The sequence below is a fragment of the Jatropha curcas genome, chromosome 3, assembly GCF_041381405.1.
Source record: "Jatropha curcas cultivar XTBG-Jc1 chromosome 3, XTBG_Jcur_1.0, whole genome shotgun sequence".
Classification (NCBI taxonomy): domain Eukaryota; kingdom Viridiplantae; phylum Streptophyta; class Magnoliopsida; order Malpighiales; family Euphorbiaceae; genus Jatropha; species Jatropha curcas.
The window spans coordinates 13340257-13412345 of NC_143153.1; the positions used below are offsets into that span (position 1 = coordinate 13340257).

The window sequence follows — 72089 nt, forward strand, 5'->3', positions numbered from 1 at the left end:
TGACTTGCTAGTGGACCGAATGGCTGGACACGAGATGGTCTCCTTGACTGGACACGAATGGCTGGACACGAATGGCTTGGGCGAGTGTGCCCGCCCTAGCTGGGCGGGCGCGCCCGCCCAGGCCAGGCGGGCACACCCGCCCAGCCCAGGCGGGCATGCCCGCCTTCAAGGGTAGGCACGCCCGCCCTCGAAGGCGGGCAGGGGCGCCCGGAGTCGCGTTTTTTTCCTATAAAAAATGGCTCTGGGGCTCCGTTTTGGGGCACTCAGTCTGTGTTGACGGACGCTCCTTCTCCCTACGCTCTTTGCGATTCTTTACTGCTTTCTTGCATTTTTTTAATTTTAGTTTTATTTTATTGTTGTGATACTTGGTCATTTAAAATTAAATTAAAATTAATTCCCTTAACGAGGAGCTTAATCTGGAGTTAAGAAGCGGTCGTCGACTAAATCAGGTATGTAAATCAAAACTCTGCCTATTTAATTTTAGCGCGTCATGCATGCTTCTCTTCTACTCCTAATAAATCTATAACTGCATAAAATGCATTCACGTCATCGTTTTCGACAATTAAATTGTCTCAATTAAAGCATGATCAAGCTAAATGCCCGGTTAATTAATAATCGTGGTATCAAAAGCTTAGATCCGACAATATTTGGCTTAAAATACCTAGCTAATTAATAGTTATGGTATGATTGCCTTTATTTCGAACATTTTTTTTTTCGGCTTAAGTCCAGTTAATCAATAATTGTGACTAAAAAGCCTTCATTAAACACGTTTTTCATGGCAATAAATTGCCTACATTGCGAATTAATCACTTTTGGTGAATAAATTGTTTCAATAAATCAATTTTGGCTAAAAGGCCTAGTTAATTAATAACTACGGTTTAATTGCCTTTATTTCAAATAAATTCGGCTAAAAACCCAATTAATCAGTAATTGTGGCTAAAAGTCCTTTCAAACAATTGCTTTTGGTAAATAAATTGCCTTAAAGCAATCATTTTGGCGATAATCGCCTAAATCACATTAATTTTGGCAACAATTGCTTAAATTAAACCTTTTTGGCTAAAGGCCATTAAAATCATCAATTTTTGGCAATAAATTGCCTAAATCAACACTTTTTGCTAAAAGTTTTCAAATCAACACATTTTGGCTAAAAGCCTTAAAATCAATCATTTTGGCGATAATCGTTTAAAATCAATCATTTTGGCAATCAAATTTCCTAAATCACTCTTTTTGGCCAAAAGCCTTAAATTAACTCTTTTTGGCAACAAACGCCGAATCAAATCAATCAATTCTTTAGCAAAATGCCTAAACAAAATGCACGAAGCATATGCACACTCATGCATAAAGCATACCCATTCAAAGCCCTCTAAAAGAGGCCTATCGAACTACGTTGACATTGATCTTCCATTCAAACGGAAGTACGTAGGCACGTTCGGGATTTAACCCCGAGCGGCAAGTCGAAATCACATAAACATTTTTCATTGGTCCAATTACCTTGCAAAGCATTCATTCATTGGTTAGTTTATGAGTATGACATAGTCTCGGGATCCATCTCGGGTTTGCAAACCATGCCTTAAACATTGGGATAATTAGCCTAGACTTAGGTTAATTAAAATTGGAGTCACTTAGGGTTTTTCCTAGTTTACCCTAAAATAATTAAACAAGGTGGCGACTCATACATTCACGTGCATTTCTTCCTTTAGTCATATGCATTCACTATGCTATGATATTTGGGGGAGGGGTTCACAGGTAATTGATAAACAATCCCTGTGGATACGATACTTTCTTACTCTATATTACTTGTTGCGATTTCGTACACTTGCGAAAACGGCTGTCAAGTTTTTGGCGCCGTTGCCGGGGATTGGTGTATCAATATCAATACAAATTACTCTGTTATTAATTTAGACACTCTTTCGTTTTTATTTTCTTTTAAGTGTTGTTCCAGGTGTTTTATGCAAAGAAGATCAAGGACGACTGAACCTCTAGTCTTTGACCCAGAAATTGAAAGAACCTTTCGTAGGCACAACGCTGCAAGAAAAGCAAGAGAAATAAAACTCGAACAACAAGCAGACATGGCCAACGAAAACGAAAACAGAAACGAAAACGTAGTTGGACCACCACTTCAACATCCGGTCCGTACCTTAAGGGATTATACAACACCTAATCTGAATGGGACAACCTCAAGTATTACAAGACCTAGGGTAGAAGCTAATAACTTTGAGATTAAACCTGCAATTATCCAAATGCTCTCTACCTCGATCCAATATGGAGGTTTGCCTAGTGAAGATCCTAATGCTCACATCACCAATTTTTTGGAAATTTGTGACACATTCAAACAAAATGGTGTTTCTGAAGACGCAATCAAGTTGAGGCTTTTTCCTTTTACTCTTAGGGATAAAGCTAGATCATGGTTACAATCGTGTCCCGCTGGAAGTTTTACCACATGGGATGAATTAGCTCAAAAATTCCTAGCTAAATTCTTCCCATCCTCAAAAACCACCAAGCTGCGTAATGAGATAATGACATTTGCTCATCATGATCAAGAGAGCTTGTACGAAGCTTGGGAAAGATTCAAGGACTTGCTAAGGAAGTGCCCGCATCACAGCTTGCCCAAGTGGCTACAGGTACAAACTTTTTATAATGCATTATCACCTAATATTAAAATCACTTTAGATGCAGCTGCAGGTGGATCCTTTGAAAAGAAAGGTATTGATGAAGCATATGAGTTGATAGAGGAGATGGCAAGCAACAGCCACTACCAAAACAATACCGAAAGGAGAAGAACCGCAGGAGTCTATGAAATAGACGCCATTACAGCACTCAATGCCGAGGTAGATAACATGGTAAGGAAATTGGACATGTTAACCACTAATCCTGTGAATTCGATTATGCAAGTGTGTGATAGGTGCAATGGACAACATGGAATTGGGGAATGCATCATGGACTCCTTAAATCCGCAGACTTTGGAGCAAGTGAACTATGTGATGAATCAAGGAAGAAAGAATTACCCTTATTCAAATTCATATGATAACAGGTTAAGGAATCATCCTAACCTATCTTATGGTAATCCTAACAATGCCTTGAATACACCCCCAGGGTTCCACCCTCCAGAAAAGAAATCTCACGATGACCTCCTCACTGCCCTCTCCAAATCACACATGGAATTCATGAATGAAACCAGGGAGAACCATAAAATCCAGCAAGCTGCAATCAGGAATTTGGAGATTCAGTTAGGGCAGTTCGCAAACATGATGGCATCTCGACCTCAAGGTATGTTACCTAGCAATACTGAAAAGAATCCAAAAGAACAAGTGCAGGCTATCACCTTGAGGAGTGGCAAACAATTAGATGAACCACTGAGGAAAGAAAAGGAGGAAAAAGAACAATCAAAAGTGCCTATCATTGATTTAGAGGAAAAAGAAAAGGTAAAACCCTATGTTCCCCCTGTTCCCTTTCCACAAAGATTAAAGAAAGCACAAGATGACAAGAGCTTCCTCAAGTTTCTGGATGTGTTTAAGAAGCTTCAAATTAATATTCCTTTTGCTGAAGCTCTTGCTCAAATGCCTAGCTATGCTAAATTCCTAAAAGATATCTTGAGCAAGAAATGAAAAATTGATGATCAAGAAACAGTGATGTTAACTGAGGAGTGCAGTGCAATTATCCAAAACAAATTGCCTCCAAAGTTAAAAGATCCAGGAAGTTTTTCTATCCCTTGTAACATTGGTAATCTTGACTTTGAAAAGGCTTTGGCAGATTTAGGTGCTAGCATTAATCTTATGTCCTATGAAGTTTTTAAGATGCTAGGTATGGGAGAGCTCAAACCAACAAGGATGTCTTTGCAATTAGCAGATCGTTCAATTAGATATCCTAGAGGGATTGTAGAAGACGTGCTTGTAAAGGTAGGTACATTCATCTTTCCTGTTGGTTTTGTTATTCTTGATATTGATGAAGATAGGGAAGGATCTCTAATCCTTGGAAGACCTTTTCTTGCAACTGCAAGAGCATTGATAGATGTCTATGAGGGTAAGTTGACTCTTAGAGTTGGACAGGAAGAGATTGTATTTGATGTACTTAAATCTTGTAAACTCCCTATGGATCATGGAGACTGTTTTAGAATTGACGTAGTCGATGAATGTGTGGAGACCACTTTGCATGTTGAAAATAATGCTAATGAGTCAAGCATCTTGAATGAAAAAGAAAAGGAACTTCCTAAGCATGAACTGAAATAACTTCCACCTCATTTAAAACATGCATTTCTAGGTGAGAACCATTCTTTTCCTGTTATTATTTCTTCTCACTTAACGCTTGATCAAGAGGAAAGGTTGTTGCAGGTTTTACAAAGGCACAAGAAAGCATTAGGATGGTCTATCTCAGATCTACAAGGAATAAGCCCAAGTGTGCATGCATAAAATCTTGATGGAAGAAAACTACAAACCTTCAATCGAGCACCAAAGGCGACTGAATCCTAACATGAAGGAGGTAGTTAAGGCTGAAATTATTAAACTCTTAGATGCCGGCATCATTTATCCAATTTCAGACAGTAATTGGGTAAGTCCTGTCCAAGTTGTTCCAAAGAAGGGAGGTATGACTGTTATTTCTAATGAAAACAATGAATTAATCCCCACAAGAACAGTCACAGGTTGGCGTGTGTGTATAGATTATAGAAAATTAAATAAAGCAACACGCAAAGATCACTTTCCCCTTCCCTTTATTGATCAAATGCTTGAAAGGCTTGCAGGATATCCTTTTTATTGTTTCTTAGATGGCTATTCAGGGTACTTCCAAATACCTATAGCCCCTGAAGACCAAGAGAAAACTACATTCACTTGTCCTTATGGCACTTTTGCCTATAGGAGAATGCCTTTTGGGCTATGCAATGCCCCTGCAACCTTTCAAAGGTGCATGATGTCCATCTTTTCTGATATGGTGGAAAAATTTATTGAAATATTCATGGATGATTTTTCTGTATTTGGTTCTTCCTTCGATGCATGCCTTCATAATTTATCTTTAGTAATGCAACGATGTGAAGATACTAACCTTGTGTTAAATTGGGAAAAATGTCACTTCATGGTTAGTGAAGGTATTGTCCTAGGGCATAAAATCTCTCAAAAGGGGATTGAAGTAGACAAGGCAAAAATTGAGGTAATTGAAAAACTACCTCTCCCTAACACAGTGAAGGGCATAAGAAGTTTTCTTGGGCATGCAGGGTTTTATAGGAGATTCATAAAGGATTTCTCAAAAATTACTAAACCTCTTTACAATTTATTAGTTAAAGATGTACCTTTTGATTTTGACAAAGAATGTTTAGATGCTTTCAACAGGTTGAAGAAGGAGTTAATCTCAGCCCCGATCATCACTACACCAGACTGGACTTTGCCCTTTGAACTCATGTGTGATGCTAGTGATCATGCTGTAGGAGCTGTTCTTGGACAAAGAAAAGACAAGAAGTTGCATGTTATCTATTATGCAAGTCGCACATTGAATGATGCACAATTAAATTATGCAACTACGAAAAAAGAACTGCTAGCTATTGTTTTTGCTTTTGACAAATTCAAGGCATATCTAATTGGAGCTAAAACAATAGTCTACACAGATCACTCCGCCATCAAATACTTGTTGGAAAAGAAAGATGCAAAGCCAAGACTCATTCTTTGGGTACTTCTATTGCAAGAGTTTGACCTAGAAATTCGCGACAAAAAGGGGACCGAGAACCTCGTTGCTGACCATCTTTCCAGGCTTGAATTAGGGGAAGAAGGCACAAGCGAGCTACAAATCAATGAAAGCTTTCCTCATGAGCAACTTCTTCTAATGGCAAATGCTCAAACCCCCTGGTACGCTGACATTGTTAATTATCTTGTTTGCAAAATCCCTCCTCCCAATTTTTCTTACCAACAAAGAAAAAAATTTTTTCATGATATCAAATTCTACTATTGGGAGGAGCCATTTTTGTTCAAGTATTGTAGTGATCAGCTCTTCAGGAGATGTATACCGGAAACTGAAATAGAAAGTGTCCTTAAATTCTGCCATTCAATGGAATGTGGAGGCCACTTTGGAGCAAACAAGACAGCTGCGCGTATACTAGAAAGTGGTTTGTATTGGCCTAATCTTTTTAAAGATGCTTATAACTATGTTCGTCTTTGTGATCATTGTCAAAGGTTAGGTAACATTTCGAAGAGACATGAAATGCCCCTGAACAGCATCCTTGAAGTCGAAATCTTCGATGTATGGGGTCTGGACTTTATGGGACCTTTTCCACCATCATATTCAAATCAATACATTCTAGTGGCGGTGGATTATGTGTCAAAGTGGGCAGAAGCTGTTGCTCTTCCAAATAACGATGCCAAAAGTGTGATGAGCTTCATCAAGAAAAACATTTTTACAAGGCATGGAACTCCCAGGGCGATAATCACGGATGGAGGTAAGCATTTTTGTAATAGATATTTAGACTCCCTTCTTGCAAAATATGGTGTCACTCATCGTGTAGGTACTCCATATCATCCTCAAACCAGTGGACAAGTAGAGGTCACTAACAGAGAAATCAAAAAGATCCTCGAAACCACTGTTGGACAATCGAGAAAGGATTGGTCCAAAAAGCTAGACGATGCTCTATGGGCCTACAGAACGGCATTCAAAACGCCTATAGGTATGTCTCCATATCGCATGGTGTATGGTAAGGCTTGTCATCTTCCTGCAGAGTTAGAACATAAGGCGTTTTGGGCCATTCAATTTTTTAACTTTAATGCAAAGGAGGTTGGTCAAAAGCGATTGCTACAGCTAAACATGATGGATGAAATGCGCCTTCACGCTTATGAAAATGCCAAAATATACAAAGATCGCACCAAACAATGGCATGATAAGCGCATTATCATGAGGGATCTAAAGGTAGGCCAGCAGGTGTTGCTCTATAACTCTAGACTTCGGTTATTTCCTGGTAAGTTGCGCTCTAGGTGGTCTGGACCATTCACAATCAAGGAAATCTTTCCTCATGGCGCGATTGAAATAGTGGATGGTAAGTCGAATCGAAGTTTCAAGGTAAATGCTCAACGTTTGAGAAGCTATTATAATGAAACCTTTGAACCCATCAAGACTACAATTGGTCTTGCTTAGCCTAAATTAAGATAAGTGCGTCGAACTTAACGACGTTAAACAAAAGTGCTCATGGGAGACAACCCATCTATTTTTTTCGTCCATTTATTTATTTTTATTCCCTATTTTATTTGTCAAAATCCCAAATTTTCTCCATAAGTGTTCTTTTGTTTAGTTAAGAGTTTTTGTAGGAAAAAGTGGAAATCCAGAACCAAGCACGCCCTAGCCGTGCTAATTGGCACGCCCAAGTCGCGAGCGCGACATTCACAAGCACGAGCGCGACAATTAGAAAAGAGAGTCAGAAGATTTGCAAGAAAGACCCGCGAGCGCACCATCCATATATGCTGGCGCGAGCTGAAGTCGCGAGAGCGACATTCACAAGCGCGAGCGCGACAATTAGAAAAGACAGTCAGAAGATTTACAAGAAAAACTCGCGAGCACATCTCCCATATACGCGGGCGCGAGCTGAAGTCGCGAGCGCGACATTCATATGCGCGGACGCGACAAGCAGATCTGAGGGTCAAAAGCAATTGGACCAGAAGACGCGAGCGCGATATTCATATGCGCAGGCGCGAGAAAGCACCTTTGAGAGGCAGAAAGTTTGCCAGCAAAATACGCGAGCGCGATTTTCATATGCGCGAGCGCGAAAAGAACTTGAGAGGCAGAGAAGAGCACGCCCGAGCCGTGCTATGTAGCACGCCCATGCCAGGTATGCCACTTTTGTTGTTTTGCAGGTCAGAGGGGAGCACGCCCAGGCCGTGCTCATCAGCACGGCCGTGCCACGATCAGACCAACTCATTTATTGGCGCCCCTATTTAAAGAGCACGCCTCCAAACTTTCTCTTTTCCATCTCGCACGCCCTAGCCGTCAACTCCTTTCTCTCAAACTTTCTCTTTTCTTCTCCCTTTTCTCTCAAATCAAACACTCTCCACCCAAAATTTTCACATAATCAACTCCAACAATGCCTCCTAGATACAAACGTAGCAGACCCGCATCATCCGTTGCTGCTCGGACGCGTTCGACTACGCAATCCTCCACGGCTCCTCAACCTCCTTCACCTCCTGAAATTCCATTCGAATTTGCCTCATCCGATCAACAAGAAAGGTACACAAAATTATCTCTTCGGCCTATTTTACCGAATAGATTTATCGATGAGGCTGCCTTAGCGCAAATGGGTCTTAGGGATATTGTGTTAGATCCTCTTAAGAGAATAGGATGGGGGGAATTTATTGATATGAAGGACTTAGTCTATGCCCCTCTAACTCTAGAATTTCTGAGTTCCTATCGCGCTTTTATTCCGTTATTGCCTAATTCACCACCAAGCAGGGTTAACTTTAGGCTTCTTAGTCAAGACTTTGAACTAACTGTGAATGAAATTAGCCACATTTTTGGGTTTCCTACAGACAATAGCCAGATACAAATATCTAGTGATTTTAGTGCGCGTAATACTTGGCAAAATTTGACAGGTGAAGTGAATTACAATCCTAGATATTCTAAAGCATCCAAATTAAAAAAACCTTCCTTGCGCTACATTCACAAATTCTTATCTAATTCCATTTTTGGAAGGAGTGAAAGCGATGGGGTACTAAGTTTGAACGAATTATATTTTCTGTGGGCTATTGAGAATGGGGTTTTATTGAATGTTGGTTATTGGCTCTGCCAAAAATTTGGAAAGGTGGCTGGAGCCGACAAGGGGGCCATAATGGTGGGATGTTTTGTAACTAGGATTGCTAGATACTTACAGGTTTGGAACCCGGCTAGGCCAATTTATGATAGTATAGGAGGAGGGCGTAGTACTAGACTGGACCTAGATGTTATGATACATATGAAACTGATTGAAAAAGTTGGGGATACATATCAAGTAGTGGGCGCCCCAGAGGCTAATCCTGATGATGCAGGAGCAGAGGCAGCCGGTGGAGCCAACATGGAAGAGGATAATCCTCCTCCTTTTCCTTCTTCTTTTGGTGCAGGTACTTCCGGTGTCGGTCCATCGTTCCAAGGCACAGCCAACATGTCGAACGATGAAGTCCTTGCAAGAATGATGTCTCGGATGGACCTCTTTGACACGCGCCTTAAATGTATGGAAACGATGATCGCAGACCGTTTCCAGTCCATCGAGATTATGAACGGCAGTCTTGATTCTCGGATGGACACCATGCAAGGCCAACTCCAGACCATCCTCCAGCTTCTGCAGCCACCTCCACCACCAGAGAATTGACGGATTTCTCACTTTTCTTTGTTTTATTTTTGTTTATTTGTTCTAATACATTGTCTTGGTTGCTTTCACTTTAGTTTATTTGTTATTTGAATTTTTATAACTTTTTAGTAGTTTGTTTTGTTCTTAATGTTTAGTTGCTCTTTTAGCTAAGACTCTTCCCACACCCGTTCTATTGTATTGTTCAATACAATGTTGGTAAGATTTCTTCGTCTCTCTTACTGCTTTCCTTCTAGTAATGCAATAAGTTTGGGGAATTTATGCACATTGGGGATAATGTGATTGATTGAATTGGGGGAAGGGAATTTTGGCAAAAATTTTTGTTTTTGTTTAACATTTTTGGAATGATTACAAGTAAGCTTGAAAGTTCTCATGTCTAGTAATGAGTGTTAAATATAGTCGATTCTAAATTCTAGCATATTTAAGTTTTGAATTTGAATTTTTGACTCAATCATGTTCATTGATCTAAACTATTTGTTTCTAGACTCTTAAAACACTGATTTTATGAAAGATATGATATAAAGGTGTGTTTTACTCTAAAGTATTTTAAACCTTGGCATTCCTAGAACAAAAAATTAGAACTTCCTTCGAGGCGAGAAATTTAAATGTTTACATCTTGAAAGAGATGATTTAGGCAATTTTTGTTGACACTTATATAGCCTAAACTACCTAAACAAAAATATATGACCTTTGAAACCCACTTTGAAGCTTTAAACCGTACAATTTTCTTCTTCACCATAAATAAACCAGGCCATTAAAGCCAAATTCAAATCTCTTACCCTAAGTACAAAGGATTGTATGATTAAAAGATTTGACTTTTAATTAGAATATAGCAACAAAGAGAGAGAATTCATCAATCAATACTAGCAAATAAAGAAAAGAGGAAAGAATCAAGAAAGAGGCACATGCAAAGCAATCAAAAGAATGCAAGAAGAATGGTAAAGCAAGTAAGAATAGTGCCAAAATATTAAGAAAAGACCTTGCACAAGATGCCTCTAGCTAGTAAGAAAGCTTCAAAACCAACACTCCCTAGAACTAGTAAAAGTTTAATTAAAATAGAATCTTGAATATTATACATTCTTTTGTACTCTTTGACTACCTTTTTATCCTTTCTTTTGATTAAGCAAAATTTGCACCAAGAAAGCCCCATTACAACCCAAAATAAAGACCTTTTGATCTTTTAATTGTATGCATTTAAATCGTGGAGAAAGAATGACTAATTCTGCATATGGGAATGCCACTGTTGCACTATCAATTGTCTTATTTTTGAAAGGTTGAAAATTCTTTAGATAATTCATGTCCTATTTATCATAAATTGAATAAATATTAGTGTTGACAATCTCTTTAAACTTGTATTTTACTCAATGAATGTGTTTTATTCAAAAATAAAAGTCAAACTTAAGTATGATTAGCATGGAGAACGATTGAGTTTATTCACTTGTTTACTAATCATGACATCATGAAAGATTATGGAAATCATCTCCAACCATGTTAAACTAGTGTCGTCAAATTATTTTTCCTTTAGTTTTGTTGCTTGAGGACAAGCAATGGTTTAAGTTTGGGGAATTTTGATAAGTGTAAATTTTATAGTGTTTTTAATATAGTTTTTATTAGAATTTTAGTAAGTTTTTACTTTTTTAATTTAATTTTAAATCACTTTTAGTGTAATTGTGTTTAAAAGCTTCCTTGGTCTTTAATCCGCTTGATCTAAGAGAAAATTGCAGAAATTTGGCGTAGAAAAGAACTTTAGAATGCAAGGCACTCAGCTTTTAGCACGCCCAGCCCGTGCTGGAAGGCACGCCCGTGCTAGAAGCCAAGTAAACCAAAGAAGAGACAGAAGAGAGCACGGCCAGGGTGTGTCAAAAGGCATGGTCGTGCTACAATGGGACCAGGGCGTGTCAAGCATAGCACGCCCATGGCAACTCTAGACAGACTTCCAGAGAAGAGCACGCCCTGCCTGTGCTCTGTAGCACGCCCGTGCCTCAATACTTCACTAGCCCGTGCTACCTAGCACGCCCCGTGCTTCACTAGCCAGACCTCCAGACTACAGCACGCCCAGCCCGTGCCATGAAGCACGCCCGTGCTGCCCAGGCGGAACCAGCGTGAATTTAACACGCAAATCAAGCCTTTCTCACATGGGCCGACTTCAGGGAGTTTCCTAAACACACTAAACAAGACCTGGACCTATTCTTGAAGAAAAAGGAGTCCTAATCAAGAAGAAATCAAGAGCCTAAACAGTTATGATCTCCTATAAAGGATTTTGTGCTAAATAAGGATTCTATTTTCCTAAAAGGAGTCAGACTTGCCTTCAGGATCTCTATATAAAGGGAGGAACTTCTCATAGTAAGGGAGGTCGTTTTTGGTGCAACACTTTACATAATTCTCTTCTTCTCAAAGATTTCAAGCTTCAAATAATTGTGCTAAGATTCAAGGAAGCCATCAACATAGTTGTGATACAGTTTTTATTCTAAACTCTTCATCTTGTTTCTTCCTTTATTATTGTCTTTAAATATAATGAATGATTCAAGTATGATTGAGCTTAATTTAATTACTATGTCTGGCTAAACTTTTATACTAGGGATTTGATGTAATTTAATTCGATTCTAGCTTATAATATTAGATTTATTTTTCTTTGTTCTTGTTATAACTTATTATTGTGCTTAAGGCTTCCAGGCAGAAAAATTCCCCTGGATTGAATTATTTCAATAACCACATTCGGGAGAAGGGTTATTGATATGAACAAGGTAATAATTTACTTGAGAATAATAACTTGATGTGGAAACTATATGGTTTGACTCAAGGGGGGCTTTCATAAGTTAATAAAGTATTAAGTTGTGAATTCATAAAACAACCATAAAACCTAATGATCTGATTCATGTTTAATTTCACTATTAAGATAGGTGATTAAATTGGATTAGAATAGCTAACAATAAATCGGGAGAGCTTGTTAGTAACCTTAGGGTTGTTTTCTCCTATTTGAACAATTAAACTTGATTAATGAACTAATAGAATAAGGTGGGTAGAATTAAATGAAATCAAATTCCCTAGTAGCTTAATCCCCTGATTTCTTTTCACCTAAATTTTGTGTTTGATCTCTTTTACTTTGAATTTTATTTACTTTACAGCGAATTCCTTTTATCATCACCTAAATAATAATAGGTTAACATAATTTTGGTAATTGATAAACAATCCCTGTGGATACGATACTTTCTTACTCTATATTACTTGTTGCGATTTCGTACACTTGCGAAAACCGCTGTCACTCTTGATATGCTCAAATACAAGCACTCAATTATGGAATAATATTACAAGGGAGACACACACACAGCTCACTCTTTTTTTTTTTTTTTTATAATTCACACACATAGAAGAGAAAACTAATCTCTCTATATCTCTCTTTTATTCATTCGTTTTTTACATGTATATATAGGCAATATGATAGGTGTGTTAAATCCACTTTGGTAGCTTTTCCAATAATAGTCCAAGTTCGGCACCGTTCATTGACTATGCTTTCACCAACCAAGACTTTACTCACTTAGTCCAAGTTAGGCACCATCCATCGACTATGCTTTCACCAACCAAGACTTTACTCACTTTAGTCCAAGTTAGGTGTAGACAAGTTTAGTTTTCTATCATTTCCTCCCCTTAAACTTGTCTCTTCAATTACGGTGATACCGAGCAAGCTTCGTAAGTACTGAAACATATCAGTCTTCAGAGCCTTCGTAAATATGTCAGCAACTTGATCATTGGTCTTTACATGCACGAGCTCTACATCCTTGCTCTTGATATGCTCTCGAATAAAATGAAATCGAGTATCAATATGTTTGGACCTTTCATGATGGACTGGATTTTTCGCAAGCGCAATTGCTGACTTATTATCAACATAGATCTTGGTCGGTCCTCCTTGTTTCACTCTGAGCTCCTCCAATAATCTTCTTAGCCATATGGCATGGCAAACACATGATGATGCAGCAATATACTCTGCCTCACAAGTAGATAATGCAACAATGGATTATTTCTCAGATGACCAAGTAAATGTCGTACCTCCAAGGTAGAACACAAATCCGGATGTGCTTTTGCGGTCATCAACGCTTCAGGCCCAGTCGCTGTCACTGAATCCGACAAGTTCCATGCTTTCTTTTGAGGAATAAAATATCCCGTAGTCAAGTGTCCCTTTTATGTACTTTAGGATTCTTTTCGCTGTCTTAAAATGAGAGGTCTTTGGAGTCTCCGTGTATCTGCTCACCAAACCAACTCCAAAGAGTATATCAGGTCGAGTACACGTTAAATAACGTAGACAGCCTATGAGACTTTTGTAATGAGTTGAATTCACCAACTTTCCTTCTCCTTCTTTTGTAATTCGAACTCCATACTCGACTGGAGTATCAACTGGTTGACAATCCTCCATAGAAAATTTTTTCAAGATCTCTCTAGCATACTTACTTTGAGAGATAAATATCCCTTCTTCTTCTTGCTTTACCTCAATGCCTAGAAAGTAAGCCATAAGGCCCAAGTCAGTCATTTCAAACTCCTTCTCCATGGAGAGCTTGAATTCTCTAATCATAGAGGGACTATTGCTTGTGAACACCAAATCATCTACATATAAACACACAAGCAAAATATCTCCATTGGGGTTATTCTTTAAGTATAAAGAATGCTCGTAAGGGCACCTAGCAAATCCACTTCGAATAAAGTAGTCATCGATTCTGGAATTCCACGCTCTTGGAGCTTGTTTCAGCCCGTAGAGCGCCTTTTTTAATCGGTACACCTTTTCTTCTTCTCCTTTGACGACAAATCCTGGTGGTTGTTCAACATAAACTTCCTCTTCAAGATTGCCATTCAAAAATGATGACTTCACATCCATTTGGAAAATTCTCCATTTCTTTTCGGCAGCAAGTGAAATGAGTAATCTTACCGTCTCAAGCCGAGCCACCGGTGCAAAGACTTCTTCGTAGGCTATCCCGAATTTTTGCTTGTATCCTTTCACGACAAGCCTTGCCTTATATTTCTCCACATCTCCATTTGCGTTTGATGGATCGGATCTCCTCCTCCATGGCATGTCTCCCTTTTGTTTCTTTTGAGGCTTCCTCAAAGATTGTGGGATCATATCCTGCAAAGAGCCAAAGGTTACCATATAGTTCTTCTTCGTCTATATTAACTTCCTCCGTGGAATTATAAAGGTCACTGATTGTCCTTGTCTTCCTCATAGGGGATTCACTCAAGGAACTTTCCTCCATATGGATACCAACATGTGGGGGTGATGTTGGCTCCCAATTTTCTTTTTCTTCGATCTGACCGCTGTCCTTTTTTAAATCTTCTATGATCGTGATTTCCTTCTGTTGGTTGTTATCCTTCCAGTTCCATGCACGATCTTCAACAAACTCAACATCTCTTGACATCACAATCCTTTTTATGACAGGATTGTATAATTTATATACACTGGAATTTTCTCCATATCCAAGCATAACACACGTTAAGCTTTTATCTTCGAGCTTTGTCCGATTTTCTTCTTGCACCTTTGCATATGCCACACACCCGAAGACTCGAAGATGATCAACATTCGGTCTCCTCTTGCTCCAAGCTTCTTTCGGTGTCATGTCTCCAACTCTCCTCGTAGGAAACCTATTCAGTAAATAAACTGAACAAGCAACAGCGTCTCCCCAGAATTCTTTTGGAACCTTCCTCTCATTTTGTTGGGGCGTTTGTGGCATCGTAAGTTGATGTATGATCCCATTTTCTTTGCAAAACGTATCAAATTCCTGAGAAGTATACTCACCCCCTCTATCGGTGCGTAAACACTTCAAGGGACATCCACTTTGTTTCTCGACCATACTTTTAAATTCTTTAAACTTTCCTAAAACTTTACTTTTCTCCTTCATCATATAAACCCAAGTTTTTCAACTATAATCATCAGTAAATGTCAAGAAGTACCTATTTTTGCCGATTGAGATAGGCGTGATTGGTCCGCATACATCGGAGTGGACCAAATCGAGACGACCAGCTGCTCTCGTTGAAGGATACTTCTTGAACGGCTTCCTGTGTTGCTTTCCAACAACACATGCTTTACATACTCCGTTAGGACGATCAATTTTCGACATGCCTCTCACCATATTGTTCTTTTTCAACAACTTCAATGCCTCGAAATTGAGATGGCCATACCGGATATGCCAAAGAGTGGAATTGTCTATGGTTACTGCCTTTAAACAATTCTCCTCATTAATGCTTAGTTTTAGAGGGAACATCCAGTTCTTCGTCATCATGACATTCGTGATAAGTTTGTTATTTTTATCATGGATGCTAAGAGCTTGGTCTTTCATTCGAATGTCGTACCCCTTCTCAAGTAATTGTCCGACACTCAAAATATTATTCTTCATATCAGGAACATAATATACATCAGAGATGCACAGCCGCTGCCCGTTTTTAAGTTCAAAGAGAATTTTACCTTTCCCTTCAATCGGTCGTCGAGAAAGATCGCCAAAGGTAATATACCCTTCACGCCTTTCGTCAAGATCCACAAATAGGTTCTTTTTTCCACACATATGATTGGATGCGCCCGTATATGAACCATGTGATGGATTCTGGATTCTCCACTCCATCATAGGCCATCAAGAGTACTCCATCTTCATCCGTCTTCTCTGCGAGGTTTATACCAACACTCCTTTGCATAATGGCCATATTTTTTACAAATATGACATTGAACATCAGATTTGTAATATCTCCATCCACCACGACCTCGTCTGCGTCTTTGACCATGACCACGGCCGCGTCCTCGACCAGTTCCTCTTTCGGTTGATTCTCCATCGTCATTATGGGAATGTTCAATGGTGGTAGTTGTTCGACGGCCTCTTGTGAACCCCTACCCCATATATCAAGGCATACGAATGCATGTGACTAAAGGCAGAAATGCACGTGAATGTATGAGTCGCCACCTTGTTTAATTATTTTAGGGTAAACTAGGAAAAACCCTAAGTGACTCCAATTTAAATGAACCTAAATGCTAGATTAATTAACCCAATGTTAAGGCATGGTCTACGAACCCGAGGTGGATCCCGAGACTATGTCATGTTGGTGAACTAACCATGAGTGAATGCTTTGCAAGGTGATGAAGTAATTGGACCAATGAAAAATGTTTATGTGATTTTGACTTGCCGCTCGGGGTTAAATCCCTAACGTGCCTACGTCCTTCCGTTTGAATGGAAGATCAAAGTCAACGTAGTTCGGTTGGCCTCTTTTAGAGGGCTTTGAATGGGTATGCTTTATGCATGAGTGTGTGTATGCTTCGTGCATTTTGTTTAGGCATTCTGCCTGAACATTGATTTTTAGGCATTTGATGCCAAAAAGTGTTGATTTTAATGGCTTTTAGCCAAAAGGATTAATTCAGGCAATTGTTGCCAAAAAAAGTTGTGATTTAGGCGATTGTCACCAAAATTGATTGATCTTAAGGCTTTTAGCCGAAATAAATTGATTTAGGCAATTTATTGCCAAAAATTGGTTAGGCGATTTGTCGCCAAAGTGATTAAGGCATTTGTGCCAAAAGTTGGTATTGGAAGGCGTTTAGCCAAAAGATTTAGGCAATTTGTTTGCCAAAAGTGATTATTCGGGCGTTTGTCGCCAAAATGCTTGATTTAAGGCTTTTAGCCAAAATGAATTGATTTAGGCAATTTTTGCCAAAAGTTGATGTGATTTAGGCGATTGTCGCCAAAATGATTGTTTGAAGGCTTTTAGCCAAAAGATTGATTAATTCTAACGCATTTTGCCAAAGCTTCTGATTTAAGCAATTTGTCGCTAAAAAGTGGTTAATCTAATTTATAGGCAATTTGTTTGCCAAAAATTGATTGAACCGTGGGCAATTTATTGCCAAAATGTGGTTGATTTAATTGTAGGCAATTTGTTGCCAAAACGTGATTGATTAAGGCTTTTTAGCCACAATTATTGATTAATTGGACTGAAACCGGACTGTTCGAAATAAAGGCAATTAAACCGTAGTCATTAATTAACTAGGCTTTTTAGCCAATATTGTCGGATTTAGCATTAATACCACGATTATTAATTAACCGGGTATTTAAGCTTAATAATATTTGATTGAGGCAGTTTATTTGCCTAATTGATGACATGAATGTGTTTATGCAGTTGTAGAGTTATTAGGAGTAGAAGAGAAATATGCATGAAGTGCTAAAATTAAATGAGCAGAGTTTTGTTTATTTACCTGAGTTAACCGATGACCGCTTCTTAGCTTCAGCTTGAAAAACTCCGGATTAAGCTCCTCGTTTGGGGAATATTAATTTAGAATTAATTTAATTTAAGTGGCCAAATATTAAAGCAAGAAAGCAATAAAAGCTAAATTAAAAATGAAGAAAAGCAGTAAAAGAAAACGCAAGGAGCGTAGGGGAGAAGGAGCGTCCGTCAACACAGACTGAGTGAGTTGAAAGGTCACACCGGGGCTGTATTTATAGGCAAAACGGACTGTTTCAGCGGCTGGGCCGCTGTGTCCGGCGGCCGCTGCCGGTGAGGGTGGCCGCCGCCGCCAGTGAGGACGGCCGCAACCACTGTCGCTGGCGGCTGCCGCCGGCGGCGATAGCGGCTTCCGTCGCAGCGGCCGGCGCACTTTCTAGTTTTATGTTCCGGAGGCTTTTTCGGGAGTTCCGGACCTCCAAAAAATATTCCGGGACCAGTTTCGCGATCCTCGCGACGTCCCGGACGTTTTAAGTACTATATTGGCATACCTCCGGTAAATTTCCAAAATGGCCTCTGTCCGGCCGAACCCTTTGCAGTCCGGGAAAACTGGCTCTTTGAGCCTCAAAATTTGAGTATTCACAGTTGCCCCCCACTGGCTATCATAAAAATGATTTATGAGAGCCAGTGGCTGTCTGAAGGAGCAAATTTTAAGGATGGGCAGAGGAGGAAACCCCGCCGTTGGTTTTTTTTTGAAATGAAATGATCAAATGCATGGATTTATGTTTGCAACTTAAAGATGTTTTTGCCTCCTTGAGGACTTAAAAAGGAATTTTGCCTCTTAGAGGACTTGAAAAAGATGTTTTCCCCTCTCAATGAGGGTTTGAAAAGAGATTTTGCCTCTTAGAGGACTTGGAAAGATGTTTTGCCTCATAATGAGGGTTTGAAAAGATGTTTTACCTCTTAATGAGGGCTTGAAAAGATGTTTTGCCTCTTAAAGGGCTTGAAAAGAGATTTTGCCTCTTAGAGGATTTGAAAAGATGTTTTGCCTCTTAATGAGGGCTTGAAAAGATGTTTTGCCTCTTAATGAGGGCTTGAAAAGAGATTTTGCCTCTTAGAGGACTTGAAAAGATGTTTTGCCTCTTAATGAGGGCTTGAAAGGATGTTTTGCCTCTTAATGAGGGCTTAAAAAGAGATTTTGTCTTTTAGAGGATTTGAAAAGATGTTTTGCCTCTTGATGAGGGCTTGAAAAGATGTTTTGCCTCTTAATGAGGGCTTAAAAAGAGATTTTGCTTCTTAGAGGATTTGAAAAGATGTTTTGCCTCTTGATGAGGGCTTGAAAAGATGTTTTGCCTCTTAATGAGGGCTTAAAAAGAGATTTTGCTTCTTAGAGGACTTGAAAATATCTTTTGCCTCTTAATGAGGGCTTGAAAGGATGTTTTGCCTCTTAATGAGGGCTTGAAAAGAGATTTTGCCTCTTAGAGGACTTGAAAAGATGTTTTGCCTCTTAACGAGGGCTTGAAAAGAGATTTATTTTATTTTTGTTTTTTTCTTTGAGAACCAAGGGTCCACCTAAAGTCGAAATGATCAAATGGCTTGATTTTGGATGAAAAATGGTTGGTTATTGGTTACGGTTTCACCCTAGGTTTTATGTAAAAAAAAAAAAAAAAAAAGGTTAACCATTAACCGGGTTCTACCCTGGGTTTGTGTAAAAGAGATTGACGATGGTTGGGTTTCACCCTGGGTTGTGTATGTTTTCTTTTTATAACACTTGCTCCTGAATCCGACTTGGAGGATTTTGCCCCCTGCTTGAGAGAATTGATGCCCTTATTAGCTGAAATAGAATTTCTTCTTAATGAAAGACTAAAAATTCCGTGATTACTTCTGTGATGGGAGAATGGTGAAGGTTCTTATCGCTTCTTGCCCCCAGAATGGTGCTGACCATGGAATACTTCAAAACATTGGTGTTGCACTTGTCCAATCGATTGAGGAATCAAAGAGAACAAAGCCACTTATATGACTCGAGGAAATGGACAATGTGGATGACATCGCTCGTCTGAAAGGATTGAAGAAACGATGGTCCGAGTGGAGATGAGGTATTAAAGAATTACCTCTCAATGCTTATGTTTGACATTTTTTTTTAGGGTTGTTTTGGAAATCCCGGGGATTGAATTGACATTTTCCTCTCTCTCTTTTTTTTTCGAGGAATGACTCAAAGAGTGACGCTTTCAAAACGAACTTTTGAGAATGACTCGATTTTTGTGACTCGTTGTGGAATGACCACTGGTGATGGAGACTTGATTTTAGAGACTTATAGGAGACTCGATTTAGAGACTCAAATTTTTCTTGTAGCGAATTTTGACTCGAAGGAACTCGGTGATTCCTGGAAAAAATTATTTATATACTCCCAAGGAGACCTTTGAAAGGGATTTTTTTTTTTTTTTAAGGACATACTTTGCTGTTTATCCTACGAAAAATGGACTCTCTAAAAGAATTCATGAAAGCACTTTTTTTTCTTTTTTTTTTTTTTTTTTTTTTTTTTGCCTTAACTTTTGCCTAGTAGCCGCCCTTTCGGTTTTTTGACTCTAGCAGGCTCTTTGCCCTAACTTTTGCTTAGACCGCCCTTTCGGGTTTTCAGCCTAGCAGGCTCAATTCTTGCCTGAAGCCGTCCTTTCGGGTTTTCAACTCCAGCTTTTATTTTTCTTTTCTTCTCTTTTTTTTTATTTTTTATTTTTTATATTGGCAAAGAGAAAATGCTTTTTATGATGCTAACTTATGTTTGTGACCGCGCTTTTGCGGCTGCCTACGTATCTCCAAGAACTCTTCGAGGGATGGGGAGAATCAAGTCTTTCGTAGTTCCTTCCGGGATGCGAACTTCGTGCTCGACTGGTGCGGAATTCATCTCCGACTTGATGTTAGTGCGGAATTCCTTTCCGTCTTGGTGCGGAATTTATTTCCGACTTGCTGTTGGGGCAAAATTCAATTCCGCCTTAATGTTGATTGTGGAATTCATTTTCGATTTGATTTCTTCGGGATTCTTCCCGACTTGATATTAATATAAAATTCATTTCTGACTTGATGTCTTCGCGGGATTCCTTCCCGACTGGATGTCTTTGCGGGATTCCTTCCCGACTGGATGTCTTTGCAGGATTCCTTCCCGACTTGATGTTGATGCAGAATTCATTTCTGGCTTGATTTTTTTTTTGCGGGATTCCTTCCCGGCTTGATGTCTTTGCGGGATTCCTTCCCGACTGGATGTCTTTGCGGGATTCCTTCCCGACTGGATGTTTTTGCGGGATTCCTTCCCGACTTGATGTCGATGCAGAATTCATTTCTGACTTGATTTCATCGCAGGATTTCTTCCTGGCTTGCTGTCTTTACGAGATTCATTCTCGACTGGATGTCTTTACGGGATTCCTTCCCGACTTGATGTTGATGCAGAATTCATTTCTGACTTGATTTCTTCGCGGGATTCCTTCCCGACTTGATATCTTTACGGGATTCATTCCCGACTTTGATGAGGTTGAATCAACTTATTGACTCGAACTCGTATAATAGTAATGACCCTAGGCGAATCCGACTTTGTTGTTGTAGTGGTTTTACCACTGGTTGACTGAAATATGACTTGTATTCATCATAAAGAGTTTTGAATACCCACATTATGGTGGTAACTTGAGTGGCTTGAGTGTTGAAGAAGCTTTTATGCTTTGAATTGGTGGCTTCGCCATGTTTGAATTCTTGAGGTTAATTTGATCCCTTTTCTTGAACTTTATCTTCCTCCGAATTTGAAACTTATTTCCTCAATGGTTCTCCTCTCCATAAGGAATTTTGAGGAGACTCTTCCTTTTCCTTGTTTTGAGAAATGATCCTTGTTTATAAGGACACTTGTACTTGTGCCATGCCTGGCGCTTGATTTTCAAGGTGTTTGTTGTCATCCAATTTGTGGAAATGACTGCTTCTTTTAACTTGCTTTTTCTAAATGTGAGCAGCCGCTTGGTCTTTGTTCTTATGGCTGAAATGATTTGTCATCTATCCTTGATGGGCTTGAATTTAAAGGAGAGCTTGCGGTTGACCCGTTTTTGACAACTTCATTTCTTGTAGCTTTGTCCTTGATTTCTTTCTTTTGTGCAGAAGCTCCTTTTGACCCATTTTTTCTTTTGCTTTGTTTGCTTCCTTTTGACCAGGGGTTCCTTTTGTCCTGTTTTTCCTTTTGCTTGCTTAGAAGCAGCCTCTCCATAAAGAATTTCGAGGCAACTTCATTCTGAGATGTATGGATAGCATTGCGACTTCGTGCAGACCCAACCCAATAACTTCTTTATTCTGTCGCTTTTAAGCTCAAAATTCAGACACCTCTCTGTCGGAGCATCTTCCATTCCTGGGTTTTCGGAGAAACCATTCTGGCCCTAACCCCTTCAATCGGCTTTGCCTCGGTACTGTTTGAAGTCTTGCGTACCCTTTGCTGGATCCTTTCCATGATTACCCTTCAAAACTTCCCCTTTAATGGTGCTTCTCAGGATGCCCCCAGCTTTGATTGATGCAGAGCAAATGAATGCATTTTTCTTTGCCAATTTTTATTATCTTTTTTTTTATCATCATTTTTTTTAATTTTTTATTATTTTTTTCGATTTTTTTTTTGTGCTTTCACAGGAAAGGATAGGGAAAGAGTATAAACATGATTGGAATGTAAACTGATCCCTTTTTATTGAAAAGACAAAATTTGTGTACAAAAGACACTTAGATTTAGAAATTTGAACTGAATGAAAAAAACTTGAATGGAAATGAAAATGAAAAGAAAGAACTAGACCCTAAAAGATAGACTCTAGGTGGACTGTGATGGACTAGGATTGGATTGACTGTAGTGACTTTGTTCTTCTCGATGCTTAAATCGATCAGACAGGTTGTTGTTGGTCTTGAACAATTCCCTTGTTCTTTTGGAGGCTTGATCTCAACCTTCTCAGGCACAAACTTCATTTATTTCCAAGAAAAGTTCGAAAGGATCGAACGATTCTTGTTCAGCAAATTTTTTTTTGCATTAATCCCATGGTTAGGCAAGGGATTGGTTGATGTTCAGCTTGCTCTTGGGGATGATGGACCCATTGTCAACTAGGTCTTGTAGACGGTTTTTCAAAGTCCAGCATGATTCTGCTTCTTGTATGAGTCTTCTTTGAGTTGACCCAACTGGATTAAGTCTTCCACCTTAGTTGCAGTCGCAATGAGCGATTGGAACGTAGGCAAGTACTGTGTTTGAAGCTGTGACTGGTAGACAGGCAGTAAATTCTTGATTATTATGTCAACTTGTTCCTGTTCAGAGGGTCGATTGATCATTTGAGCAGCTTTGGCTCTCCACCTCGAAAGGAACGAGGAGAAGGGATCATTGTTCTTTTGTTTAGTAGTTTCCAGCTCCCTCCGGGTAACATCCACTTCGATATTATAATGGTACTGCGTGTTGAAACCATTGCATATGTCCTCCCAATTCTTCATTTTGGAACGATCCAAGCTTACAAACTATCTTAATGCAGCACCAGTCAAAGATTGCTGAAACAACTGAGCAAGGAGCTCGCTGTTCAGGCCAAACGGGTTGAGGGCACCCACATACGTTTTCAGGTGCGTTTTAGGACAAGTGGTTCCGTCAAACTTGTCCATGTTAGGCATCTTGAATTTTGTAGGTAATCTTGCTTCGGGGAACAAGGACAAGGAGTCCATGTCCACCACTTCCTTGTGTGTTTTAAGGGCAGTGATTGACCTTTCCAAAAGTTCCAATTTTTCTCTCATTTTTTGAGCTTCCAGCTCAGAAGCAGTTCTGGAGGGCATGTCATCCAGGTTAAGGGTAGGGTTTGTCGGTTCAGCACCAGGTCCTTGATTGGAGGTAGTAGGTCCACTTCCCCCAGCTGAAGCCCCATTTCCGTTACCACTACCTAGTGCAGCTATTAGTGCAGTCCTCTGGGCAACTAATGCCTAATTCATTCTAGCCTCCATTCTGGCCTCCAATTGTTCTATGAGATTTTGGATGTCAGACAGTGATCCCATTGGTGCAATCGGGGTTGTTGGACTTGTGGGTGAGAGCTCAGTTGGTGTTTCGAGTACTGGTGGTCTTTGGAGGGGTACCTGTGAAAGGACATAGTCAAAACGATTAGACTATCCTATATAAGGTGTTTTCATAGGGTATGTGAGATAGTGTGAGGTAGGGTAGTGTTGGTATGCTAGGACACCTAGGATAGGACCCAATGGGGTGTGATATGTAAGGTGGAGTGCTTAGGGCTACTTTTCGAAAGGCCCTAAGTTCTCAAGAAAAAAAATTTTGGGCCTTAGGGGCCAAAATGTGAATTTTTGGGCCTTAGGCCAAATTGGAAATTTTTGGGCCTTATGCCAAATTGGGAATTTTTGGGCCTCTGTGGCCAAATTGGAAATTTTTGGGCCTTAGGGGCCAAATGTGAACTTCTGGGCCTTTGTGGCCAAATTGGGCATTTTTGGGCCTTTGGGGCCAAATTAAGAATTTTTGGGCCTCTGTGGCCAAATTGAAAATTTTTGGGCCTCTGTGGCCAAATTGGAAATTTTTGGGCCTCTGGGGCCAAAATGGGTATTCTTGGGCCTCTGGGGCCAAATTGAGAGTTTTTGGGCCTCTGTGGCCAAATTGGAAATTTTTGGGCTTTAGGGGCCAAAATGTGAACTTCTGAGCCTTTGTGGCCAAATTGGGCATTTTTGGGCCTTTGGGGCCAAATTAAAAATTTTTTGGCCTCTGTGGCCAGATTGGAAATTTTTGGGCCTCTGTGGCCAAATTGGAAATTTTTGGGCCTTAGGGGCCAAATGTGAACTTCTGGGCCTTTGTGGCCAAATTGGGCATTTTTGGGCCTTTGGGGCCAAATTAAGAATTTTTGGGCCTCTGTGGCCAAATTGAAAATTTTTGGGCCTCTGTGGCCAAATTGGAAATTTTTGGGCCTCTGGGGCCAAAATGGGTATTCTTGGGCCTCTGGGGCCAAATTGAGAGTTTTTGGGCCTCTGTGGCCAAATTGGAAATTTTTGGGCCTTAGGGGCCAAAATGTGAACTTCTGAGCCTTTGTGGCCAAATTGGGCATTTTTGGGCCTTTGGGGCCAAATTAAGAATTTTTGGGCCTCTGTGGCCAAAATGTAAATTTTTGGGCCTCTGTGGCCAAAATGTAATTTTCCAGGTCTCAGGGACCAAAATGTAATTTTTCAAGTCTCAGGGACCAAAATGTGATTTTCCAGCTTTGAAATGGAATGTTTTTTTTTGTGAAGTATTGGATGAATACGTGAATGAGCACAACATCACAACATAATTCATTTTTAATGGAATGATTCAGCATCATTGGGTGCATACAGTCCTAAAGGATAGGTTCTATAGGCTATGACACAAATAGAGAATTGGCTTATTAAGGGACCCTTGAACCTTGAGTATGGATATACCTAACCACATGTGAAACAAAGAGTTTCGCGTGGGTCCAACGGTACGCATACTCATGGGCCATCCCCAAAAGGATTAGGGATGGTTTGCGGTAACAGGGAGGACGCTTTGGCTGTCCGTCGACATAATCAAAGAGACCTGCCGATCAGCGCTACTTGCTATCCAGACTCAGAAGTTTGAACAGAGAGAGAAGAAATTCATTTGAAATTCATTTTGTTATGCAATGGAGAAAAAGATTCTCAATCGTGCAAATAAATCAACAAATTTAAATGATTTAAAGTAGAGTTCGATTAGGTCCAAATTCGCCTTGTTAAGCATTCTTAAAGAAAGAATACTTAAACTTTTTGTTGGGGTACCCTGCAAAACAAAGCATAGTAAAATAATACCCTAAAGAAGGGTAGGTTAGTTTACACAACAATTGTAGTCCACTTTATGTAAAACGATTACATAATTCCCCAGCAGAGTTGCCAAACTGTGAACCCCTACCCCATATATCAAGGCATACGAATGCATGTGACTAAAGGCAGAAATGCACGTGAATGTATAAGTCGCCCCCTTGTTTAATTATTTTAGGGTAAACTAGGAAAAACCCTAAGTGACTCCAATTTTAATTAACCTAAATGCTAGATTAATTAACACAATGTTAAGGCATGGTCTACGAACCCGAGGTGGATCCCGAGACTATGTCATGTTGGTGAACTAACCATGAGTGAATGCTTTGCAAGGTGATGAAGTAATTGGACCAATGAAAAATGTTTATGTGATTTTGACTTGCCGCTCGGGGTTAAATCCCTAACGTGCCTACGTGCTTCCGTTTGAATGGAAGATCAAAGTCAACGTAGTTCGGTTGGCCTCTTTTAGAGGGCTTTGAATGGGTATGCTTTATGCATGAGTGTGTGTATGCTTCGTGCATTTTGTTTAGGCATTCTGCCTGAACATTTATTTTTAGGCATTTGATGCCAAAAAGTGTTGATTTTAATGGCTTTTAGCCAAAAGGATTAATTCAGGCAATTGTTGCCAAAAAAAGTTGTGATTTAGGCGATTGTCGCCAAAATTGATTGATCTTAAGGCTTTTAGCCGAAATAAATTGATTTAGGCAATTTATTGCCAAAAATTGGTTAGGCGATTTGTCGCCAAAGTGATTAAGGCATTTGTGCCAAAAGTTGGTATTGGAAGGCGTTTAGCCAAAAGATTTAGACAATTTGTTTGCCAAAAGTGATTATTCGGGCGTTTGTCGCCAAAATGCTTGATTTAAGGCTTTTAGCCAAAATGAATTGATTTAGGCAATTTTTGCCAAAAGTTGATGTGATTTAGGCGATTGTCGCCAAAATGATTGTTTGAAGGCTTTTAGCCAAAAGATTGATTAATTCTAAGGCATTTTGCCAAAGCTTCTGATTTAAGCGATTTGTCGCTAAAAAGTGGTTAATCTAATTTATAGGTAATTTGTTTGCCAAAAATTGATTGAACTGTGGGCAATTTGTTGCCAAAATGTGGTTGATTTAATTGTAGGCAATTTGTTGCCAAAACGTGATTGATTAAGGCTTTTTAGCCACAATTATTGATTAATTGGACTTAAGCCGGACTGTTCGAAATAAAGGCAATTAAACGGTAGTCATTAATTAACTAGGCTTTTTAGCCAATATTGTCGGATTTAGCATTAATACCACGATTATTAATTAACCGGGTATTTAAGCTTAATCATATTTGATTGAGGCAGTTTATTTGCCTAATTGATGACATGAATGTGTTTATGCAGTTGTAGAGTTATTAGGAGTAGAAGAGAAATATGCATGAAGTGCTAAAATTAAATGAGCAGAGTTTTGTTTATTTACCTGAGTTAACCGGTGACCGCTTCTTAGCTTCATCTTGAAAAACTCCGGATTAAGCTCCTCGTTTGGGGAATATTAATTTAGAATTAATTTAATTTAAGTGGCCAAATATTAAAGCAAGAAAGCAATAAAAGCTAAATTAAAAATGCAGAAAAGCAGTAAAAGAAAACGCAAGGAGCGTAGGGGAGAAGGAGCGTCCGTCAACACAGACTGAGTGAGTTGAAAGGTCACACCGGGGCTGTATTTATAGGCAAAACGGACTGTTTCGGCGGCCTGAGCCGTCGGATCCCGGCGGCCGCTGCCGGTGAGGGCGGCCGCCGCCGCCGGTGAGGGCGGCCTCCGGACCTCCAAAAAATATTCTGGGACTAGTTCCGCGATCCTCGCGACGTCCCGGACGTTTTAAGTACCATATTGGCATACCTCCGGTAAATTTCCAAAATGGCCTCTGGTCCGGCCAAGCCATTTGCAGTCCGGGAAAACTGGCTCTTTGAGCCTCAAAATTTGAGTATTCACACCTCTTCCTCTTCTTGACATGAATCTTCCTCTTTGAGAACCACCTCGAGAATTGGCATTTTTCAAAGTTAGCTTCGCTTGTAATGCTTGCTCTAGGGATTTTCCTTCACCTCTCTTTACAAGCCGTTGTTCATGTGCTTGAAGAGAGCCCATGAGCTGCTCTACTGTCATCTCCTCTAAATCCTTAGACTCTTCTATCATCACGGCCACAAAATCAAATTTGGAATCAAGGGACCATAGGATTTTTTCAACAACTCGAACATCATCCAGATTTTCTCCATTTCTTCTCATTTGGTGAACGATCGAGATGACCCTCGTGATATAGTCAGAAACGGACTCCGAGCTTTCTTGATGTAGTGACTCGAATTGAGTGCGGAGAGCTTGTAAGCGAATCTTCTTTACTTTGTCGACACCACCGAACCCTTTCTGGAGTATCTCCCAGGCTTCTTTTGACCTCTTAGCGGGGGCAACTATCTCGAATGCGGTTTCGTCGAGACCTTGATATTTTGTGAACAAGGCCTTCTTCTCCCTCTTTCTTAGCTCCTTCAACTCCTCCTTTTCTTCTTTCTTCATTTGTGCTTCCTCCATTGCGTCGGGTTCGGTGAATCCAGACTCCACGAGATCCCACACATCAAGTGATCCCAGCAGAGCCTTCATTTGTATACACCAAATATCATGATTGCTCTTTGTCAATCTAGGCACTTGTGTTTGGAGCGTACTTGTGGATGCCATGGCAAGATTTGAACTTCGCTCTGATACCAAATGTTGGCAATAATATAAATTACGTAATTATGAACAATCACAATAATCAAATACAAGCACTCAATTATGGAATAATATTACAAGGGAGACACACTCACAACTCACTCTTTTTTTTTTTATAAACTCACATACATATAAGAGAAAACTAATCTCTCTATATCTCACTTTTATTCATTCATTTTTTACATGTATATATAGGCAATATGATTGGTGTGTTAAATCCACTTTGGTAGCTTTTCCAACAATAGTCCAAGTTAGGCACTGTTCATTGACTATGCTTTCACCAACCAAGACTTTACTCACTTAGTCCAAGTTAGGCACCATCCATTGACTATGCTTTCACCAACCAAGACTTTACTCACTTTAGTCCAAGTTAGGTGTAGACAAGTTTAGTTTTCTATCATTTCCTCCCCTTAAACTTGTCTCTTCAATTACGGTGATACCGAGCAAGCTTCGTAAGTACTGAAACATATCAGTCTTCAGAGCCTTCGTAAATATGTCAGCAACTTGATCATTGGTCTTTACATGCACGAGCTCTACGTCCTTGCTCTTGATATGCTCTCGAATAAAATGAAATCGAGTATCAATATGTTTGGACCTTTCATGATGGACTAGATTTTTCGCAAGCGCAATTGCTGACTTATTATCAACATAGATCTTGGTCGGTCCTGCTTGTTTCACTCTGAGCTCCTCCAATAATCTTCTCAGCCATATGGCATGGCAAACACATGATGATGCAGCAATATACTCTGCCTCACAAGTAGATAATGCAACAATGGATTGTTTCTTAGATGACCAAGTAAATGTCGTACCTCCAAGGTAGAACACAAATCCGGATGTGCTTTTGCGGTCATCAATGCTTCCGGCCCAGTCGCTATCACTGAATCCGACAAGTTCCATGCTTTCTTTTGAGGAATAAAATAGCCCGTAGTCAAGTGTGCCTTTTATGTACTTTAGGATTCTTTTCGCCGTCTTGAAATGAGAGGTCTTTGGAGTTTCCATGTATCTGCTCATCAAACCAACTCCAAAGAGTATATCAGGTCGAGTACACGTCAAGTAACGTAGACAGCCTACGAGACTTTTGTAATGACTTGGATTCACTAACTTCCCTTCTCCTTCTTTTGTAATTCGAACTCCATACTCGACCGGAGTATCAACTGGTTGACAATCCTCCATAGAAAATTTTTTTAAAATCTCTCTGGCATACTTACTTTGAGAGATAAATATCCCTTCTTCTTCTTGCTTTACCTCAATACCGAGAAAGTAAGCCATAAGGCCCAAGTCGGTCATTTCAAACTCCTTCTCCATGGAGTGCTTGAATTCTCCAATCATAGAGGGACTATTGCTTGTGAACACCAAATCATCTACATATATACACACAAGCAAAATATCTCCATTGAGGTTATTCTTTAAATATAAAGAATGCCGTAAGGGCACCTAGCAAAACCACTTCGAATAAAGTAGTCATCGATTCTGGAATTCCATGCTCTTGGAGCTTGTTTCAGCCCGTAGAGCGCCTTTTTTAATCGGTACACTTTTTCTTCTTCTCCTTTGACGACAAATCCTGGTGGTTGTTCAACATAAACTTCCTCTTCAAGATTGCCATTCAAAAATGCTAACTTCACATCCATTTGGAAAATTCTCCATTTCTTTTCGGCAGCAAGTGAAATGAGTAATCTTATCGTCTCAAGCCGAGCCACCGGTGCAAAGACTTCTTCGTAGTCTATCCCGAATTTTTGCTTGTATCCTTTCACGACAAGCCTTGCCTTATATTTCTCCACATCTCCATTTGCGTTTGTTTTTGTCTTATACACCCATTTGACTCCAATGGCTTTATGTCCTCGTGGAAGTGAGGTAAGCTCCCAAGTCTTGTTCTTCTTGATGGATCGGATCTCCTCCTCCATGGCATGTCTCCATTTTGTTTCTTTTGAGGCTTCCTCAAAGGTTATGGGATCATATCCTGCAAAGAGACAAAGGTTACCATATAGTTCTTCTTCGTCTATATTAACTTCCTCCGTGGAATTATAAAGGTCACTGATTGTCCTTGTCTTCCTCACAGGGGATTCACTTAAGGAACTTTCCTCCGTATGGATACCAACATGTGGGCGTGATGTTGGCTCCCAATTTTCTTTTTCTTCGGTCTGACCGCTGTCCTTTTTTAAATCTTCTATGATCGTGATTTCCTTCTGTTGGTTGTTATCCTCCCAGTTCCATGCAGGATCTTCAACAAACTCAACATCTCTTGACATCACAATCCTTTTTGTGACAGGATTGTATAATTTATATCCACTGAAATTTTCTCCATATCCAAGCATAACACACTTTAAGCTTTTATCTTCGAGCTTTGTCCGATTTTCTTCTTGCACCTTTGCATATGCCACACACCCGAAGACTCAAAGATGATCAACGTTCGGTCTCCTCTTGCTCCAAGCTTCTTCCGGTGTCTTGTCTCCAACTCTCCTCGTAGGAAACCTATTCAGTAAATAAACTGAACAAGCAACAGCGTCTCCCCAGAATTCTTTTGGAACCTTCCTCTCATTTAACATACAACGAACCATATTCAAGATGGTCCGATTCTTCCTCTCCGAGACTCCATTTTGTTGGGGCGTTTGCGGCATCGTAAGTTGATGTATGATCCCATTTTCTTTGCAAAACATATCAAATTCCCGAGAAGTATACTCACCCCCCCTATCGGTGCGTAAACACTTCAAGGGACATCCACTTTGTTTCTTGACCATACTTTTAAATTCTTTAAACTTTCCTAAAACTTCACTTTTCTCCTTCATCATATAAACCCAAGTTTTGCCACTATAATCATCAGTAAATGATAGAAAACTAAACTTGTCTACAACTAACTAAAGTCTTGGTTGGTGAAAGCATAGTTAATGGATGGTGCCTAACTTGGACTAAGGCGAGTAAAGTCTTGGTTGGTGAAAGTATAGTCAATGAACGGTGCCTAACTTGGACTATTGTTGGAAAGCTACCAAAGTGGATTTAACACACCAATCATATTGCCTATATATACATGTAAAAAATGAATGAAGAAGAGAGATATATAGAGAGATTAGTTTTCTCTTCTGTGTGTGTGAGTTTATAAAAAAAAAAAAAAGGAAAAAGAGTGAGTTGTGAGTGTGTCTCCCTTGTAATATTATTCCATAATTGAGTGCTTGTATTTGAGTATTGTGATTGTTCATAATTAAGTAATTTATATTATTGCCAACATCTGGTATCAGAGCAAAGTTCAAATCTTGCCATGGCATCCACAAGTACGTTCCAAACACAAGTGCCTAGATTGACAAAGAGCAATCATGATATTTGGTGTATACAAATGAAGGCTCTATTGGGATCACTTGATGTGTGGGATCTCGTGGAGTCTGGATTCACCGAACCCGACGCAATGGAGGAAGCACAAATGAAGAAAGAAGAAAAGGAGGGGTTGAAGGAGCTAAGAAAGAGGGAGAAGAAGGCCTTGTTCACAATATATCAAGGTCTCGACGAAACCGCATTCGAGATAGTTGCCCCCGCTAAGACGTCAAAAGAAGCCTGGGAGATACTCCAGAAAGGGTTCGGTGGTGTCGACAAAGTAAAGGAGATTCGCTTACAAGCTCTCCCCACTCAATTCGAGTCACTACATCAAGAAAGCTCGGAGTCCATTTCTGACTATATCACGAGGGTCATCTCGATCGTTCACCAAATGAGAAGAAATGGAGAAAATCTGGATGATGTTCGAGTTGTTGAAAAAATCCTACGGTCCCTTGATTCCAAATTTGATTTTGTGGCCGTGATGATAGAAGATTCTAAGGATTTAGAGGAGATGACGGTAGAGCAGCTCATGGGCTCTCTTCAAGCACATGAACAACGGCTTGTAAAGAGAGGTGAAGGAAAATCCCTAGAGCAAGCATTACAAGCAAAGCTAACTTTGAAAAATGCCAATTCTCGAGGTGGTTCTCAAAGAGGAAGATTCATGTCAAGAAGAGGAAGAGGCGGTCGAACAACTACCACCATTGAACATTCCCATAATGACAATGGAGAATCAGCCGAAAGAGGAACTAGTCGAGGACGCGGTCGTGGTCATGGTCAAAGTCGTGGACGAGGTTGTGGTGGATGGAGATATCACAAATCTGATGTTCAATGTCATATTTGTAAAAAATATGGCCATTATGCAAAGGAGTGTTGGTATAACACCGACAACGGCGGAGAAAAGGCAAACCTCGCGGAGAAGACGGATGAAGATGGAGTACTCTTGATGGCCTATGATGTAGTGGAGAATCCAAAATCCATCACATGGTTCATATATAAGGGCGCATCCAATCATATGTGTGGAAAAAAGAACCTATTTGTGGATCTTGACGAAAGGCGTGAAGGGTATATCACCTTTGGCGATCTTTCCCGACGACCGATTGAAGGGAAAGGTAAAATTCTCTTTGAACTTAAAAACGGGCAGCGGCTGTGCATCGCTTATGTATATTATGTTCCTGATATGAAGAATAATATTTTGAGTGTCGGACAATTACTCGAGAAAGGGTACGATATTCAAATAAAAGACCAAGCTCTTAGCATCCGTGATAAAAATAACAAACTTATCACGAATGTCACGATGACGAAGAACCGGATGTTCCTTCTAAGACTAAGCATTAATGAGGAGAATTGTTTAAAGGCAGTAACCATTGACAATTCCACTCTTTGGCATATCCGGTATGGCCATCTCAATTTTGAGGCATTGAAGTTATTGGAAAAGAACAATATGGTGAGAGGCATGCTGAAAATTGATCGTCCTAACGGAGTATGTGAAGCATGTGTTGTTGGAAAGCAACACAGGAAGCCGTTCAAGAAGTATCCTTCAACGAGAGCAGCTGGTTGTCTCGACTTGGTCCTCTCCGATGTATGTGGATCAATCACGCCTATCTCAATTGGCAGAAATAGGTACTTCTTGACATTTACTGATGATTATAGTGGCAAAACTTGGGTTTATATGATGAAGGAGAAAAGTGAAGTTTAGGAAAGTTTAAAGAATTTAAAAGTATGGTCGAGAAACAAAGTGGATGTCCCTTGAAGTGTTTACGCACCGATAGAGGGGGTGAGTATACTTCTCGGGAATTTGATACGTTTTGCAAAGAAAATGGGATCATACATCAACTTACGATGCCGCAAACGCCCCAACAAAATGGAGTCTTGGAGAGGAAGAATCAGACCATCTTGAATATGGTTCGTTGTATGTTAAACGAGAGGAAGGTTCCAAAAGAATTATGGGGAGACGCTGTTGCTTGTTCAGTTTATTTACTGAATAGGTTTCCTACAAGGAGAGTTGGAGACATGACACCGGAAGAAGCTTGGAGCAAGAGGAGACCGAACGTTGATCATCTTCTAGTCTTCGGGTGTGTGGCATATGCAAAGGTGCAAGAAGAAAAGCGGACAAAGCTCGAAGATAAAAGCTTAAAGTGTGTTATGCTTGGATATGGAGAAAATTCCAGTGGATATAAATTATACAATCCTGTCACAAAAAGGATTGTGATGTCAAGAGATGTTGAGTTTGTTGAAGATCGTGCATGGAACTGGGAGGATAACAACCAACAGAAGGAAATCACGATCCTAGAAGATTTAAAAAAGGACAGCGGTCAGACCGAAAAAAAAGAAAATTGGGAGCCAACATCACCCCCACATGTTGGTATCCATACGGAGGAAAGTTCCTTGAGTGAATCCCCTGTGAAGAAGAAAAAGGCAATCAGTGACCTTTATAATTCCACGGAGGAAGTTAATATAAACGAAGAAGAACTATATGGTAACCTTTGTCTCTTTGCATGATATGATCCCATAACCTTTGAGGAAGCCTCAAAAGAAACAAAATGGAGACATGCCATGGAGGAGAAGATCCGATCCATCAAGAAGAACAAGACTTGGGAGCTCACCTCACTTCCACGAGGACATAAAGCCATTGGAGTCAAATGGGTGTATAAGACAAAAAACAAACAAAAATGGAGATGTGGGGAAATATAAGGCAAGGCTTGTCGTGAAAGGATACAAGCAAAAATTTGGGATAGACTACGAAGAAGTCTTTGCACCAGTGGCTCGTCTTGAGATGGTAAGATTACTCATTTCACTTGCTGCTCAAAAGAAATGGAGAATTTTCCAAATGGATGTGAAGTCAGCATTTTTGAATGGCAATCTTGAAGAGGAAGTTTATGTTGAACAACCACCAGGATTTGTCGTCAAAGGAGAAGAAGAAAAGGTGTACCGATTAAAAAAGACGCTCTATGGTCTGAAACAAGCTCCAAGAGCGTGGAATTCCAAAATCGATGACTACTTTATTCGAAGTGGTTTTGCTAGGTGCCCTTACGAGCATTCTTTATATTTAAAGAATAACCTCAATGGAGATATTTTGCTTGTGTGTTTATATGTAGATGATTTGGATTTCACAAGCAATAGTCCCTCTATGATTGCAGAATTCAAGCACTCCATGGTGAAGGAGTTTGAAATGACCGACTTGGGCCTTATGGCTTACTTTCTAGGTATTGAGGTAAAGCAAGAAGAAGAAGGGATATTTATCTCTCAAAGTAAGTATGCTAGAGAGATCTTAAAAAAATTTTCTATGGAGGATTGTCAACCAGTTGATACTCCGGTCGAGTATGGAGTTCAAATTACAAAAGAAGGAGAAGGGAAGTCAGTGAATCCAACTCATTACAAAAGTCTCGTAGGCTGTCTACGTTACTTGACGTGTACTCGACTTGATACACTCTTTGGAGTTGGTTTGGTGAGTGTGAACCCCTCCCCCGAATGCCAACTGCATGTGATGCATATGACTAAGGCAGAAATGCACGTGAATGTATGAGTCGCCACCTTGTTTAATTATTTTAGGGTAAACTAGGAAAAAACCCTAAGTGACTCCAATTTTAATTAACCTAATTGCTAGATTAATTAACCCAAAGTTAAAGCATGGTCTACGAACCCGAGGTGGATCCCGAGACTATGTCATGCTGATGAACTAACCATGAATGAATGCTTTGCAGGGTAAATGATGTAATCAGATCAATGAAAAATATTTATGTGATTTCGACTTGTCGCTCGGAGTTAAATCCCAAACGTGCCTACGTACTTCCGTTCGAATGGAAGATCAAAGTCAACATAGTTCGATAGGCCTTTTTAAAAGGGCTTTGAATGGGATGCTTAATGCATGAGTGTGTGTATGCTTTGTGCATTTTTGTTTAGGCATTTTGCCAAAGAATTGATTGATTTTTAGGCATGTGCTGCCGAAAATGTGGATTTAAGGCTTTTAGCCAAAAAGATTTGATTTAGGCAATTGTTGCCAAAAAATGTTGATTTTAAGGCTTTTAGCCAAAAAAAAGTGATTTAGGCAATTTGATTGCCAAAATGATTGATTTTAGGCGATTGTCGCCAAAATGATTGATTTTAAGGCTTTTAGCCAAAAAGAGTGATTTAGGCAATTTGATTGCCAAAATGATTGATTTTAGGCGATTGTCGCCAAAATGATTGATTTTAAGGCTTTTAGCCAAAAGATTGATTAATTTTAAGGCATTTTGCCAAAGCTTTTGATTTAAGCGATTTGTCGCTAAAAAGTGGTTAATCTAATTTATTGGCAATTGGTTTGCCAAAAATTGATTAACTGAATTGTAATGTAGGCAATTGATTGCCAAGAAAAAATGTGTGTAATGAAGGCTATTTGGCCACAATTATTGATTAATTGAACTTAAGCCGAATTTGTTCGAAATAAAGGCAATTTCACCATAGTTATTGGTTAACTAGGCTTTTTAGCCAATATTGTCGGATTTAAGCTTATCACCACGATTATTGATTAACCGGGCGTTTAGCCTAAATTTATTTAATTGAGGCAGTTTATTTGCCTAATGATTGACGTGAATGCTTTTATGCAATTGTAGAATTAGGAGGAGTAGAAGAGAAACATGCATGAAGTGCTAAAATTAAATAGGCAGAGTTTAACTTACGTACCTGATTTAATCGACGGCCACTTTTTAACTCCAGGTTAAGCTCCTTGTTAAGGGAATATTAATTAATTTGATTTTTAATGACCACTTAACAAAGCAAGAAAGCAATTAAAGCTAAACTAAAATGCAGAAAAGCAGTAAAGAATCGCAAGGAGCTTAGGGGAGAAGGAGCGTCCGTTAACACAGACTGAGTGAGAAAAATGGAGTGCCGGGGCCACTATTTATAGGCGAAATCGGACTGTTACGGCGGCCGGGCCGCCTGGGTTCGGCGGCTGGGCCGCTGGATCTCGGCGGCCGGGCCGCCGGGGTTCGGCGGCTGAGCTCGGCGGGCGGGCCACCGGGGCTCGGCGGCTGGGCCGCCAGAGCTCAGCGGACGGGCCGCCGGGGCTCGGCGGCTGGGCCGCTGGCAGTCGGCGGCCAGAGCCGCCGTGCCTGGTGATTTTGCTATTTCTCGCTCCGGAGGCTTTTCCGGGAGCTCCGGACCTCCGAAAAAAATTTCGGGACCAGTTCCGCGATCCTCGCGACGTCCCGGACGTTTCAAGTACATATTGGCATACTTTCGGTGAACTTTCAAAATGGCCTTTGGTCCGGTCGGACTGTTTGCAGTCCGGGAAAATTAGCTCTTCGAGCCTCAAAAATTGGGTATTCACAGGCGACTGCAGCCGCTGTCGCCGGCGGCCGCCACCGCCGCGGCCGGGAAAACTGGCTTTTTGAGCCTCAAAATTTGAGTATTCACAGTGAGCAGATACATGGAAACTCCAAAGACCTCTCATTTCAAGACGGCGAAAAGAATCCTAAAGTACATAAAAGGCACACTTGACTACGGGCTATTTTATTCCTCAAAAGAAAGCACGGAACTTGTCGGCTTCAGTGACAGCGACTGGGCCGGAAGCATTGATGACCGCAAAAGCTCATCCGGATATGTGCTCTACCTTGGAGGTACGGCATTTACTTGGTCATCTAAGAAACAATCCATTGTTGCATTATCTACCTGTGAGGCAGAGTATATTGCTGCATCATCATGTGTTTGCCATGCCATATGGCTAAGAAGATTATTAGAGGAGCTCAGAGTGAAACAAGGAGGACCGACCAAGATCTATGTTGATAATAAGTCAGCAATTGCGCTTGCGAAAAATCCAGTCCATCATGAAAGGTCCAAACATATTGATACTCGATTTCATTTTATTCGAGAGCATATGAAGAGCAAGGACGTAGAGCTCGTGCATGTAAAAACCAATGATCAAGTTGCTGACATATTTATGAAGGCTCTAGAGACTGATATGTTTTAGTACTTACGAAGCTTGCTCGGTATCACCGTAATTGAAGAGACAAGTTTAAGGGGAGGAAATGATAGAAAACTAAACTTGTCTACACCTAACTTGGACTAAAGTGAGTAAAGTCTTGGTTGGTGAAAGCATAGTCAATGGATGGTTCCTAACTTGCACTAAGTGAGTAAAGTCTTGGTTGGTGAAAGCATAGTCAATGAACGGTGCCTAACTTGGATTATTGTTGGAAAAGCTACTAAAGTGGATTTAACACACCAATCATATTGCCTATATATACATGTGAGATATAGAGAGATTAGTTTTCTCTTCTATGTGTGTGAGTTTATAAAAAAAAAAAAAGAGTGAGTTGTGAGTGTGTCTCCCTTGTAATATTATTCCATAATTGAGTGCTTGTATTTGATTATTGTGATTGTTCATAATTAAGTAATTTATATTATTGCCAACAATCTGTTGATTGCCGTTGACTATACACATATGATAAACCAGGTTGAAATTGGACCATTTCGTATAAGTTGAGGTGTTATTTCCCCAAAAAGTCAAATATGACCCTTTTTTTTTCCAAGATTACAAGTTTAGAGCTTAAATTGATATTTATTCTATTACCAAATAATCATTGGCAACTCATGGATATTTTAGTAAGTAATCTCTATATACCTGATTTCAAATTATAGGTGGACAATAGCTCATTATGTGAGGTTGCATATCTTAGATCAAAAGGAATATTTTCTATATCAAGCTTAAGTTCTTTAGCTATAACTTATTTAGATGATGTTAGTTGAACATATTAATGATTTTGCAACAGTTGATTTTCTTTTGAAAGTATCATAAAATAACTATAATAATAAAAATATTATAATAGATACAACTAAAAATTCATATTTCTATTCAAAGGGTGAGATATCATATTTCTATCCAAAGGGTGAGATATCATATTTCTATCCAAAAGGTGAGATGGAATGGCAAGGACCCAATTCTCCCTTAGTTAAAGGTCTCAAGTTCGAGCGCTGAATATGGAGTCCTTTTAAACATTTGGGAGAAAGCATTTTTCCCCTTATGCTCGGCTCGGCACAAATTCGAATTAATTGGATCATGTTTCTATTGGAAAATTAATTAATAAGCAATTAATCGGATATACCATTTTAATAGGACCGTATGTATATCAATATACAGGTGTGGCTTAGTTGATCATATCAATTTAGTTGATCACAGGTGTGGCATATACAGGTGTGGCTTAGTTGATCTTTTCACGTTTTGAATCTTCTCTTCACAATTAAGAGAAGTGAGAAATATCGAGTTCGAATCTTCTCTCCACAATTAAATTAGTAATAGTAAATGTTATTGGGCTACCGATAACTTATTTACTCGTACGTATGGATTATTATTCATGAGCCAAATCAATAATTAAGAAGGATTGTTACTTTCTATTATAATTTTCTCTTTTTTGTTAAGTGAAAATTACATCGATATCCTTGTATATAATTAAATGTCTTTATTAAATTAGATTTGCTAAGGAGTGAAGTTAGTATTGTTATTAAAACAAAAGCATTCAAACAAAAATTGTTTAACCTCAGATTAAAAACTTGGAAAACAAAAATAACATAGGAAACAAGATGAGCAACTAATGAGAGCAAGAAATCCAGATGGTCACAAGCAAACTCAACTAAACAAGGCAGCAAGCATTATTTTGAGTGTCAGTGCCAACAAACTCTCTATCTGCTTTTCATATTGCGGATAAAAGTTAGCAAAGCCTAGTGCAGAAACATCGACGGCGGAAACCTCTGCATTTGCCGCCGGAGAAACCTTCATTCCTACACACCATAGCACAGTTGTGGTTTTTCATGCATGGTCCTTTATAATAATGACTCTGAGACTCGCATACCCTTGCTTCTATGGGTAGCACCTCTTCTGCATGCAATTGTTAGCAATAAAATTAAACACATTATATTAACAATTCATCCATCTCCTTGAATGACAAAACCATAAAAAAAAACAAATAAAGGTGAAAAAAGGATCCAATCCCTAATGTTATTATTGAGATTTACTTGTTTATGTCCGATTTATGACTCCACTCGCGGAGTTTCTTTAACTTTTGTAAATTAATGAAAGTAACTTTTTTTTTAAAAATAAATTATTTTTCATTGATTTGATACTTGAACGAGCCATAGATTAAATATTAAATTTAAAAACAAGTTTAATCTCTTATTATTAGCTCAATATTGTTGCTTTTTGTAGGTTAGACCGTAATTGACAACTGACCCAATTAATTGATTTGGTTTGATTTAAAAATTCAATTTGATTTCAATTTTAAGAGAAAAGAAAATCTAAATTTTCTTAGGTCCACTTTTAACTTTTAAAAACCCAAAAAATCCAAAATAATTTAATTTAATGGATATATCGAAATAAAAAAACAAAACAAGACTTAATTAGTTTTATTTGATTTGAATCCAACAAACCGAATACCCTTTTTTTTTTTTTTTTTTTTCAGTGAAGGTAAAGATGGTGTTTCAAAACAGTAGTTTCAATCAAAATCCTTCTGAGACACATTAAACTTTTTGTTTTTATACATAGACATTTGATCTATTGTGAACAGAAAAAAGAAAAGAGGAAAGGAAATATCTTACGAGAAGCCAAGACAATGAGCAGCAACAAGAAAAGCCCGAAGGATCTCTTCTCCATTTCTGTTTAAATTAGTATAGAAACTGATGAGAACTAGAGCGTATGAAAATGGTGATGGGTTCTTCTTCCTTCTACACCCATATATATATATATATATATGTGTGTGTGTGTGTGTGTGTGTGTGTGTGTGTGTGTGTGTGTGTACAGAGAGATGCCATGCATGAACTGTTTGCGCTCGGTGAGTGCCACGAAGAGTGTAACAATAAATTACAATATTTGCACGTGAGACTGAGCAAGTCCATGCAGATTCACATGCTGTCCTACTCATTTGCTTGTTCTTTTCTGGTGTGTGTAGAATCATTGCTCTCAATTTACAGAGCAGATCTCGAGAGAGAAACAAATTAACTTTTGACAGAGATAACTTTGAGAATTGTTGATAATGTCTTTATTTATTTGTATGCAGTCTACTTTGGTAATTTTCTGCTGATAATTACTACCAACCTGTTTGCTTTGCAGAGATTAAACCTTTTTTTTTTTTTTTTTTTGAAAAATGAACTTTTTAGGAGATCCTTTTCTTTTCCAATTTTCCTTTTTTTTTTTTTTCAGAATTAAGAGGTGTCTCAACATATTTGCCATTAACAGTAAAGCATTTGGTAAACTACTACAAGCCATAATTAATTTGCTCTGATATTACATGCCTAATTAAGGCTAATCTTAAAAAGGTAATGCAAGATCATTCAAGAAAGATCTTTCATGAGATTGCAAAACCTAGTCTGATATGAGCTTGAAAATACAGAACAAGGGTACGTTGTGTTTCTCATCAAGGAAAGAAACACTTTATTTATATATCTGGAAACATGCATTTACTTAGTAGCACTGATTGGTTATATTATAGTAGCACCGGGAAGCATTTAACAGACTCTAGTGCAAAAGCAGCGGCGACGGAGTCCCCGGCATTTGCCGCCGGTGAAACCCTCAGTCCTGCACACTAGTGCACAATTTTGCTTTCTCCAACAGGTACCCTTGAACTTGTGGCTCTGTGCCTCACAAACTCTTGCCTCAGCCTCTAGCACTGTGTCTTCCTCCGCCATACATGCAAGTACAATTATAAAATTCATTAATTTCTGTTTTATCCTATTTATTATGCATTTAATCATTAATTTGAAGTTGGTCACACTAGTCTATTCATCATCTAGATTTGAGTTTGTAAATGAGAAAGAAAAAATAATGGGTATATAATTTATTAAGTTTTATTTCAATTATTGATCAAATGGATATAATTGTAAAAAATCTTTAAAAATTTGGATAGAATAATTTATTTTAGAAGATGTGAATTATAAATTTTCAAAAACAAAAGTTTAAATTAGTTTGGTCATCAAGGAATTTCTACTTTTTTTCCCCTTTAAAGAACACGATTTTCTATTATATTTGTTATAAATATGTTGCTTTTCGACTTATGGATTGTGGCTCAGTTGGCAACACAGGTTGGACATGTAGGAAAAGCTATCAGATTGATTTCTCGCTAAATACACCTGCAACGAGAGGTGAAGAGGTTTAACTGTGACTAAGTCCCGAGTCGAATTAGACGATCTCTGATAATAGAGTTCGAATATCGATGGATTATAAAAAAGAAAAAAAAGAATATGTTCCTTTTCAAACTAAAGATGAATTTAGTTTGACTTAATTCAAATCAAGGATTATAATCCTTCCGTCTCAAAGTATAAAGTATAAGTTGTTTTTGATAAATTATGTTTAGTTTTGTTATAATTTAGAAAATTAATTTCTCTTTTATTTTCATAGAAAAACTTAAATGACTTATATTTTAAGACAAAAATACTAATTCATGAGGTTAATAGCGTTCAAAATCTAGATTTTTCCGCCATTAATCCACCAATTTTTTTTTTTTTTTTTGAAAAGAATGCACCATAAATTATTTAGATAAGAAAAGGGTACAGCATCTTTTTCTCACATAGGTGGTGTATGAATACATGAATCTAATTTTATAATATATAAAAATTTAAGAGAAATGTATTCTTGCCTTACATTATAATTTAATTGAAACTATAAATTCATATAATATTGTAAAGCATTACTGTTATAAAATTATATAATATAATGGATGTCTATTAAATTTATTAAGAGAATTATTTATTTTTCCAAAAATTATGTCATTTGAAATAAAGAATTATATCTTTTAGGATGAATAATTATATCTTTTAATTTGTAAGGTTACGTTCTTTAAGACGAAGGATTATATCCTTTAATATGTGAAGTTATATCTTTTGGATCATATTTTGTATTCCATAAATAGTTCTTATCCTTTAGATTATGTAACTAAGATTTTAATACAAGCAATCAATTTCTCTCTACTCTCTCTTATTCTATCTATTACATTTCTATATATACTCTCCCTATTTCTTAAATTTCATAACAATTATGGATTTCTTAAATTTAAGAAATATAATTTTGTAAAACATTATGTGTATATATATACACATGTAAGTAGTAGTCAACCAATTGTATAAGCGGGAGACAAATAAATTAAGAAATAAAAGAAAACAAAAATCTATATGCAAGAATTTCTCATGAGAGGTAATAAAAATGAAAAAGAAAGGAAAGGGGCAACTAAGTAATGAATATACTGAAACAGTAATTGCATAAAGAGAGAGTGAAACTAACGAGAAGCCAACACCATAAGCAGCAATATGCAAAGCATGGCCGACTGTTTCTCCATGTCTTTCTCTTTTCTGTCAAATATCAACTATTTTTATATTTTTAACCCAAAAAAATAAATTATAAAAAAGAGAGAGATGAAAACCATTGTCGATGGAAGGTGCGCCTATATAGAATAACGCTTATGCCAGGTGGAAACGAAACGACAAGTGAGTATCAGTCGTTCACGTGCAATGGCGTTATTTTTCGTACGCATTGGACACCTGTCTCTGCCATGGCAGAAGTGTAATCGCATTGTACGCCATTTGGCTTCTGCAAGGAAAATTATTATTGATTTTTTCTAGGTTGTATTTGCCTCTACTCAATTTCCCATGTTCTAACGCTAAGTTTACACGGATCTACTGCCATCTTATATTTTTATATTTCAGTAAAAATTGTCCCTTGTTAAAATAAAATATAAAAGTTATAAGATCATTATTTAATTTTTATAAAATTAATTCATTTTGGCAAATGGCAAAATTATTAGTAAAATATAAAAATGTAGGTTTAAAATAGATTCATGTAAATTTGAGTATACCACAGCTCCATAAAATTTAAAGTATATTTATGCGGTAGACCATATATCTATGAAGTAGACTTTCCCATGAGTCCATGAAAACTCAAAACGATAATTGCATTAGCTCTTTCTTCACAAAAGATTTAACATCCCACCTCTTATTTAAGGGATTTAAATCGTTTTCATTCACAGCAACCATTGTGAATTTTTTAAAAACTACTGTGAATTATTTTTTATTTATAAAAAACAATTATAAGAAGCAACTATGAATTGCAAAATGATGTTTAATATTACAATCTACTATTTCATATCAGAAATAATTATCTTTGTTTCAACTGCTTCAGAAAAACTTCAATTATGGCGGGTAGCTCACAAAGGAAGAATAACTCTAAGGTCATGTTTAGTATGATGTAATCAACCATATAATGGAATGAGGATCATATTACATGACTAATTACATTGTTTAGTTAGACTTTTTTTTTTTTGACAATGTAATATAATTGAGATTATACGTGTAATTTTCATTACTTAAATTGATGTAATGAATTCAATATATATATATATATATATATATATATTGTCTATTACAAGACCACCACAACCACGCTTTACCACCACAACCACATAATAAAAATTATATTTTAGTTTTAATATGCATCACAAAATAAAAATTATATTCTATTCTTTTATTTTATTATAGGAGTAGGAAGAATAAAATGAAAAATCATTAAAAAGATTAAAATACTCATTATTTTACATTATAATTTAATTTATTCAATAAAAATATATGAAAAAAATTAATTTCTAATGACTTTAACTTTTATTTTGTTGCATTACATTACCTTCTTTTAATTTTTTTTAATTCAAATAAATTTATAAATCTAAATGGTCTTTAATAACTTAATATAATGAATAACTTTTAATTCATATATTTCTTTTGTGTTAATAATAATATGGTGGTTGTGCTGGAGTGGTGGTTGTGGTGGTTGTAATGGGAGTAAACTGGTGGTGTGGTAGTTGTGATGATAGTGGAGTGGTGATGGTGGTGGTAGCGGTGTAATTTGTGGTGGTAGTACTTTAATTATATTACATGTTTAGAAACAAACAAAACATTAATGGTGATTACATTCCATAATTTCTTAATTACATTACCAAACATAGTAATGAAATCTTAATTACATTTCATTTCATTACATTTTTCATTGCATTACATCTTTGATTACATTATATTGCATGCATCCAACTAAACATAGTCTAAGAATAATAAGTATTATGTTGTATTTAAAGGCAAAAAAGCTGGTATTTTTAGTGATTGACATGAAGTGGCTCCAAATGTAGTAGGTGTGAAGAATAACTTATATTGTGCTTTTCGCACTTTGGAGAAGATTACCTCTTCTATGACAATTTTCGTATAAATAACAAAGTTCACGAAATTGTTTCTTCTAGAAATGTTGATTTGTTTAAAACTGATGAACGATTTAGTCTTTCAGCAAATACAATATCTTTAGAGAGGTTGACGCTTGAGGAGTTACTTTCACAAGATTATATAAATGGATTTATATTGGGAATTCTGGCAAGAATGATGTTAACAAGATTTTTGTTGGTTAAACTTTAAGTGTTTTTTGTGTCTTTGATATCTGATATAAATATCCAAAAAGATTTTTGTTGTTTTGTTATGGCAAGTTATACTGGTATAGTATTTATCATATTGTTGGTTAAATGGCTATTATTTTGTCTATCACAAATCTTTTCTGTTATGAAGTTAATTTTTTTTTTATTTTGTAATTGATGAAAGTGAATTATTACCATACTTGTTAATTTAAAAGGGCAATTTACATTGAAATTAAGATTGTCATTGTTTATAGAATTTGTAATTTGTAATTAGTTTTACATTGAAATTATAATATGATTAAATTTTTTAAAGTGCAATCTTTATAATTGGCAATCGTTAAGATGATAACTTCCATAATGATGAGGTGCGTTGGTCCCATTTTATATGGCACAATCTAAGAGGGGGTGAATTGTAGCCACTCATCCTTTGACCCAAGCCTTACCACAACTCGTCTGGATCGGTACTGTGACGGCTCATAAGGGTGACGTCGTGGTGGCTTTACCACCCTTAGATAATCTTTCAACCAGACCTGCAAGACCAAACATTGCACTAAAAACACAAAGATGAAACAAGCATTCATATGCAAAGCCTTCTCTCGCCAAACCATTTTGACCATATCCTAACTTAAACACTTAAGCCTTTCCTCAAAAGGCAAGCATAACCATTTTTTTCCCAGCTATCCAAATCAAACAGGCATTTACATGCAATTTCCTAAATAATATGGTTATCTAGAACCTAAGTCTTTTTACAGAAAGCACCTTAATCAAACCCCAAAACAAGTTGGTTCGAAAATGCTTACCTGAAGTAGGATCGGGCTAGCTGACTAGATCCCATCCACTCTGTAAGCTCGGTCAAGGCTCAAAAGGTCTCTACCAAAGCCATGCTAACTATCTTGGCTCCTCGCTCCATCTAGAGGACCAAGTTAGCCACCCTGAGGTCACCCCAACCAACTAAACCAGTCACCATGCAAGTGTTCACTAAGCAAAAGACTAGAGCTCAGGTTCTGAATCACTGATGCTCTAAGTCCGCAAAATCTAGTGGATCCAGATACTGCTCAATAAGCCCGGATAGATCAACCCAACCTTCTACCACCAATCCCTTAGCCTACTCTACAGATAGGCCCAACATTCTCATGAAGCTCTTAAAGAACCCAGTCCCGATTGGTGCAGCCATCGGAGCCCTCTCAGAATCATTGCCCAATACTATCGCAAACTCCTCATACATCAAACACATCTCCTCGTAATGTGTGCCAAACCGAAACACATGAGCTTGTGGATCCCATAGGTGCACACATGCATCCAAAAAAGCCCGGTCAATCGGCAAGCCTCTTAGAGTTACCAAAGAAGTCATACCGTATTGGTTTAAATTAATTTTCTCGACCTTTTCCAACCTCTTGGTCCATCTTTGCATGCCATAACTGATGAACAGCTCCATTTTTTGGCAGAGTGCTTTAAAAATAGGAAAAATCGAGCTCCGGGGTGCAAAACTACACCATTTTGAGGCCATAAATGAGGTATTTTATAGGTTCCAACTGCCTGTCTTTGGGAACTTGCCGGTACCGATCTGCCCAGGATCGACATCGATGAGTTCTCCCTTGGTACCGATTTGGTCAAATGGTTGATATCAAAACTTTTGGAGGAAGTTGGTGCACCCCTAGGGAACCTTGGTGCCGATTGCCCATTTCCTGAAATTTCATTGAAATCTTTTTCTGAACGGTGGAAAAGTCATTTTTCTTAGAAAAATTTGATTATCTTACTCAAAATCAGGCATTTTCAGGCTGCAAAATTAATAAGTTTTTTAAATAAAAATTCGGTATGACTTAAAAATTATCAAATTTTAGCAAACTAGGTCTGAATTCTCTAAAAACACTCTCTCAGAAGTTGAGCCAAACAATCAGGAATGGCAATCATACATCATGCACGAATATCTTGTTCAATTAACCATGACTTTCAAGATGGAGACAATAAGAGAAACGAGGCAATCAGTGCCAAATTCAAGGAATCGACGCAATTCAGTGCAGAGTTAATTTAGGAAAAACAGGCAGTCAATGCAACTTCCAATACAATCAGTGCAAAACTCAGAAATAGGCATCCAATGCAACTACAAAAAGAGAAACAGGCAATCCAGTGTAAATCCAAGGCAAATTCAAGGCAAAGAGGCAGTGTGACATCCTATTGAATTGAGTCGTTGTATAGAGTCGAGTCGAGTCGGGCCGAACCAGAACCCAGTTTGAGCCATTAGGATCCAGAGTGGGGTAGAATGGAATTGAAATTAAATACTTAAAAGAATTGGACATAAAGATAAAAGTTTAAGGATTAGGACCTAATTGATATCAGCATGACAGGACATAGGTTCAACTAGATTGTAGCATCTCGGCTCGGTTCCTTTGGGTTAACAGGTGGACCGGGAAGGGATGTTACAGGCAGACAGTGCAGACTCGGGGTAAAACAGCACAATCAGTACCAAGATCAGAAAATCAACACAATTAATGCAAACAGGCAATCAGTCCAACGCCCAAGTAATCAAAATCAGGCAGTCAGTGTAATGTTTAGGCAATAAAAAACAGGTAGTCAATGTAACTTCCAACATAATCAGTGCAAGCCCAACCCAGATCGACATAAAACAGGCATTAGTGCAATTTTCAAATCAACTACTCAAATTAGGCAGTTAAATCATTTTTCAAATCAGGCAATCAGTGCAATTGCTCAAGTCAAGCAGTCAGTGCGAATAGGCAATCAATGCAAACTCTTAATGCAATTTAGTGCAATTTGCAATGCAGTCAGATAGTGCAATTGTTCAAATCAGGCAATCAGTGGAAAACTCAAAACAGGCATTCAGTACAAAAATTAGTGCAATTCAATGCAAAAATTCAAAACAGGCAGTCACTGTAACCTCCAGTGCAATTCAGTACAGTTTTAAATCATGCAACCAGCACAACATTTAGTGCAAATTCTGTGTAAAACATGATCAGTGCAAAATCAGAAAGTCAAGCATCCAGTGCAGACAAATAAAGGAAGCAAAGCATACATGCAAGGGTGAACAGAGAGTCCCATAAACATAAAAAGGATACAGATCCTACAGTAAATGTGTTCAGTGCCTAAACTAAGGCAGCACCAACCCAAAATGTACTAATACAGCTATCAAAGTCAACAAAACTATGCTAAACTAAAAGGCAACCCTAATGCTTGCACTTCTTCGGTCGCCCCTCCCTTGATTCCGCCAGCTTCGCATTGACAATGCTCTCCCAAGTAAGGGCGTCAAAAAGGTTCGTCTGGAGGTGTCGTATGGCGATAAAGATCTCCTAAGCCCACTCAAGGGTCGGTTGTGGAAAAGCAAAAAAGAGTTAGTAACAAACACTGAGAATCAACAAGAAACGAGAAGTCAAGGAGATAAGAGAGAAGAGACTCACTGGCTCATCAATAGGATACTCCGGCCAATCATCGGGAAGGATCCTCGGCACATTATAGTGAGTCGTCCTCCCTAGGTCAAAGTAGGGCACTCTCCTCTGAGACTCCGACCGAAGATGAGAGGGAAGCCGGCGGAACTGAGAGGCCTTAGAAGGAGAGATATGACCCGAAGATGAAGTCCCGGCTGCTGCAGAGGTCCTCGTTGAGGCCAAGGGATGACTAGTGGGACCAAATCTAGCCCCCATGCCCTCTACTACATTAAACATCACATCAGGGTCTATCTCAAAATCGAACTCCTCCTCTGGCTCAACCCCGCTACTCTATCCACGAGAAGGTGTCCTGGTCTCAGTGCCCGAGGACTTGTCTGGGGGAGGCTCCACCCTAGTAGCCAGAGTAAAGGCAACCCAATCAGTGTCGGTCTCCCCTGGAAGGAGGAAGGTGTCAATACGATCCCCACAACCTTCTCAGCCTGATTGACTATGCCGATGCCATCCAACAAATCCACTGGAGGGTTAGCCGGTATCTGATACAGGCCCATCACCTGGTGATAAACCCGTTTGCCCAGGTAATAGCACCGGATCACCCCACATCTCAGAAGCACTCGGGAGTTCATCATCTCCCAGGCTCGAAGTAGATTCGCCTCCAGGGGAGAATCTAGGAAGTGTTGGAATATACGAATCCTTACCTGTAAAAATGAACGATATCTCTTGGTATTAGAATCAGACTTCAACACAAATGACGATCTCCAAGTCATTGGGAACTCACCTAAGCTATAGACAGCTCGTTGAACATACTCAGGATCAAGTGACCCTCCTTGACATGCCGCTCTATCAAAGCCGGCCTAAAACGGCTCATTGTCGGGATCTCCCACTGTACATCCCGTGTCATAATGGGAGTAGTGAACGGGAAAAGCAGATAAACTAAATTACAAATATTTTGATTCAATTAGAAATATTTAAATTAAATTAAGAATTTTAATATTAAAAAATTCAATTGGGAAAAATAAAAATACTCTAGTAATTTACTAGTATATCAATTTAAACTCATTTAGGAAGTCCAATATTTTTTATAAAATAAAAAAACGGTGAAAATCAAGCTTTTATGATAAACATGAAAGATTTACTTTAACGGTATAGTTAAAGAAACTAATATTAACTTTTAGTAATATAACAAGTTTATAATTTTATATTATAAAAAAATTAAGAGAATATTATATATAAAAAAATTTAAATCGCGATTATATAATAAAAATTGAATCTTGAATATTTTTTGAGCGGTGTAGCCTGCGTCTCAGGGTAAACCGATGAGTTACCTGGAAGAGCTGCCGGATTTTGATGCTCGTAACCAGTATATGTGTAACAGCTGTTAGAGAAATAAAACCTCTGCCAGGTGTAATTGATGATATTAAAAAATAAAAAATAAAAAAAGTAAGAAAAGGGGAGCAACTGGGCTATCGCATGGCTTGCAAAGTTGCACGTTATGGCTGAAGTTGGACTGGCTGCACAGTGTAATGATACGACAATTCTTTTTTGTTGCTTCTTCATTCTTTGCCATTTCTAATTCTAAGCTCGACAACATTATATCCATCAATGCTTTTCCCTTTGCCTTTGCCTTTGCCTTTTTACTTTGGCAGGCCAAACGAATGACCTTTTCTCAATTTATTTGACTCATTTATACCAATAATAGAACACAAATTATTGAAACAACATCAATGGGTAGAGCTGAGCATTCAACCTGATTATAAATCAAATCAAGTCAAATTCATTTAATTCGGTTCCATTTTAGTTTTTACTCGATTTGTGAATTAAATTACCCATCACTAGTTTGTGTCAAAAATTTAGTTAAATCATTAAATTTCTATATGCATATATAAGAGGCCTTTCACATTGGATACTTTTTTTTATTACCGAAATTAATTAATTTATTATAATAAAATATACTAGGAAAAATTTAATTTATCCAAATAATCTAATCCGAGCCAATAGGCTCTCCAATACACCTAAACCTAATTTGGATAAGTTATGTAAAAAAACCTAGTAAAAATTCATCAACAAAACAAAATCAGAAAAGACATCCATCGGATTTCTTCTTGAAAAAAGAAGAAAGAAAAAAAAAGGAAAAAAAAAAATACATAACTATGCTATTTTATAAATAAAACCAAACTTTAAAGCCATGCTAAAAAATATTTTTCGGTATCCATTCCCTTTTTAGCTAAACAGTCTGCAAAATGATTACGATCTCTGTTGACAAAATTGAAATCAATTTGAACCAAAGAACATAGCAACGAATCAAATTTATTAAGACGATTCCACTATTGCTATGACCACTTATTCTTTTGTGAAACCCAACGGATGACATTTCTAGAATTTGATTCAACAATGATATACATAGAAGAATTATCATAATAACTAAACAACTCAACAGCTTTTTTTTTCCTTACTATTTATTCGTGAGCTCCTTTCTCTTTACATGAATTGCTTTTCCACATCGACTATTTAACCACTAACGACATGGAGGAATTAGTAAAAACCATTAGCGATATAAAAACATTACTAAATTTTAGAATTAGATTAGGAGAATGTTTGAATTAGTTGTTTTTGAAAAGAGAATATCATTAAAAACTTGAAGTGGGTATATTACGATTGCTCCTCAATATCAGCAGAGAGAGCATATAAAGCTAACCTATGAGCTATCTCTTATTGCATGATCTATTAGCGAAAGAAATCTAAGAAACAATGAAATATTTGTTTATAACCCGAAGCTAAAATTGCGCCACTACAGTCCCTTGCTATCATACCAAAACCGCAAGAGGTACCTTTGTTTGAATCAGTTGCTGATAATATTACATTACAACTAATAGTTGTTATAATAATTCATGGATACTATTTGTTAATTGCACTCTTTAAAATATAATTATGGCATAATGAAACTTATGAGAGAGAAATAAGTCAGGAAAAGGAATTAAAATTAGGGATAAGCATTGGTTTCAATTTGATTTGAGCAAATGCTCACCCCTTAATAGCATAGTTTGGAAGTCCATTCTCTTACTTGATAACTAACGTTGATTAATTAGTAATTACATTTGATAATTTGATAAATAAAAATAATTTAAGAATCAAAAGTATATTGCATAAGGCATAGATATTCACATCTTATTTTTCTTTAAAGTTTTGAATATTATTAAACATTTAGTTTTAAATTACTAAATTTTAATATTGACCACACTATCTCATCCATTCAATTAAGACTAAATTCTATTCGCAAGAGTAATTATATGTATTTATTCATATATGAGGATCAAAATCTCAATCTTACTAAGTAGGTGATGCCTTGGATGATGACTTATCCATTACTTTTGGAAGAAAAAGCATCTCCTATGTTCATGCCTAAAAAGGTGCAAAAGAGGAGTCTAAAAAATGGAAATTAGCGCATAAAGCATGTTTGTTTGGGTGAAGCAATGATTTGATTGACAATTAGCAGTTTAGCACATGAAAGTGCATTACATGGGTCCATAATTAGTATATATTATTATTTATTTCTTGGAAGCCGGAAGTTGTGTTCATATGTTGATCTTTTTCACACCTACCATTAGAGTATTACAAGCACTAGGCAACCACCAGAAATTTTGGCTATAAGTTTATTATCAAGCTTTTCTTTTTCTTTAGTCAAATTGCATATTGGGATTTTGCGAATAAAAAAAAAAAAAACACATCACTTAATGCATTGTCATGTTTGAATCGGTCAATCATCAAAATCAAAAATATTTTATTTTCTTAAAATGTAAATCAAATAGGATGGACTGATTTGATTCGATTCAATTTTATTTCATTTTTAGGCTATTTTAATTTATAAATTGTATTTTTAAGTTTGTCACTTATATATATTGAAATTAAATTAGACCATTAAATATTTGAAATTTTCTCCACTAACTGAAAAGGTTAGTTGGTTTCATTTTCTTATTAATGTAGCAAAAATTAATAAAACTATAAGAAATGTTTGAATAAATTTTTTATTTAATGGATAATGTACTAAATTCATGTTAAAACGGAATTAAACCTCCTGTGTAAAAAAAAATTAATTTTAAAACGTCTTATTTTGAATTTCCATTAATTTTTATGGTTAATTAAAATATATTTTGTTGCTATCTTTTTTTTTCCCTACCATCTAAATTACCATTTTATTTCTTAAAGTTATTAAATCATGGTCATATGGATTTTCTTTTTCCTCAAACTAATATTAAAAAAAAAAAAGACCAGAGTAAATAAATAAATAATATTTTCATTAATTTACTAAAAAACATATTATATATCCAAAATAAATACCTAATTACAGGAAAAGAGAAAGGAAGCCACAAAGTTCTTATGGGAGTTGCAAAGAATCACCTTACCTTCCCCTACCCACCCACACATTCTGTTGCCCCCTAAATGAACGACATTCAACCCCACAAAAAAGCCAAACACCAAATTCATTATGACAAAACGACATCCTTAAATATTAACCTCAAAGTTATACAAATAAATATATAATAACAAATATCCTCAACATCAACACCACTTGCTCTTTCTGTAGCCTTCCAGCAACCATTAACCAAATTTGATTTTCTTCTTTATATTCACCTCAAAAAATTACGCTCATCTAATCAGAAGATAGCTTTGTCTTCAAACGATAGAGCAGCTTCTTCTTCTTAGAAGTTGGATTGTCAATGGTGAGCACAACTTTACCCGGTTCGCCGATTTTAAAGCTGTTGCATACTACTGGTTCTTCATTTGCAGCAACCTTTCTTGCTTTTTGAATTATAACTGTGTAGCTTTCTTCACCACTTGGTACAAATTCTGCCTCATAACTCACATCCCACCCTACTACTCGAACTTCCCACGTTAGAAGACATGTCTGCACGTCAAGTAATTATTGTTATCTTATTAGATTAGGTATATTGATAGGACGATATAGTAATATAGATACTTCGCACCAATTTCTATAAAAAGAAAAATGGGAAATGATTTTCTTTAAAGAAAAAAGGCAAGTTGGTTCCTAATTAGTTTACTAATTTTGTCACATTATATACTCATTTCTTGTTAATACACAAATATTTACTTTCCCGAGTTATTTGTTCTTAATACATGGAATAGCTTTCAAAAAAAAAAAAAAAAAAAAAAAAAAATAGGATAGTAAGCAAACTCAATCTCTATAGTTCAGAGAATACAAATTCGATATCTAAAAAACGTTTTTTGTTGGAAGGCGAAAAATCTTTACGGCCATAGGAGATTAAATTTCTCCTGGTTATACCATAAAAAATTTTAATTGCAACTAAATATTTGTACAATTTCTACCTGAGCTGTGAAGACATACGGGCCGGGTCTGGGTTGGAATCCAGACTACTCATAATGTGTAGCACCCGTACTTGAGTTCCTTATTCTATATTCATTTAACAATCAAAACATCCAAAATCTTTTCAACTAAAAGGGAATCCAAGGAAACCACATGTTTTCTAAGAATTTCTTGCCTTGGATTCTTCACTCTGTACGCTTGCAAATTAAAAAAAAGACAAAAGAAATTAAATCCTACCTCAGAAACTGGGAATTCAACTGTATGTTTGCCTGCTGGCTTCAAAATGATCTCGGTAACCGCATCAGCTGTGCCAAACTCCCCATCTTTACTTAATCCTCCGTATTTAACTGGTATTTGCTCTGCAGCAATGTACCTGTAAACAATGGTAAAAAAAGGTATTTTAATTTTTCAATCACTATCTGTGCAAAAGAGAAAGGTCACAGTTTTTAGTATCAATACCTGAAAAGGGTTTCTGCAGATTTAGAAGGACCGGCAAAGACAAATTTGCTTCTTGTCCTCTGGGTCAAAAATGGACTAATCATTCTATTGACTGCTAGATACCACCAAGGCACATTTATGAACACCTACAAGCACCCATATAATAACTAGTCAATAACCCAATAATCACAAGCAACAAGATAGAAGCTTTATGGAACACTGAGGATTTATACAAATTAAGAAGAGATATAATATAATGAAACCTAAAAATTACCTGTTTTGCTACAAATTCAGGATAGTTGTCTTGGAGCAATTGAAGTGCCTGATTGGTAGCTTGTCTAAGCTCTCTCTTAGTAGGTCCAGGAGAATTCTTCAAGTCATTAACTTGAACAATTGTGGAAATCCCGCCAGGGTTGAAATCCAATTTCCTAATACTCCTTTCCAGAAATTGAATTCTCCACCTCAAGAATCTGTTTCTTTTTTCCTCATCAACAAAAGTCTTTTGGTAAAGCTCCTTGTCTTGAAACTCTCCATACACATTGTAACAAACTGGGTGTCCTTCCTTGTCAAGACCATGCATGAAGACCACTTTCTCTAATTCATTACCCAAGTCTTGTTCAAGTAATTCCTCAATGCCGAACTCCTTTCTCCATCTAATTGTGTTCTTAAGCATTGTAAATGCATCTTTCACCTTGAAATCTCTCGCCCGCAAAAATTTCAAAAGAATCACATCGCTTCTTTCATCTGCCAGAAGCGGAATGCCCCAGATGGAAATCTCTTCTGGTGGTACAGCAGATATAACGTTTTTATTGGCTTCCTCGTCCACGGATGTAGCAGACTTTGCTTCTGGCTCTTTCTCTGCAGGCAAAGTCTGCTCCTGTGGAGCCGTAGAAGAAGACACTGCCACTATAGTCTCTTCTATGGCTTCCACAGTCTTTGCACCGTCATCGTCAACCTTTTCTTCTTCTGCAACGTCACTGTCCACCATTTCAATCTTTTCTTCATTTACTACTTCATCTTTCGTTTTTTCTGCTACAACAACTTGAGGTTCTGGCTTCACTTGTTCTTCTTGTCCCGCAGTTTCCTCTTGGGCTGGTTTTTCCTCCTCTACCGCCGGCATAGCTTTATTTTCCTTTTCTTCTTTGGTCGATGCTGCTGCTGGGAGTGGTGATGGTTGTTTTTCAGCACTAAATTCGTGTTTATTAAGAGCTTCATGAACTAATTGCCTGAACTCTTCAAGAGCTTTCTTTTCAGACTCCAAAAGATCAGCAATTTTATTACTCTCTTCTTTAAAAGAAACTGACTCCGGAATTTTCTCATCATTATCACCACTGGCTTTGGACACATTAGTTTCTACAGCCTCCTCAACTTGTTTAGGCTTTAATGGTTCCTCCTCAGTCTCCGGCACTGGTGGTGCCTCTTTCTCAACAACCACCGGCATTGAGGGCGGTGCTGGTGCTGGCGCTGGTGTCATTTTCTCAGCTTGAGGAGCATCGGCTACCACCACCACTTCTTCTTCTACTCGCGCCACCTGTTCTTGGCCTGCTGCCTTTTGAACCTCCTCCGCCATTCTTGTTTGGTGAAGAATATGAGAGAGAGAGAGAGAGAGAGAGAGAGAGAGGAGTTGGGCTGGTGATGGCTGAGATGGCGTTGAGAGGGAAGTTATATAAAGAGTGGGAGGTAAGAGTGGTTAGGCTTAAGGTGGGGCGTGGGGTTTGTATTGTATAAAATTCAAAGATGAAGGAGCAAGCTGTCAAGCTCGAACAAGCCAGGTTGGACTAATGATCTTCCTATCACTCTGGGTGTGGAACCCATAACAGTCCATTTTACAATCTGTCCATATTTTTCCGTTAAAGTAGGGACGACGACCGTCCTGTATTGGTTCGAATCAAGTCGACTGACTCCAATTTTTTAAAAAAATGTGACATTTGAATTGGTTTTAGGCAATTTCTAAAGCAATTTTGGAATCATTGATTTGGATTTCACAATTTTTCCTTTACGATTTCAAACTAAAATTGTTCATTTTTATTCTGAAAATGTCGAAATCCAAATTGAGCTAAGTGCAGTGCGGAAAACATTGATTTCGACTAGATCGATTTGGGTTTAGACAGGAACGAATCTTTCCTACTTTAAAGAGAGAATTGTAATCGTAACGGACGTTAGAATAGAAATCATCGGCGTATGTGCCGGCATTTTTCATTTGTGTGCGGTCTTTAAGGAGGTGTGGTGGACCTACGACTCTGCAAAGTGGGACAAAGTAACCGCAAAAGTTAAAGCAAAAAATGAAAAAAAGACCGTTGATGTGTTGGAGTTAGCCAATTTAGACACCTTGGATCCTAATAGAGAGAGAATATCTGAACCGTTGAGAATATGTCTGATGTGTGGGACCAATGCATCCAGTGCAACCCACCTATCAATGTAATGAGTTGGACTCCAAGTGTAGCCATGGCGACTTATCAGCTTTGCTGCTAACTATCTCTTGAATTGGAAGAATTGAATTGAATGAATCCGGCCGGTTTACTGAGTCAATTCATTTTGATGTAATAAATTGAAAAATATTAAGTTGGGATTGAAATCAATCTTAAAATTTCGGATTTGGGTTCAATTGGTTCTTGGCTAATTTTAAGCCTGACATAAAATCATTGATTTTAATCCGATTCAATCTTTTTCTACTTTCTTTTTCAATGTAAAATTTTTTTAAACTTGACCAAAATTTGAAGCCATATATCTTAGTTCTAGTTTGATCACAACTGAAATTATTAGGTCAATTTCGATCCAAACCAAATCAAGAGCCACTTGAATCTTTTAGGCACGCTTCAGAAAGGCTCATATATAGAATTTCAATTCTATTTAGTTCTCTGAAAATGAATCAAATTAGATTCATGTGTAAGACTATAATTATTTTCCAATACCATGTAAATCAGTAATGAACTAGTTTTTTAGGCCCACGCGATGTTGTAGGTGATTTTTTTTTACAGTGAATTGATTTATATCATAAATAATTCTACATAATTGCATTAAATTTAGAACAATTTATGTAGTATGTATTTATATTAAGCTTATGACATTTTACAAAGCATTTATGTATTCATATGACAATAAATTATGAAGTAACTAATTATACAAATAGGTAAAAACAAATTATGTTCATATTTATTTTTGTAAGCTTCTCTTCCTCCTCTTGTTTGCATGTGCTCAAAATAAAAAGCTCATTCCTGACATTACATGGAAAAGAACCTAAATTTCAAAAAAAAAAAAAAAAAATCCCTAATTTCAAATCAATAAAATAGAAATTGAAGAAGAGAGAAGCTTACCTTTACCCAAATATCACAGAAGAGGATGAGAAATTTTAGGAAAGTGAGAAAAAGAAGAGTAAAAAATAAAGAAAAAAATCGCAATCAATGGAAGAAATAAAAAGAAAACACAAAACAATAGGAGGCTCAGAACAAAAATTGTTAATAAATGATTAAATCACGACTGCAATTAAAGATATGAACAAATGAGATAAAAATTCCATCATGCTATAATTTTCAAGAATTACCTCGCCAAGATAAATAATTTATGATAGAATATTATCATAGCCTCTTTAAAAGGATATTCTGTATATATTTTGGATAAAGTCATTGACTTCACCGACAATCAGACAGTAAAACGTAATTATACTAAAATTTGATAATTGCCTTGGAGCAAAGTCTCATTTTCAAATTAATAAAACAATACCTTTAAAATAAAAGACACACATTTATATTTTGTTAAGTTGGAGAGCAACTCATTTCCCTTTATAGATCAAGTCATTATAATAGGAAAAAAAGATTGTATGAAAATGCAGCAATAGACAAAAAAAAAAAAAAAAAAAAAAAGACAAAACAATGAAATTCATGTAAAATAAATAGTAGAACGATAATTGTGGAAAAAAAAAATCAATACCAGACCTTCAAATAAGTAGTAGCTTTTTGTCTCTGATAAAAAAAAAAAAAAAAATAGCGAACTTGATACAAAATTAGCATCAATTTTATTCTATAAAATGTGATTATCAAAATTAAATAAAAACTCCAAAAATTCATATATTAGGAATTGATAACAAACCTTTAAATAAGCAGTAATAAAACTGACAGTAAATTAGCATCATTCTCATACCATGAAATCTGCATTATCATCTAAATCAAATCAAAACTTCAAAAAGTAAACATAACACAACAATTAAATATAATTAAGTAGACTTCACATTTTTATCGCCTTATTCCAATTTTTGTGCAGTAAAACAGTGTACCATTAATAATGAGTAATCCATTGAAACAGCAAAAAGTCTTCAAAAGAACATAAACAAATAAAAAAAAATATTACCACTCATCCAAACAAAAAAAAGTTCTCCAACACTACATAAAAATTGTTCAATCGTTCTTGCATACAATTTAGTGGAAAGTTGAAAGAGATAACATTATCAGAACTATTTCTACCAATTTTATTACCAACAATTCTTTCCACCTATAAATCTAATTGTTGAGTAGATGCAAATGGATGAAATAAATAAAACATAATTGGAATGAAAATTCAAGAATTAATAGAATATGATAACAATAGAAATGCAAAAAAATACTTGAGTATTTTGCTAATTAGATCCAAATTCATTTCAATAACTCTAATATTCTCCAATTTTGGGTGTCACATATTTTTCAAATAAGCTGTAGCTTTATGCATATGACAAAAAAAAAAAAAAAAATGGAAAACTTGATAACAAAATTAAAACCAATTTTATTCTATGTGATTATCAAAATTAAATAAAAACTTCAAAAATTCATATATTAGGATTCTCATACCATAAAATCTGAATTATCATCCGAATCAAATCAAAACTTGAAAAAGTAAACATAGCATAGTTTTTATCATCTTATTCCAATTTTTGTGCAGTAAAACAGTATAGCATTAATAAATGAGCAATCCATTGAAACTACAAAAAGTCTTTAATAGAAGATAAACAAATAACAAAATCAGTACAAAAAAATCGGCAATTAGCGACCAAAAAAACGATCGCTAATATTATCATAATGGGTCGCTAAACAACATTTGAGACCGTTTTGCAAGAACTATAAATCGATCGCAAGATAGCTGGTCACTAATATTTTTGCGACCAATGGATGGTGGAGGTCGCAAGTTACCAACCGTTATGATCGATCGATATTTCTCAATATGCGGTTGTTGTTGGGTCTTCCAACGGTCTAGTGACATGTGGTCACTAATCGGTCGTAAATATGTTTCGATCGTAAATCAGCGGCTGAGAGTTGTAGCTGATCGGTTGCTATGTAGTCGCTGACATATTAATAATATTTTCAAATTGGTCACAAAATTGTCTGAGAGGCCAAAAAAAAAAAAAATTTTGAAATAGCAAAAAACTAAATGTGAAGCACCTGTTATATATATATTTACATATGAAATCACACACATACAGCCATAATTTGTCGAATAATGGTATACGGCTCAGTAACATAAAAAAAGTCATAAACAATCATATATATAATAGAATAAGTATAAAACGGTCCACAATCAAATCTATGGCGTTGAGTGGCCAATGTGTCTGTATCAGGGAAAACAGTGTCGGCAGGAGGGTCGATGGAAGGAGGGTCGCTAGGGTCCCGACTCGTGTCTGGATGCGTTGCAGCTGAGTCGTGCGTTGGAACTATAACTGATGGAGCCGGTGAATGAGACGAAGCACGTGGATCTCTAGAAGCTAGTGGACTAGACATCTGCATGACATGCTCTGTAAGATTTGCCAGTTGTCTCTCCTACTCGTCAAGATGGGTTCGCAACATATGAATCTCCTCTTCCCTAGAGTCCAGCTGTGCTGGTGTGGAAGCACTCGCTGTGACACAACTTGAGTGTGTGTAGTAGTGTGCCACCTGTGAGCCAATTATAGACTTTCTTCTTCTCGCCTCCTACGACCTTCCAATACAGCGATAGCCCGTCAACAGTCACCTGTTCTGCATCCTCAGGCTGTAAAGATAGCACACGCTCTCAAGCTATATGGTAGTTTTCCTGAAATTAGAAAATGCAATGTAATAGTTAAACAAATATTACATTTGAAAGCAGGCAAAGAATGAAAGTATACTTACATTAATGCTAGCTGTGTGCCTGTCAACAATGGTCTCCAAATCATGATCTTTTGTATGAGTGTACTTAAAGACTTCGATCGGAGTAGGCTCACAACCCATCTATTTCGCATGTATGGCATTGCACTTCAATAACACGAAATTAATATTTCCATTAGTGATAAAACATTAAGCAATAGTTTTTTGAGTCATGTCTCACCAGGCGCTCAGTCACCTCGGCAGTGGAGATAGATCCACCAGTGTGTCCCAATAGTCCTGCTCCTGGACCACTAGTCTCACTGAGCCTATTCTGTGAATAAATCTCACACTTCCTCACAAAATCTGGGTGTCGCCACGCTTCCTGCCAAGCCTCCCAAACCCCCTGAGGAATGCATTGCTGCTTCTTCCCGCTCTTCCGCATCCTATAGGTGAAGTCAGCGTAACGATGTGCGCACTATTTCTCCCAAGCGATCTTCATCATCGCTGTAATGGCTCCTCTCAGAAAAATAACTTCTACAAAATTGAAACATATATTTTGTAACAATTAGACCCTCCAATGGACATACTTATATTTAAAGTAATTGAAGACTTTGATTTAATTGCGATATACGTGAAACTCATCTCAATAGAACTCCTTCGCCACTGTTGGCACTGTCTGCCAGGTGTGTCCTTTAGAAATATCAAACTCTAAAGTTATATTTGGTATGAACCTAGCACATTAGAAATATCTACTTCAACAGTCGATGTGAAACAACTCTTTTACTCTATTCACCTGCCATAATTTCGGCAACATCTCCCTATGGTTCTCCAAATGCACAATTAATTTGGCTTCATTAAATGCCATATGCATCCAGAGAACATTATAAGGATATACAACAGAAATTATACTTAGGTGAAAGCAATAAAAGTTTGTCGTTTTCACATTGTTTCTATTGATAGATTTTCTTAAACTATTACCTTGGACAATTCAATGTCTTCTCTTCTATACGGATGAGAAAGACATTAGACGTGTGACTAAGGTTAACTTAAACTATTGATTCAATGCTAATCACTGTCTTAAGCGTCATTAAGGTTTTTTAAGCTATCCTAGCTACATATATTATGCATAGTTAATTCTAACTCTAAGGATAAATTTCAACAGCATTTCCCTTATAAAAGTATAAACCCTATAGTCAAAACATTCAAGAAAACACTTCAATAATCCAACAACATCTTCTAATCAATTCATAGCCACTACTAGATCTCCAATTCAATTCATTCATACTCCACAATCCAAATAAGTAGTAATTATCCCATTCAATTTTACAATATACAAATACATAATTAGCAGACAAATATATCATTCAAAATCAAAGTGAGGCAACAAAAAAATTTAAATTCTGATAAAACTTCACAGAGTATCCCCTAAAAATAGGAGTATTGTCTGTGATAAAAAATAATGCATTGACACAGCCCATCCATTGGGCAATCAACCAAAACTCATCCCATCCACCGGTCATTACAATCAAGGAACAAATATTATCAAAAACTAATTAACAATATAATTGTTAAATATTATCCAAAACGAATTAACAATTATCAAATCATATATTCAAAACTTATTAAAAGTTATATAATATTAACCAAAACTAATGTAATGAACAATAACTAAACTAATGTATTAAATGAATTACTAAACTAAATTAAGTAAACTAATTATTATCAACTAAATGAATTACTAACTAAATTAAATAAACTACACTACTTAATTACTAATTATCAAACTAAATTAACTAAATTAACTAAGTATTAAACTACATTACTTAACTAAACTACTTAATTACTAATAAACTACACTACTTAAGTAAACTAATTATCAACTAAATGAATTACTAACTAAATTAACTAAATTAATAATGCATAAAAACTAAAACATAATAAACAAATTATTAAACTAAATAAATAATTTCTATAATTCTCACCTAAACTGATTTTATAGGTAATGATAAAATAATTAATTAAACTAAATATATAACTAACTAAATCATTTATAATTATATATTTACTAATTATAATCAATAAAATCAACTAATTAACAAACCTAAATAAATCTAAATTATTAAAACTAGACAAACATTAATCACAAACCCCAAATAAATAATAAACTACTGAAATGAAAATCTAACACACATACATTGAAAAAAATACATGGTATTTATCAATAAAAAGAAAAAACACCAAACAAAAATAAAAACCCAATTGAAAATTAAAAAAAAAAGCAAGGAACGGTTCACAGGGAGCGTACCTGTGCGAAAGTAATCTGCAGCATCGATTTCCAACGTTCTATAGTGTCTGGGAGCTGCAGTCGTCTTCGTTGCGATTGAGCAGCGACAGAAGAGAAGAGAGAAGAAAAGAAGAGGGCGAAAGGGGTCTGTCGTGTGAGGAAGAAGATAAGGGTTTTTAACCATCTTTTATTTTGCGACCGATTAGGGATCTGATGTAGCATATATTAAATTAAATTGACTTTTGCGACCGATAACAATCGGTCGCAATCGAATAACGCAAGCATCGTTGCCAATTCATCGCTGAACCGTCACAGACTATATGGCGGGAATTTTCACGCCTAAATTTTTTGAACGCTGTGTTTGTGGTCGCTATCCGTCACTAATTAGTCGCAATATTTTTTCCACCAAAAATATTCCGCTGAACAAATAGCTATCTCCGTCCTTCGCAAATTGATCGCTATATAGCAACTGATTCATGGCGGTCACAGATATCTGTCGTTGTTTCATGTTTTTTTTATAGTGAATATTACCACTCATCCAAGCAAAAAAAAGTTCTCTAACACTGCATAAAAATTGTTCAATTGTTCTTACATAACAATTTAGCAGTAAATTGAAAGAGATAACATTACCAGAATTATTTCTATTGACTCTATTACTAATAATTTTTTCCACCAACAAATGAAATTGTTGAGGAGATGCAAATGAATGAAATAAACAAAACATAATTGGAATGAAAATTCAAGAAGTAATAGAATATAGTAAAAATTGAAATGTAAACACATACCTGAGTATTTTACTAATATTCTCCAAGTTTGGGTGTCACATATTTCTTAAACCATTTTTTTTCAAAATTTCAAAATCAAAAGATACACAAAAAGACATAATTATTTACAAATGATATGTTAATATTCTGTACGAAATCATTTATAGCAAGATATTTACAAAAAGTGTTAGGATTTTGTGTGACATGATTTATCAAGTGTTCATTTTGACAAAAAAAAAAAAAAAGGAAAGATTTTTAAGCATATTGTCTAGTATGTTAATAAGGTAGGAGGCCTTTTTTTAACATCATAGACAATATTAAACAAAAAATGGATAGATTTGTATATTTTAATCGTAAAAAAAAGCAAAAAGAATAAAAAAACAGCTCCTTGTTCAATCATCATCAGTCAACCTGCAAATAATATATGCATCATAATTTATTTGTCATCTTTATTTCTTTATAAAAATTCTCTTAATTGTTATTTCACAAAATTTCTTTGGTTGATTAAGAACGCATGAATTACCTTTTTTTCGGCTCTTTACTAGATCGATGGGCTTGACTCCTATGAAAAGAGACAACATGATCTTTATTTGCATTTAAATCCTTACTGCTACGCATTAATTAGTTTTATTAAAATATCACCGATTAATTTAGAAAAGACAACCACCAAAATGGGCTACCATAATAAGTTAAATACTTGGCACGCTTCAAGCCCAAAGGTGGGAACCTTAAGCCCAAAGATGGATGTCCCAGCCCACATGGTGTGTAAATACCTAGGACATTCTAGAATAGTCCCACCCACAAGATATTTTAATGAAATATCTCACCTACTCTAGAATCCTCCACGTAATCTCCACCATACATTTTTGTAAGTAAATCATAGCCATACATTGAGGAGGTGGAAATGCCTATAAATACCACCCCTCACTCATTTGTAACCAACCAAGCAAAAACCAAGTCCAAGAAGCAAGTAAGTAATTCTTTCCTTAAGCCTTGTGAAAGTTTGCTTCTTATTAATACAATTTTATTTGGTGTTTTATGTTAGTATTATTTTGGTTTCCTTTCCTGTTATTATTTTTAGTGTTATAAATTATTAATCAATCTTGGAGTTTATCACTGCACTGATATCCAACAGGTGGTATCAGAGCCTGCTTGTGGTAGTTATTGTAGCCGTGGTATTTTGTGGTGTTCATTGACAAGTGGAGGGTATTGTTACTCTGCTGGAATTAACAGTCGAGGACTGTTGTTGAAGCAAGATTCACAAGCAAGGATTGTGATTGTGATTGGTCAGGGACCATCGTGCATTGGTTAGTGTCAGGAACACCAGTACCTTATGGCAGATTTTTCTGGACTTGTTAATAGCATCGAGAAGCTAAATAGCAACAATTACGGGAACTGGAGTACTCATATGAGATATTATCTCATAGGTCAAGACTTATGGGATATCGTCGGAGGAGATAATACTACACCACCAGTTGGGGATGCGAAAGCTCTGAAAGAGTGGGAGATAAAATGCGGGAAGGCGATGTATATGCTGACGGTTGTAGTAGAAGATGAGCAGATGCAATGAATTAAGTCGGCTAAAACACCAAAGGAAGCGTGGGACATCCTCAAGTCTGCTTTAGCCAAGAAGAACGAAGCAAAACTGCAATGGCTCGAAAATAAGTTATTCTCAATCTCATAACAGAACCTCACTGTAAGTCAATACTTTTCTAAAGTAAAATCTTTATGTGAGGAGATTTTGAAATTAGATCCAGACAACAAGATCAACGAGACAAGGATGAGGAGGATCATCATCCATGGTCTAAGACCTGAATTTAAGGGTCTTGTGACTGCTACTCGTGGTTGGGCTACACAACCAACCTTAGACGAGTTAGAGAATATCTTGTCCAATGAAGAGACTTTGGATGAAAAAATGTCTAAAGTAGCTTTGAAGGATGATGAGAAAGCTCTCTTTGCTAAAAAGAGGGGATTTCGAAATGTTGCGAGAATAGAAGGTGGAAAAGAAAGGAGTAATCAACAAGGATGGAGAAAGCAAAAGTGGAGACCGTCATAGCAAGGGGGAGCAAGGCCAGGACAAAGGAAAGACGACTGGCGAGAAAGTGATCGTTGCTATAAGTGCAACAAAAGAGGACATTTTGCCCGAGAATGTCGAAGCAGACGAGTAGAAGGAAACACAGCATCAACCCTGAATGAGCAAGAAAGTGAAGAGGAATGGGATATTCATAATTTCTTTGTTCAGGAGGAAGAATATTCACCACAAAAGCGAGTAGAGATGATGATGAAAGGACCTGAGCAGGAGTCATTATTAATATCTGTAAGTGATAGAGTCAACTATGATGATGATTGGATAGTTGATTCTGGAAGTTCTAATCACATGACAGGAAACAAGGAGAAATTATCGGATGTATCCGATTATGATGGAGGTCGTGTTGTAGTCACAACAAATAACATGAGATTGCCAATAGCTCACATTGGAAAGACAATCATTATTTCTCCCTCTAGTAAGGAGAAAATGGAGTTACAGATGGTTTACCATGTGCCAAGGATGAAGAAAAACTTGCTCTCTGTATCACAAATAGAAAGTGCAGGTAATTATATGGTGTTCGGTTCTAATAATGTGAAGGTTTATTATAACCTTAAATTAATCGGAGATCTAGTCATGGAAGGACGGTGAGTAGAATCAATCTATGTCATGTCAGCACAAGAAGCCTATGTTGATAGAACAAGGAAGAGTGAGACAACTGACTTGTGGCACACTCGTCTGGGACATGTTAGTTATCACAAGCTTAAGGTGATGATGAAGAAGTCCATGCTTAAAGGTCTTCCTCAATTGGAATGCCGAGAAGACACTATATGTGCTGGATGCCAATATGAAAAAGCTCACCAACTTCCCTTTGAAGAGTCAAAACATAGAGTCAAGGTGCCATTGGAGTTAATACATTCAGATGTTCTTGGACGGATCAAGCAACCTACAAACAGTAATATGAGGTACATGATTACTTTCATCGATGACTACTCGAGATATGTTTGGGTAGATTTCATGGTAGAGAAGTCGGAAGTTTTTGAAAAATTCAAAGATTTCAAGAAGAAAGTTGAAAAAGAAGTCGGAAATAAAATTAGATGCCTTTGTACCGACAATGGTGGAGAGTACACATCTGACGAATTCACTAAATATTGCCAAGAGCAAGGCATTCAAAGGTAATTCACCTGTCCAAGAACATCACAGCAGAATGGAGTTGCTGAGAGAAAGAATCGACACATGGTGGAGATTTACAGGAGTTTGTTCCATGCGAAGAATGTGCCAACTAGATTTTGGGCAAAGTGCATGAAGACAGTTGTGTACGTCACGAATAGACTACCTCAAGCAAGACTGGAGTTTACATCCCCATTCCAGAAACTGTGGAACATTAAACCAACTGTAAGTCATTTTCGCATTTTTGGATGCTGTTTTCGTACCGCCCCTGCGCGACTCGAAAACGTCCTTTTTATTTTTATTTTTGATGGAAAGTGATCTTATTATGAAAAATGGTGACAAAATATTTTATTGGATACGATGCCGATAAATCGGTCTTATAAAACATTTTGAGTCGCCACCCATTATTTCGGTGTTTTCGTACCGCCCCCCAGCGACCCGAAAAACGTTCCCCTTTTGTTTTTGATGGAAAATGATCTTACTTTGAACAATGATGACAACACATTTTATTAGATACGATGCTGATAAATCGGTCTTATAAAACATTTTGAGTTGCCACCCATTATTTCGGCAATGGGACCGTTTCCAATTTTATTTTATAAAAATGACTCCATTTTAAACCCAATTCTATTTAAGGCCAAATTATTTAAAAGACTGGTCAGGCGCAACAATGCGATTCTGGGTAAGGGAATTGGGTACGTCGGCCCGTTGGAAGCCGACGCTGGGAAAAAATCGACCTCTTTTAACATACGGTTTCTAATTTATTTTAGTTAGAAAAGCCAAATTATTTATGTACTTAAACCCAACCCAAATGAATCGGACCGAGTTCCTACATGGAAAATTATTTAATCGTCCCAATCAAATCTAATTATTACATCCATAATCATCCAAATCATCCAAACCAAAGCAATTAAATCAAATAAATAAAAGACCCGCTCTTGCCTTATGATTAAAGGCGGGCAACAAACCGAACCTAAAAATACATTCTACCCGATTTAAATTCAACCCATAAACCCAAAACCGAGATCGTGCATAATTATTATTTAACACTAAAATCACATTTTTAAATTTTTTTTATTTAATCCTAAACATGCAAATTATTAATAAATCAACAAATTTAATTTTCTTTTTTCTTTAAACTGAAATTATAAAATCCATCCAAACAAATACTTAAAATCACATTTTAGTATTCTAAACTTAATTAAACTGAATCTGTTCATAGTTGGGTATTTTCAGATTTATTGAAGAAATTAACTCTGGAAGCTTAGAACAGTTGTGTCACACAGCTAACGGTTGCGTCACCCAGCTGTTCCTGGATGAACAGTTGCGTAACGCAGCTGTTCTGGCCCAAGCTCGTCTTCAAACGGTTTATTCAGATCATTTTTTTTATCTAAATACGATTTAAGAACATATAAAATGGCTAAATATGAACAGAACACAATTTAAAGAAGCTTAAATTACTAAAATCATAAAAAGGTATGTAAAATACAAAAAACGTTAAAGAAATTACCTAATCCTCAGATTGAGGATTGTGAATGGATCCAATGTCTTAACAAGTGATAGTTAAGATATCCCAAAAGCTTATTTTTCCAAGGATTTGAGTGTTCTTTGTTTATCTTTTATTATTTTCTCTCTTTTTTTGGTTTGATTCACCTAAAATTGATATCTAATGGCAATTTTCCTTCAAACGAACTCAAAAGAGCTTCTGGAGGAAAATGTAGTCGCACAATGTGTTTTTAGGGTTTCTCAAAAATCGTCAAAGTTGTCTCAAACGTAAGAAAAAGATCTATTTATAGAAGTAGGTCACAGAGCATAGCTGCGTGACGCAGCTTACTTTCTATACCAGAGCTACATGTCGTTTAATACAAAAACGTCATGTAGTCTAACATAGCTGCGTGACGCAGCTATGACCCAGTCAAAGACTTAACATCTTTTTTAATTTAAATCCTTGGATTAAAAGACTTCTAGATAGCATTAACCTTTCATTCCACATCCTCGTATCATCATTGGATCAAGCGTGGGCGTAAAAACATGCGTCAACATTCGGCAATGGGACTGTTTCCAATTTTATTTTATAATGAGTGACTCCATTTTAAACCCAATCTTACTTAAGGCCAATTTGTTAAAAAGACTGGTCAGGCGCACCAATGCGATTCTGGGTAAGGGAATTGGGTACGTCGGCCCGTTGGAAGCCGACGCCCAAAAAAATCGACCTCTTTTAACCTACGGTTTCTAATTTATTTTAGTTAAAAAGCCAAATTATTTATTTACTTAAACCAAACCCAAAGGAATCAGACCGAGTTCCTATATGGATAACTATTTAATCGTCCCTATCAAATCTAAATATCGCATTTAAAATCATTCAAACCAAAACAATTAAATCAAATAAATAAAAGACCCGCTCTTGCGTTATGGTTAAAGGCGGGCGACAAACCGAACCTAAAAATACATTCTACCCGTGTTGACGCATGTCTTTTGTGCCCCCGCCTAATCCAATGATGATACGAGGATGTGAAATGAATGGGTTAATGCCATCTAGAAGTCTTTTAATCCAAGGATAAATCAAACCAATTTTAAGTTTCCGTTGGGTCAGTTGTGTCACCCAACTGTTAGTCGTGTCACCCAACTGCCAGTCGTGTCACCCAACCGTCAGTCGTGTCACCCCACTGCCAGTCGTGTCACCCAACTGTCAGTCGTGTCACCCCACTGCCAGTCGCATCACCCAACTGCCAGTCGCGTCACGCCACTGCCAGTCGCGTCACCCCACTGCCAGTCGTGTCACCCCACTGTGAAAATGAGCTGCGTGACGCAGCGACAGTTGCGTGACGCAGTTGTCTCCTGACCTATCCTATAAATACATCTCTTTCTCACAATTTTGACGAAAAAAGAAGAAGAAGAAGAACACGATTTTGAAACCCTAAAAAACACACTATAAAGAAACCACAATTAAATCCGTGGAAACAAAGCTTCTGGAAATCTTAACTATCATTTTTTAAGAGATTTGATCCATTTGCAAGCATCAATCTGAGGATTAGGTAATTTCCTTAACATTCTTTGTATTTTTTATATATTTTTGTGATTTTAGTAATATTTTTAGGGTTTTAGTAATCTAAGTTTCTTTAAATTATATTCTGTTCATATTTGGCCATTTTATATGTCTTTAAATCATATTTAAGTAAGAAATGATGTAAATAAAACATTTAAAAATGAATTTTGGGCTAGGACAGTGCATCACGCAACTGTTCATCCAGGAACAGTTGCGTCACGCGACTGTGCACTATTCACTGTTACTATTCACTGCTCATGAAGAACAGTCGCGTCACGCGACTGTTCATCCAAGAACAGTTGCGTGACACGACTGTTCATCGATTTTTCCAGAAAAATAAAAAAAAATAAAAAATAATAATAAATTTTATACGAAAATAAAATCTAATTTCTTCAATAAATTTGAAAATGCCCAATTATGAACAGATCACAGTTTAAATAAACTTAGAATACTAAAATGTAATTTTATGTGTTTATTTATATGAATTTTGCAATTTATGTTTAAATGAAAAATAAAATTAAGTTTGTTGATTTATTTATATTTAAGATTAATTTGCATGTTGATTAACAATTTGCATTTCTAGTGTTAAATAATAAATATGCATGATTTTGGGTTTATGGATTGGATTTAAATCGGGTAGAATATATTTTAGATTCGCTTTGTTGCCCGCCTTGAACCATAAGGCAAGAGCGGGTCATTTATTTATTTGATTTAATATTTTCGGTTCGGTTTGTTGTCCGCCTTTAACCATAAGGCAAGAGCGGGTCTCTTTTTATTTATTTGATTTGATCGCTTTGATTTAATTGCTTTGATTTGAATAATTTCTATGTGATAATTAGATTTGATTGGGACGATTAATTAATTTTCCATATAGGAACTCGATTCGATTTAATCGGGTTGGGGTTTAATTAAATAAATTGGCTTTTCTAAAATTAAAATAAATTAGAGATTGTAGGTTAAAAGAGGCCGATTTTTCTGGGCGTCGGCTTCCAACGGGCCGACGTACCCAATTCCCTTATCCAGAATCGTACTTGATACGCTTAACCAGTCTTTTAAATAATTTGGCATTGAATAAAAAATGGGTTAAATGGAGTCATTTAATAAATAAAATAAAACTGGAAACGGTCCCATTGCCGAGATAATGGGTGGCGACTCAAATGTTTTATAAGACCGATTTATCGGCTTCGCATATCTAAAAAGATTTTTATCACCTTTTTCCAAAACAATAATAATAAAATAAAAGGATGTTTTCGGATCCTCCGGGGTGGGATTTCGGCGAAAACAAATTGGCGACTTCACTGGGGATTTTGCACCTACTAATCCCCGGTTATTTTTAATAAATTTAGTAGTTGCAATTAGGATTAACTCTAAAAAGCCTACTATTTCTAAATAAAAATTGGTTAGAAAAGCCATGGGAAAATTTTTAATCGTCCATATATGTTTAATTGCTTTATTTTCTTTCCAGGATTTTTGCATTCATTCCGCATTCCTTGCTTCTCACCTCATTCTACCCATATCACCCTTCGGTACTGGTGTTAAATTTGACGGTGGATCTAGCCTAAACCTTGCGTTTTAGGTGCATCCATCCGAGAATTAACATTACTACCAATCGCAAGCCTAGTACCTTAAAGGTGCGTCAAAAGGAGTAGGCCCAACAAAGCCCGAATCCTGTTTGCGGAACCCAGACTTTGTTAAGCCCAATAAGACTAAAGCCAATGCATATAGTTCAAAAGCCGTAGTTACTTCCCTTAAGGAAATACTCGGTTCTATTTGCTGTTGTTGTGCCGCATTCATTTCCGAGAGTTGATATCGTCAATCTCAAAATCCCCTGTTGGTTGTCGAGATTAGACCAATTCCTAGGAAACAGATGTCGGAATTTATACCAATGGAATCCGTGTGTGGGAGAAATAAGGTTGGAAGGCATGCATTTCCCAACTCCCGTTCCCCTGTATGATATAAACTGTGCATATGTTGTGACATTCATGCACCATGTAACATTTTTCTTTTCAGCCATGCATTAATAAGAGCTAATTTTCGGTATGGACGTTTGACCTTGATTTTGAGACTGGACCTCAAATTCATTTTGAATAATATAATGCAATCACTTATAGTGAATCAATACCCAAAAGAAAAGGGAGTTATAAGGGGGTTGCGATTCCTTTGTATTGTCACATTTCTCGCATTATCTGAAAATAAGTGAGCAAGAGATTACAAAATTTGTAACAAAACAAAATGAGATCCTGCTTGGGACCATATGTTCCAAGGCAAAAAGTAAGGATACAAAATAAAAAAAAAAAGTAAAAATAAGAAAAATCCTGGTTGGAGATTCTTCCATTCCAAGGCAAAAATTAAGGACACAAAAAATAATAAAATCCCGCTTGGAGATTCTTTCATTCCAAGGCAAAAGTTAGGGACTTGAGAGAAAATAGTCGACTATAAATTCCAAAAAGGGACAGTCGACGACAGATAATGCCGAAAATGTTTGAATACAAAATAAGTCATTGCCATGTTATTCACACCGAATTTTGGGTCCAGTCGTTGAAATCGAGATCTTATTTCCATACCGGTCATTAGCACATTAGAACTGCATTTCTCATTCTATGTGCTGCTATTTCTCATGCATACATGCAGGACCTACTTTAACTCAGATGTTTATATCTATCAGTTAGAATTGATCCTTCCCAGAAAATCACCTCGAGAGCTTGGCACCGGCGTCCTGGTCAACGTTTGGTCAGAGTATCCCAATCCCCGAGCCTGCTCTGTTTAGTCTTGTGATTCATTCAAGTTCTTCGGATTCAATTTCTGATTCATATTTCGTTGGGATGGCTGATAACACTGTGAATGAGACGGGTTTCTCTCCAGCCCAGAT

General features: G+C 37.1%; 4 protein-coding genes and 1 non-coding gene across 6 annotated transcripts; all 5 read right to left on the reverse strand.

The window, feature by feature from the left end:
* Positions 1–2498: 2498 nt before the first annotated feature.
* LOC149497592 (small nucleolar RNA R71) lies at positions 2499–2605 on the reverse strand. Its single transcript, XR_016320303.1, has one exon. It is a non-coding gene; the product is annotated as a small nucleolar RNA R71 (small nucleolar RNA).
* Positions 2606–15920: 13315 nt separating this feature from the next.
* On the reverse strand, positions 15921–27964 carry LOC149497593 (uncharacterized). Its single transcript, XM_089719225.1, has 2 exons — positions 27233–27964; positions 15921–16154 (listed from the first exon to the last, which is right to left on the reverse strand). Exons 1-2 carry the CDS (start codon positions 27962–27964, stop codon positions 15921–15923), a joined length of 966 nt encoding a protein of 321 aa, XP_089575351.1.
* A 10819-nt stretch (positions 27965–38783) lies between these two features.
* LOC149497594 (defensin-like protein 1) lies at positions 38784–39995 on the reverse strand. Its single transcript, XM_089718631.1, has 2 exons — positions 39860–39995; positions 38784–39143 (listed from the first exon to the last, which is right to left on the reverse strand). The coding sequence occupies exons 1-2, from the start codon at positions 39912–39914 to the stop codon at positions 38977–38979; spliced, it is 222 nt and encodes a 73-aa protein (XP_089574757.1). The 5' UTR covers positions 39915–39995; the 3' UTR covers positions 38784–38976.
* Positions 39996–40468: 473 nt separating this feature from the next.
* On the reverse strand, positions 40469–42668 carry LOC149497595 (defensin-like protein 1). Of its 2 annotated transcripts, none has more exons than XM_089718632.1 (2): positions 42534–42668; positions 40469–40932 (listed from the first exon to the last, which is right to left on the reverse strand). In XM_089718632.1, the coding sequence occupies exons 1-2, from the start codon at positions 42586–42588 to the stop codon at positions 40766–40768; spliced, it is 222 nt and encodes a 73-aa protein (XP_089574758.1). In that variant the 5' UTR covers positions 42589–42668; the 3' UTR covers positions 40469–40765. The 2 variants fall into 2 exon arrangements, with proteins under 2 accessions (XP_089574758.1, XP_089574759.1); XM_089718633.1 differs by having other exon boundaries at positions 40469–40926; positions 42534–42662.
* Positions 42669–52360: 9692 nt separating this feature from the next.
* LOC105640009 (patellin-3) lies at positions 52361–55571 on the reverse strand. Its single transcript, XM_012224216.4, has 4 exons — positions 54143–55571; positions 53890–54014; positions 53668–53803; positions 52361–52992 (listed from the first exon to the last, which is right to left on the reverse strand). The coding sequence occupies exons 1-4, from the start codon at positions 55436–55438 to the stop codon at positions 52738–52740; spliced, it is 1812 nt and encodes a 603-aa protein (XP_012079606.1). The 5' UTR covers positions 55439–55571; the 3' UTR covers positions 52361–52737.
* Between the last annotated feature and the right edge of the window lie 16518 nt (positions 55572–72089).

What these genes read in the sequence shown, in the direction of transcription:
- LOC149497594 (XM_089718631.1), bottom strand. Translation starts at nt 39,914, where the DNA reads ATGGAGAAGAGATCCTTCGGGCTTTTCTTGTTGCTGCTCATTGTCTTG. An exon ending in GCTCATTGTCTTGGCTTCTC is followed by an intron (nt 39,144 to 39,859) that starts GTAAGATATTTC and finishes AATTGCATGCAG; the next exon opens with AAGAGGTGCTACCCATAGAA.
- LOC105640009 (XM_012224216.4), bottom strand. Translation starts at nt 55,438, where the DNA reads ATGGCGGAGGAGGTTCAAAAGGCAGCAGGCCAAGAACAGGTGGCGCGA. An exon ending in CTGAATTTGTAGCAAAACAG is followed by an intron (nt 54,015 to 54,142) that starts GTAATTTTTAGG and finishes GGGTGCTTGTAG; the next exon opens with GTGTTCATAAATGTGCCTTG. An exon ending in TCTGCAGAAACCCTTTTCAG is followed by an intron (nt 53,804 to 53,889) that starts GTATTGATACTA and finishes CATTGTTTACAG; the next exon opens with GTACATTGCTGCAGAGCAAA.
- LOC149497595 (XM_089718632.1), bottom strand. Translation starts at nt 42,588, where the DNA reads ATGGAGAAACAGTCGGCCATGCTTTGCATATTGCTGCTTATGGTGTTG. An exon ending in GCTTATGGTGTTGGCTTCTC is followed by an intron (nt 40,933 to 42,533) that starts GTTAGTTTCACT and finishes TGGCGGAGGAAG; the next exon opens with ACACAGTGCTAGAGGCTGAG.
- LOC149497593 (XM_089719225.1), bottom strand. Translation starts at nt 27,964, where the DNA reads ATGGCATCCACAAGTACGCTCCAAACACAAGTGCCTAGATTGACAAAG. An exon ending in TGTCAAGAAGAGGAAGAGGT is followed by an intron (nt 16,155 to 27,232) that starts GTGAATACTCAA and finishes TATATGGGGTAG; the next exon opens with GGGTTCACAAGAGGCCGTCG.